General features: G+C 47.3%; 2 protein-coding genes, 1 long non-coding RNA gene and 1 pseudogene across 4 annotated transcripts; all 4 read right to left on the bottom strand.

Annotated features, from left to right (window-relative positions):
• Positions 1–2500: 2500 nt before the first annotated feature.
• Positions 2501–4815, bottom strand: LOC129147560 (zinc finger protein 484-like). The gene is made up of 3 exons (XM_054710102.1): positions 4790–4815; positions 3676–3875; positions 2501–3255 (listed from the first exon to the last, which is right to left on the bottom strand). The coding sequence occupies exons 1-3, from the start codon at positions 4813–4815 to the stop codon at positions 2630–2632; spliced, it is 852 nt and encodes a 283-aa protein (XP_054566077.1). The 3' UTR covers positions 2501–2629.
• Positions 4816–7888: 3073 nt separating this feature from the next.
• On the bottom strand, positions 7889–8866 carry LOC129147559 (sigma non-opioid intracellular receptor 1-like; annotated as a pseudogene).
• Positions 8867–31782: 22916 nt separating this feature from the next.
• On the bottom strand, positions 31783–36262 carry LOC129147082 (zinc finger protein 135-like). The gene has a single exon (XM_054710253.1). It carries the CDS (start codon positions 36041–36043, stop codon positions 34736–34738), a length of 1308 nt encoding a protein of 435 aa, XP_054566228.1. The 5' UTR covers positions 36044–36262; the 3' UTR covers positions 31783–34735.
• Positions 36263–36326: 64 nt separating this feature from the next.
• LOC129147606 (uncharacterized) lies at positions 36327–47011 on the bottom strand. 2 transcript variants are annotated; one of them, XR_008554908.1, is made up of 5 exons: positions 46757–47011; positions 41603–41687; positions 41271–41413; positions 38209–38332; positions 36327–36642 (listed from the first exon to the last, which is right to left on the bottom strand). It is a non-coding gene; the product is annotated as an uncharacterized LOC129147606 (long non-coding RNA). The 2 variants fall into 2 exon arrangements; XR_008554909.1 differs by lacking the exon at positions 46757–47011 and adding an exon at positions 45680–45950.
• Positions 47012–53143: the final 6132 nt, after the last annotated feature.

Raw genomic sequence — 53143 nt, 5'->3', positions numbered from 1 at the left:
CACCGAAGCAGGTCACGAATAGAAGGGATGAAGGAAAGTAAACTAATGGACGACACAGTGTTCAGAACCACATTTATAAGGTTACTTAAGAATCTTCTGGAGGACCAAGATGGCGGCATAGGGCAGACGCCTGATTGTTGCCTACCACAACAATTTTGAAACTACAACTGGAAAACAAAGCAGAAACCATCCAGAACAATGGCCGGAGGAATTGCTGAGAAGAAATTGACCAATGGGAGTTGGGATCGGAAAGACGAGGCCCCGCTGGGTCCCGAATCCAGGTGCACTCGCCCGGCGACTGGTCGCCGCTGCAGACCCGAGTGCTGCCACCGCACACCGGGCGCACCGGAGCTTCGCCAAGCCCGCCACCTAGCGAGTTCCACAGCAGCCGCCCCGGAGCTTTGAGAAAATGGCCGAAGGAATTGCTGAGAGGGAATTGACTGACAGGAATTGGGATCAAGAAGACGAAGCCTTGGGACCCGGGTCCGGGTGAGGCCACGCCCCTGGGTCCAGGCAAGGCCATGCGCCCCTGGGTCCAGGTGTAGCTGGATCCTGGGTCCAGGTGAGGCCGTGCATCCCTGGGTCCGGGTGAAGCTGGATCCCGGGTCCGGGTGAGGCCGCGCCCCTGGGTCCGGGAGAGGCCACGCACCCCTGGGTCCGGGTGTAGCTGGATCCCGGGTCCAGGTTAGGCCCTGTGCCCCTGGATCCGGGTGAGGCTGGGTCCCAGGTCCGGGTGAGGCCGTGTGCCCCCGGGTCCAGGCGAGGCTGTGCACCCCAGGATCCAGTTGAGGCTCTGTCCCGGGTCCGGGTGAGGGCATGCACCCCGGGGTCCGGGTGAGGCCACGGGCCCCTGGGTCCGGGTGAGGCCGTGAGCCCCTGGATCCGGGTGAGGCTGGGTCCCGGGTCCAGGCGAGGCCAAGCGCCCCTGGGTCTGGGTGAGGCCACACGCCCCTGGGTCCGGGAGAGGCCATGCGACCCTGGGTCTGGCTGAGGCCACGCGCTCCTGGGTCCGGGTGTGGCTCGATCCCAGGACCGGGTGAGGCCACATGCCCCGGGGCCCGAGTGATGCTGGGTCCCAGGTCCGGGTGAGGCCACGCGCCCCTGGATCCGGGCGAGACCAAACCAGAGGGAGTCGGACCTGCATTACCACCATTGGTCCACCAACCAGAGCTGAAAAGTCAGTGCCGACATGTACACATAAGGAACTGTTGGACATTGAAATCGGGTCTCAAAAGAACTGTTGGTTCAGAAAGAAACTTACCACAGACTGGTTCGTTTGCCTGTCAGCATAACTATTATTGCTCGTCTTACATTTGGTTCTTATAAGTATATTTCTAGTAACACATGATCTCACTCATCTAGGGGAAATGATGAACAACATAGACTGATGAACAAGAACAGACCCAGAAACAAGGAGGCATCAATCGGACTGTCAGGCCTCAGAAAGAGGGTAGGGGAGGGTGGGGTATGGGGGAGAGATCAACCAAAGGACTTGTGTGCATGCATACAAGCCTAACCAATGGTTAAGGACAACAGGGGGGTGGGGGCATCCGTGGGGAGGGGTGGGAGATGGGAATGGGGGGATGAGGACAAATATGTGACACCTTAATCAATAAAGAAATTTTAAAAAATATATTTTAAAAAAATTTTAGAATGCAATGATTAAAAGCCAATATTGGACAGAGTGATTTTCTGTAAGTATGGTGTGTCTTCAAAAGCAAAGAAAATTTGGGACCCCACCATATCTGTTTATATCTCCATGCTGAAAGATCACAACTTTCCTTCCAAATCATTCCAGGGAGTCCATAGAACAAACAAAATTATAGGTACAAAAGGAAAAAAAACACACCTTTACATAAAGATCATAAACCAGAAGAGAGGACTCAAAGCAGATTGCAGTAGAGTGACTTAGAAGCTGAAGCAACTCATTACAGCATAATGTGAGAAACATGTTCCTGAAAAAGATCACACTTCGTAGCTGAGAATGGGTGCTCTGGATGACCCCTGGGTCAGTTCCATTCTCTATTCCAACATACAGGAATGAAGATCCTGTCATGAGCTCAGAGTAATCCTAATTTTCTCAAGCACAAGAGACAACATAGAATACATTTCCCCTGAGCACACACGGTGGTGACAGGTGCACACTTTTCAGGTGAGCCAGGTGTCAGAGGTGAAATCTCTTCAGCCACAAATGCTCATTGCAATATCAATCTGGTAGTAGGTCTGAGCATGTTAGCTAGTGCAATGGAGGTCCTTCAAGCCTCACACCTGAAACTTATGAGGAATCTAGCAGAGTGTATGTTCTCTTAAAAGGGGTTTATATTCAGATAAATAGGTCCCAAGGAATCACCTTCAGTGATGTTATTCTAAGTGGGAAAAATAACACATTACATGCACAATTAAGGCTTCTCTCCACTGTAAACTCTTTGGTGTTCAGTAAGGGTAGAGCTTCGAATGAATGACTTCCCACAATCTGTATACTCATAAGGTTTTTCTCCAGTGTGAATTCTGTGGTGCTTATTTAAGCCAGATCCTTCACTGAAGGACGTCCCACATTCACATAAGGCGTGTCTCCAGTGTGAACTCTGTGGTGGCAAAGGAGCATAGACCTAGCAACGAAAGCTTTCCCTCAATCACCACATGCATATGGCCTCTCTTCTGTATGAACTCTCTTGTGGATACGAAGGCTACTATTAAGCCTAAAAGATTTCCCACAATCACTACACTCATAGGGCTTTTCTCCAGTGTGAATTTTGTGATGCTTATTTAAGTCACATCTTTGACTGTAGGACTTCCCACATTCATTACACTCATAGGGCTTTTCTCCAGAATGAACTCTCTGATGTTGAATGAGGCTTGAGCGAACACCGAAGGCCTTCCCACATTCACTACACTTGTAAGGCTTGTCGCCAGTGTGAATTCTGTGGTGACGAATGAAGGTAGACCTATCAACAAAAGCCTTCCCACAATCACCACACACATATGGCCTCTCTCCAGTATGAACTCTCTTGTGGACATGAAGTTGACTATTTAACCTAAAAGATTTCCCACAATAACTACACTCATAGGGCTTTTCTCCAGAATGAACTCTCTGATGTTGAATTAGCTTTGAGTTACGACGAAAGGACTTCCCACAATCTGTACACTCATATGGCTTTTTTCCAGAATGAATTCTCTGATGTTGAATGAGGCTTGAGCTACCATGGAAGGACTTCCCACATTCACTACACTCATAAGGCTTGTCTCCAGTGTGAACTCCGTGGTGACGAATGAGGGTAGACCTCTCAACAAAAGCCTTCCCACAATCACCACACGCATATGGCCTCTCTCCATTATGAACTCTCTTGTGGATATGAAGGTTACTACTGAACCTAAAAGATTTCCCACAGTCACTACACTCGTAGGGCTTTTCTCCAGAATGAAGTCTCTGATGTTGCATGAGGCTTGAGTTACGATGGAAGGACTTCCCACAATCTCTACACTCATAGGGCTTTTCTCCAGTGTGAATTTTGCGGTGCTTACTTAAGCCAGATCTATCACTGAAGGACTTCCCACATTCATTACACTCATAAGGCTTTTCTCTAGTGTGAACTGTGCGGTGGCGAATGAGGGTAGACCTATTAATGAAAGCCTTCCCACAATCACCACACGCATATGACCTCTCTCCAGTATGACCTCTCTTGTGGATATGAAGGTGATTATTGAACCTAAAAGATTTCCCACAATCACTACACTCATATGGCTTTTCTCCAGAATGAACTCTCTGATGTTGAATGAGGCTTGAGCTATGACAGAAGGACTTCCCACAATCTGTACACTCATATGACTTCTCTCCAGTATGAACCATCTTGTGGTTAACGAGGTGAGCATTTCGCCTAAAGGAATTTCCACAGCCACTACATTCATACGGCTTTTCTCCAGGGTGAATGTTCTTAAAGGACTTCCCACAATCTGTACACTCATATAACGTCTCTCCAGTATGAACTCTCTTGTGGTTTTGAAGTTGACTATTGGACCTAAATGATTTCCCACAATCACTACGCTCAGCTGGCTTTTCTCCAGTGTTAACTCTCTGGTGTGTAACCAAGCTAGTTTTGCAGCTAAAGGATTTCTCAGATTCACTGCACTCACACGGTTTTTCTCCACTCTCAACTCTGTGGTGTTGAATGAGAATAGAGCTTTGTCTAAAGAACTTCCCACAATCAGTATATTCATAGGGATTTTCTCCAGTGTGAATTTCCCTTTTTTGATTGAGGTTCATGATGCATCTAAAACATTTTCCACATTTGTTACACTCATAATTCACTTCTCCAGAGCAGACGCTCTGATGTTGATCAACTTTCTGGTTGCTGCTGGATGCTTTTTCACATTCACCCCAATGATGGTGACTTTTTCCACTGAGAAATTCCTGTGCAATCTCACTGCTACTGTGTGGCTCCTCAGTCTTGAGAGTTGCTGGGTGCTGTGGAAGATCTGAGATGGCAGGAAAGCCTTTCCCAACCTCCCCACTCATTGAAGGCACCCATGCTAAGTGGAAGCTGAACCTGTTCACAAACAAGGCCCTGTCCATAGCTTCTTTCCAGGGCTTCTCTCCACTGGCTTCCCTCTGTTGCTCATGAGAGTTTGCACTGAAACAGAAGCCTCTCACACATGCATCACTGAAGAAGACTTTCTGCTCAAAGTCTGCTGCTCGTGACTCAGTCAGGTGCAGGATATCTTTTAACACCGAGAAGCACTTCTTACAGAGATGGGTCCTCTGAGTAGCTGGAGCTGTCTCAGAAGCCCTGACCTGTGAATCTCCTTGTAGAGGTACATTCTGCTCAAAATGTTTTGCCTTATCTTCCATTTTATGCCAACAACCTAAAAACAGAGAATGGTTTAAAAAAAAAAAAGAAAGAAAAAAGAATATTCACTGTGGTATCAGAGGGAAGATATAATACAAAAATGTATTCCACATACTACACTGTTTCCATGCAATTGTCTCAACATAAGAGATCTGCAGGAAAGCTTAATAAAAAGTTGCTGTAAAATTATGGGCCTCTGAAGCTAACAATCCAGAAAAGACTTCACCAGAAATATGACAAAAAGATGGCAAACATCACATGGAAGAGAAGCAGAATCTCCCGCTCGCTGTTCTGCTAAGAGTGTCCACCTGTGCTTCTCTGCTGGTGACATGGGATGGCTGTGCAGGAGGATAGTTATGTCTGTTTCCAAGTTAAACTCAATAAACTAGTATCTGGAGTTGGAGGAAGACTTACGCATATTCACTGAGTGGCCAGATGATGATGTTCTCTGAACGCATAATAATCTGGCCACTCAGTGTACTTCTCTTGAGTACCTCATTTATTTGATATCAAAGATACTGTAAATTGTGCACCTGATCAGTTTTCCCCTTCGCACTGGCTGATAGATAGCTCAGGGCAAATAGGTCATTGATCTCCAGCAAAAGTCTAGAATACTCTTGGTACCCATTTGAGATACAAATTCATGAGTGGCCAGATTATTATGCATTCAGAGATCATAATAATCTGGCCACTCAGTGTATTTGCCCCTCATAACACAAGTGCAGGACAGTGTTTGTGCACACTGCACAGAGAGCAGTGCAGCGGAACAGGTGATGTAAAAGGCCACAAAAGGTGAAGTTAGCCAACAGTCTGATGAAATGACAAGTCAGCAACTGTCAGGTATGAGAAAGAAAAAGAAGAAATGAGTTGTGGCCAGTGGCACCTGCACCTGCACCTAAACAGTGTTGCCAGGAGCACACTCGTGGTATGATCTGAACACAGCACTGGCACCATACCTTCCCCAGGTGTCACTCACAAGTGCCCAGCCTTCTCTGAGTCCATTGTGCATATTCATCATGAGAGAACACCATGTTCTCATTGTACCTCCTACCATACAAATACCTGGAACCTAAATATTCTGAGTATTCATGAAGGACAACAGAGGTGAACAGCAAGCCCTGGCCCAGAGCACCTTGGCATGTAATAGTATTTGATGAAAGAATATTACAGATAATAACTGACGGAGGGCCTTAGAAGAACCGGTTGTTCATGGTTCATGTAAAGTAAAGACCATAAGGTAGTCATCAAGGACCTTAAACTCAAAGGAAGGGACAAAAGTGGAAGCCATGGATGTGGACATAGTAAACCTCCCAGGAAAAGGAAGAGCAAGGTGAACCTATTGATCTGTCTGTAGAACTCCTGACTCCCTGACACTATCTGCACTTTGGCAGACAATGGGTCCTGGGGATGCTCGTGGAGTCCATTCCTCAAGACTCTCCACACAGCTCAGCACTGGCAGCGGCAGCACGGTTGACAAGAAAGTGGGGGAAGTAGCAGAGTCCATGGACTGGCTGTGAGAGACAGAGAGCGACAGGTGGAGAATACAGGAAGAGAGGACATCACCTCAGGACACGAGGAGAGATGCGAAGGGCTTACCGACAGATGAGACCAGTGCAAACACTTCCAGCATCACATCGCAGTACAGAAGTCTCTGAGCCTCATCCAGGAGCTCCCACTCCTCCTGGGAGAAGGCAATGGCCACGTCCTCAAAGTTCATATTCTGGAATATTGGAGACAGTTCAGTCCATGATCAGCTTCTCTCCTAGGATTTTACGGTCATCATCCTCCCAATTTAGCGCACCCCCCTACTCCCAACATCTGAACATATACCAGGTCTTCAAAGTCAGTCTCTCCTTGTATTCCTATGGATACTGTGCGTCCCCACAACAATAGGCAGATAAGCAGATGGATGATACCTGTGCTCTGGGCCTCACACTGGGTCTGGTCAGTAAGTGGTTGTCAGGAACATAGGGAGGGAGAGTTGTGGGCCAGAGAGAGTGTGTGAGGGATTTGACACTGGTCTTATCAGGCATCCCCCTGGCAGTGCCCTGGACTGTCCCTCTGAGACACCAAAGAACATGGCATCACACTTTACCCTTCCAATCTCAATCGAGGGTGCTGAGACCAACACTTTGCGCTACCTGTTCACATAATTCTTTGTGTCCCACTTCTCTCATAGAGCTGCATTCCCAGAGTCACAGCTTCAACACAAATACGTCATGAAGAGGCGGGGATGTTTTCTAATCACCTTCTTTTCAGCATTCTAAGTCACCTCCTCTGTAATGTATTTTCTCTCTTACCCTTCTCCCCTCCCCAAACCAGTAGAGATTTTTTTTTAACTGTTCAACAAATCTTTATTAACAGAATACAATGGACAGAAAATGCTGGCAGTGTCTCAAAACTGTGATGGGTGTGTGCGTGTGTGTGCACGCAGAAAAGGCCTTCTCTCTAGGCCAGGATGATCCCTTGGTTCTAGGCTCACATCTTCAGATCTTCTCATCATGGTGGGCCCTAGGCTGAGGTCAGGCTCCCCACCATTCTCCGGAGGGAAGAATGGCGGTCTTTCGGGATAGTAGGGACTCTGACCTCAGCATTCCCCATTCTTCTGGCTCCCCAACTGACTTGGTTGCTGGGAGGGTGGGGGACAGGCCATGATGGGACTTGCACAGGAGGGGAACAGAACAGGGGTAAGGCGTATGGTGAGGAAAGGGAGATCAGGGGAAAGGGCATCCTAGCTGCAGGTGAAGGGGACCTCCAAAGGCAACTCCTCTTCTTCCTCATCCTTTCCCCAACTGCTGCTGGGTTGAGGGGTAAAATCCAGGCAGAGTTTAATACCCCACCAGCCCTAACTCCAGAGCTCTGACTGGGGGTAGGGAGTTCTAGAAAGGCCTGAGTTAATGAGTCAAGCTTGTGTTATACTGGAACATGACTGGACCCCCTGGTATACATAGGGATTCATGATCCAAAAGTGTGTCCCATATGTTCCCATAGGTCTCTGGGTTTGGTAGTATAAGCATGTATGTCCCTACTTGTATACCAGGAACTCAGTATCCACATATGTTGTATGTCCATCTTTTCACATGGGCTCCAGCAAGTGGATGTGTATGGGCCTGCCCGAAGAGGTAGGTAGTGAGCTAAAGTCGGAGTCCCCGGGCATAGGTGCGAAGAGTGTAGGAGAGGGTGAGGAAGTCCTGGGTGCTGAAGATTGTGTCACACAGCGCAAAGGTCAAGGTAGATGGGATGACTCCCCGGCCATACTCCACCATCCATGTGTCTGACCCCCACTCCACAGCCGTTGCCTCACCACTGTCTCCCCTGCGTAGAAGACCTCACTTTCGGTAGTGCCCTCTCTCCACTGGTGGAAGATGCCAGAGATTATGGTGTTCGAGATCTCGGCCCAATAGCGTCCAGAGTGGCCGCTAGAGTCAAGGGCGGTGCCGAACAGCAGCGCGCACTGGGACGGCGAGGCATGCAGAAGGCACCTGGTGCCCATCCAGCCGCTCACGTTCAGGAACGTCCACTGCAGTTCCTCGTCGGGCAGCATGTGGCCTGGGTGCAGCCGCAGCTCCACGATGAGCAGAGAGAAGGCCAGCTCGTGGTCCAAGCCCGCGTACTGCCGTGCCAGCTGCACGATCTCTTCGTCCCAGAAGACGAACCTCTGCGTGCGCAGCCCCAGCCAGAAAGCCGCGGCGGCCAGTACTCACCGCCCACTGCATCCCTGCGGGCAGCGGGACACCACTCGGCACAGAAGCCAGCTGGGCCTGAGGCTCTGCTTCCCACTGCCTCGCAGCCAGCGGCCAGCCATCCCCAGTAGAGATTTTCAAGCCCCGGTGACACTGATGTATGCTATCCCATTCCTATTGCTCGTGGTATGAGCCCAACAACAGGCAGGTGTGCTCCTGTATGACACCTAAACTCTGGACCTGGCATGTAGCGCCACAACACCCGTCTTTTCAGGAATTATCCTAAAATTCCCCATGTTGTATCATCCAGTTATCACCAGAAACGGACTCACCCTTCATTCCCTCTTTGTCAATATCGGGGATCTGTGGCCATGAATTCACACTCCCTCTCCAAGAGCACATCACTCCTTCTCCCACACCCTCCCTCACACCTGCACTCCCGCAGCCCCAGCTCCCATGGACATCTCCTAGGTCTTAGTCATTACTCAGCATGTGTGTTCCAGAGAATGCATGGCAAGTTCAAACAGTATCAAGTACTAACCTGACGCTGATTGCCCACACCCAAGACACAGCCTTCAGTTCTGCTATGAAGGCCTCCCTCCCAACTTCTTTTTTCCTTCCACCTCACCTACTGAGAACCGCATCAGCTCAGTTACCCAGAGCCCACCTCTCCTGCTGCTGCACTTGATGTCCCTTCTCCACTCACAGCCCTCAGTCCTCAGCTCCCACTGCCTATGGCCCTCTCCCCCATGCCCAGTGAGTCTCCCAGATGCCCACTCAGGCCCATAAGCAAGTCAACCAAACTGGATGCAACACACCAGGCCACAAAAAGGGTCACAAGAAATCCTGGTGAGTGTTTAGGAAGTAAATATGCACCAGCCACAGTCTCTCCTTTTTTAAATTACTCTTTTATCTCAAATTAATTAAAAAGATGATCTACAAGTCCTCCCTGGTCCATACTCTTTACTATTTTTTCAAGTAGTCTTCATCATGATCTACTTCTCAGAGTTCCAGATGGTTATGAACTGGTATCTGAAATATCTCTTACCCTAATAGGAAAAAAGAAAAGATTTTATATTCCTCATGGACATGACTGTTCCCACTATGAATTTCTCCATGTCAGTTGATGGTGCTTCCATACCTGCAGGTGCTAAATCCAAACCTTCACATCATCTCTGATTCTTACCTCTCCCCCATCCTCAAAATTAGAAAATCCAGGTGGCCACACCTACATCACTGATCCATAATGCAACTGCTTCTTCCACATCCACAACCACCACTGTGCTCCCGTCACCATCACACTCACCAAGACCATCACAGCAGCTTCCATTGTAGTCTTCCTACCCCCGTCCTCACACCCGTACTGTGTATCATGCTGCAGTCACAGGAGTCTAATGAGACCTGGGACACATCACCTGCTGTTCTGCTCCGATTACCCAATGACCCCTCCACCAGCAGAACAGAAACCCAAGTTGTCACAAAGCTGCTCTGGACTTGACTCCTGTCCCACTGTTTCCAGTTCCTATTTTTATAACATTGACACCAGCCAAAAGCGGTTTGGCTCGGTGGGTAGAGCATCCGCCTGCTGACTGAAAGGTCCCAGATTCCATTCCGATCAAGGGCATGTACCTTGGTTGCGGGCACATCCCCAGTAGGGGGTATGCAGGAGGCAGCAGATCGATGTTTCTCTCTCATCGATGTTTCTAACTCTCTATCCCTCTCACTTCCTCTCTGTAAAAAAAATCAATAAAATATAAAAAGTAAAATAAAATAAAAAGACCATAACTTTCTTCAAAAAAAAAAAAAAAACACAAAGAAACATGAATACCTGATTGTCCCTCAATCAGCTTAGTCTTCACTTAAAGTCTTTGCAAGTTCTGGAACCCATGCATGGAAGCGCCTATCACCCACAATTCCACTGGATGCCACAATCAGGTACCACTTATCTGAGCCTTGACCTAGACTTAAGATTCTGGGCTTGGTGTCCCTTCAAGGTCCCCAGGTCCAAGGTCCCAAAAGAAGAACGGCTGGACAGTCCCAGGACCCCACAACCTCAGAGGACAAGACAGTGTGAGGCCCTGACATCAGCCCCACAGCCCAGCCCCCTGAGCGGCTCTGCACCTGCAGGAACCTGTGGGAACTGAAGGTCTGTGGAGGGCCCGGCACCCACCGCCAGGACCCAGGGCTCAGGCCCGAGGTCACGTGACCAGGAGAGGCCTGCACCCCTCAGGGGGTCCTCAGGGCGCACTCCTGCTGGGTGGCTGTGGTCACAGGGTCCTCCCCCCCCACCCCCCGCTGTCCTCTCCCCTGTGGTCGGCTCCTCCTCTGGGCAGTTGTGGGGACGTTAGAGCCGCATCTCAGGCCGCGTCCCTCTGTGTTCACAGCCCCCAGCCCGTCCCCTGAGGAGGAAGGGACCCTCCTCCCGGAGCCGCCGCTCCTCCTCTCTGTCGCCTTTAGACACACACAGGCCTGGCTCTCCCCTCCCGGCTCAGCCCCCACGGCCTCCCCGGCGGCACCGCAGCCCGTCGCCCCCCCTCCCCCTGCGCCCCCCACGGGCACTCACTGCTCTGGGCGCTGCGGCCTGGGCTGCGGGGCTGAGCGGCGCCGGCCCCGAGGCGGGAGGGCCGATGGGGTGAGGCTGAGGGAGCTCTGTCCGCGGAGAGGAGGCGGGGGGCACGGGGACCCCAGTCCCGCCGGTTGGGGGTCAACCCGCCTCAGACAGCCCTGCCCGGCGGGACGCGGCCTCCCACGGCTCCTCCTTCTGGCGATCGGAGCGCTGAAGCTCGGGAGCCGGTGAACAGCTCGTGGAAGTCAAAATGTCCGCCACAAAGAGGACTCCGGAAGTCCCGCCCTAACCGGATGCACTGGCTCCAAATGCTCTTCGTAAGCGCATTGCTTTCTGGGTAATGTAGTTTTCTCAACCGCCCAGGAGAGGGCCAGCTTTCCAGTCCAGGAACTTGAGGAACCAGGTGTTGTAGCTGCCAGTGGCGCTGGGGAAGGAGGGGATGGGCCCAGGGGCCTGGTTACCCGGGACAGACTGACGGATCTCCCAGGGGAGGTGGGGGAGGACTGGGAGAGATCCCCCAAAATATATGCACAGAGGGGAAATGGGAGACATCTGTGTTATCGTCAACAACAAAAAATACTATTTTAAAAATATTTCAAAAGAAGATAGGCCAGCTGGTGGGCCTGAGTTGTTGAGTAACAACCTACGATCCAGGAGGTCATGGTTGCATTCCTGGTCATGGCACATACATGGGTTTTGGGTTCAATTCCCAGTGTGGGTGGGGACTTGCAGTAGGCAGCTAATCAGTGATTCTTATTATTGGTGTTTCTATCTCTCTCCATTCCGAGAGAGAGAGAGAGAGAGAGAGAGAGAGAGAGAGAGAGAGAGAGAGAGAGATAGGTAGGTACTGGGCTAATTTGTCCATTATGGTGTCCCAGTCACAACCAGCCTTTGGCTGGGGACAGGGGCGGGGACTTCCGCCCCCAGCACTAACATCAGGCTGCCTTTGTGCATCCCCGCCCACAGCTGAGGTGAAGCTGCCTGCGTGTGCCCCGTTCAGCACTGCTGTGAAGCTGCGGGGCAGGGGTGGGGGGGGAGCTGGGGTTGACAGGGAACCTGAGGCCGTGTCCCCAGCCCCGTGAGGCTTGATGGGGACCTCAGGCCACACACCCCCACCCAAGCGCTGGTCTAGGACACCTCAGTCCTTGCCCCTGAACCCCAGCTCCATGCGGTGGTACCTCAGGCAACACCCCCCCACCCCCGAGGGTCTTGACAGGGGACCTCAGGCCATGCCTCCAGCCTGGAACCAGGCGGGGGAACCTGAGTCCGTGCCCCCCCACCTGGGCCCGGTCTGGGAGACCTGAGGCAGCGCCCCCCTGCCCAGCACCAGGCCAGGGAACCTGAGGTTGCATCCCCTGCCCATATGGGCGTGATGGGGGTGGGGCCAGCCGCATCTGCGTCTCACCCAACAGGCGTAGGGCCGGTGGGGTCTGGGTCTCCTGCATTTTCAATGTGCGTGTGGGTGGTGGGCTGGGACTTGGCTCTGGGTCCCATGGCGCACCCCAGACTCCGACAGGAAGGAGACTTTATATACATTTTACTAATTTCCTTTCATTTCTGACACTCCTATTATAGAGAAAGGGCAAAGAGCAATATTAAAATATTTCCTCTAATTAATAACCTTCAAATGTGCACAAATTTCATGCACCAGGCCACTTGTGTATGTGCAGACACACAGACACACACACACTAGTATATGTATATATATACAGTATATATGTATCTATATATATAAAAGCCTAAGTGAAGGTTATTACCCGTGGACCAAATGACTTGTCAACCGGGTGTTATGATGCACCGTAACCACAGGGGCAGACGGTAAATGTAGGAGCTGCCCCCGAGGTGGTCAGTATGCTCCCACAGCCAACCTCCCATAGTCCCCCTGGACTGGGTGAGATGGCCCAAATTGGCCCTGATAGCCGGCCAGGCTGAGGGACCCCAATCATGCACGAATGAGGTAATATTAAAAAATATATACTTTATTGATACATATAAGTCCTGGCTGGTTTGAGCCTGTGGACTAAAGGTTGCTGGGTTCGATTCTGGTTGGGGCACATGCCTGGGTTGCAGGCTTGATCCCCAGTAGGAGGCGTGCAGGAGGCAGCCAATCAGTAATTCTCTGACATCATTGATGTTTCTATCTCTCTCCCTCTCCCTTACTCTCTGAAATCAATAAATCAATAAAAATATATTTTAAAAATGATGTATACATATATGCATAGCCCATGGACACAGACAATAATGTGGTGAGCTCCTACAAGCAAGGGGGGCAGGATAGGAGGCAGCAGATGATCAATAATTTTCATCTTTGATGTTTCTCCCTCTCCCTTTCTCTAAAAAATCAATAAAAACATTAAAAAAAAAAAAAAAAAGGAATATGTGGCCCTAAGCCAGTGATCGGCAAACTCATTAGTCAACAGAGCCAAATATCAGCAGTACAAGAATTTAAGTTTCTTTTGAGAGCCAAATTTTTTAAACTTAAACTTCTTCTAACGCCACTTCTTCAAAATAGACTCGGCCAGGCCGTGGTATTTTGTGGAAGAGCCACACTCAAGGGGCCAAAGAGCCGCATGTGGCTCACGAGCCGCAGTTTGCTGACCATAGCCCTAACAGGTTTGGTTCAGTGGATAAAGCTTTAGCCTTCGAAATGAAGGGTCTCAGGTTCAATTCTGGTCAAGGGCATGTACCTCAGTTGTGGGCACATCCCCAAATGGGGGGTGAGCAGTAGGCAGCTGATCGATATTTCTCTGTCATCGATGTTTCTAACTCTCTATCCCTCTCCCTTCCTCTCTGCTAAAAAAAAATCAATGAAGTATATATTTTTTTAAAAGTAATAGCATTAAGATTGAATTGACTCACCCTAGCTGGTTTTACTCAGTGGATAGAGCACCAGCCTGTGGACCGAAGGGTCCCGAGTTTGATTCTGGTCAAGGGTCAGTGCACGGGTTGCAGGGTTGACCCCATGCCCTGGTCAGCGCAAGTGCAGGAGTCAACCAGTTGATGTGTCTCTCTCACATGGATTTTTTAAAATATATTTTTTATTGATTTCAGAGAGAAAGGGTGGTGGAGATAGAAATATCCTCGATGAGAGAAAATAAGTAAATGGTATCCCTCCCGTACGACCCCTCTAGGGAATGGAAGCCACACCAGAGCAGGTGCCTTCGACAGGAATTGAACCTGGGACCCTTCAGTCCACAGGCCAATGCTCTATCCACTGAGTCAAACCAGTTAAGTCTCATGGATGTTTTAAAAAAAGAAAAAAATATTGAATTGACTCAAGAACACTGGAGTGTGGGCCATCATGTTTTCTCCAAACCCACGTAAGCAAAACCGTGCCTATGTCTGTCTTATATAGAAACTTTTTTTTAATTATTGATTTTTTACAGAGAGGAAGAGAGAGGGACAGAGAGTTAGAAACATCGATGAAAGAGAAACATCGATCAGCTGCCTCTTGCACACCCCCTACTGGGGACGTGCCCACAACCAAGGTACATGCCCTTGACCAGAATCGAACCTGGGACCCTTGAGTCCGCAGGCCGACGCTCTATCCACTGAGCCAAACCGGTTTTGGCTCATTTTTCTTATAAATTGCCCACTAGTGAATGTTCTAGCAAATTGCTCTTTAGGCAGTTGACTGGTGGAGTTCAGGTGTCCCAATGTATGAACTATTCGAAGTCAATGGGGAGAATTCCTGACCTGAGCTCTCTAGGTGAGACTTCACAAAATGAGATGAATGTGTTGTTACCTAAAAGGAATGGATCACATTTCTGTAATTAGGCTGACGGGAAAAACTTTTTTTAGAAATGTAGATAGACAGTAATAGAATTAAGTAGATAATTTTTACTTATAATCATATAGGAACTGTGTGTTGAACAAAAGCTCGCCCAAATAGCCATATATTTCCAGGCCCCACATCAGTGGAGGGACTGTGGAACTGGGAGGCCTAGACTCAGCCCTCAAACATGGAACAGACTCAGCCCCACCCCTTCCTTGTTAAGGAAACAGCTCAGCCAAGTCCCATACCTGTCAGCAGGTGCACTCCTCCCACCAGGCGGGGCTGTACCCTCAGACACTCTAGCACCACGTGTACAACGGATGGGGGCAGTTTTAGGTTTGTATCATGTTCTTCTCTCATTTTCCGCTACTGGGTTGGTGCTGGGGCCAATACAGTGACCTGCTGATGGCAGAGTCACTTGCTTAGCTCAGCGCCTTGAGTGGACACCACTTAAAGCCCTACAGACAGACAGGGCCTGCCCGGCCAGTGCAGATGCCCAGGTTGTGGGCTCCATCCCCAGGAGTGGCCTGTGGGAGGCAGCCAATCCATGATTCTCTCTCATTGATGTTTCTACCTCTCCAACTCCCTTCCACTCTGAGATCAATATATGTGTTAGAAAAATAGGGCCTGATTGTGTTGCTTTTCTCTAAGGATGGATGTAGGTGGATGTCTTTTCAAAAAGGGTCTCTGCTGGTGTTTAGGGTGCGGGTTGAGCTGTGATTTGGGAGTCCATACGACCTTTCCGAGACGTGTTAAACCTGCTCAGGGGCCAGAGCTGCCGGCATCCTATCACTTGCTTTACAGCCCTGTGCTGTGCGTCACTTTGCTCACACTCCACTCAGAGTCCTCGGGTGTCTTCACCACGTCCGAGGTCACTGGGTCAGCAGGTCCTTCAGTGGCTGTAGGTCTCCCAGCTTCGGGGAGTCACTTCTCTGCAGCTGTGCTTTAGGAAGTGAGCAGTGCACGGGGGCCCTTCATCCTGGGGGAAGGAGGGTAGATGCATGGGGGCAGGGCCTGCCCAGAGGGTGTCGCGGGGTGCATCCTCACTCCTCCCCTCTTCCTGCACTCGGACCCTGGACACCTCCCAGAAGTGCCTCAAGGAGCTGCTGGGGGTAAAAATGGCCCTTGTGGCTTCGCAGGTCCAGAGGATGAACCTGAGCTGGGAGCTGGAGCAGCTGTCAGGCGGTAGGAAATGGGAGACATCTGTAATACTATCAACAAAAAAAATTTAATACTATAGCCCAGCTGGTGTGGTTCAGTGGTTGAGCGTCAGCCTATGAACCACGAGGACATGGTTCTATTCATGGTCAGGGCACATACATGGGTTGCAGGCTCAATTCCCAGGGAGAGGGGAGGTACAGGAAGCAGCCTATCAGTGATTCTCTCATCATTGCTGTTTCTCTCTCTCTCTCTCTCTCTCTTCCTTCCTCTCTGAAATCAATTAAAAATATTTTTGAATGTATGATTAAAATCAATTATACTTCAATCAAACTTTAAAATAGTTTTAACATTTGAGGGTCCCAATAATTGTACTGTGTCATTATGAAAGTTCTGGGGCCTGTGTGTTGCTACTGTGTCCATTTGTTGGAAATAAAATACAATGATGTGCTACTGAAATATCTTATCATGACGATGTTCAGTGCTATCATGTTGGCAATTTAAAACTGACTACGATGAGAATATTTATCCCAGGGAAACTGACAAATACTGCGAAGCTGGACTTACTTCATTTAATGTATTAATAAAAGCTTTAATAAATGATTAGACTGAAGAGTGGCTCCGAATGTCACAAATGCAGAATAAATGTGTAAGTATATGATATAAGTTCGCTTCCGTTGTACATACATTAAAACTGAGTAAAACAACTTTCCTTCCAGGATGCAAAACCAATGCTTCCATATGGCCAGGGAGTCACTGAGTCACTGAGGCATGAGGGAAATGTAAACAGATGTCTTAGGTGCTGCACAGTCCTCCTTCAGTTAAAATGATAAATTTATTTAAACAATTTGAAAAATATTCTCAGCAGACATTTTAAAAAAGTAGGTAAAGACAGTGCAAATAAATGTATGAAAAAATGTTCACCATAAAAAATTCATAGGTACATGGAATTAAAACGAAACCGAGTTAACATTATATGCATTTCCGGGGTTACTATTTGAAAAGGTTATGTCCTTGTATGTCCTTTCAGGGTAGAAGAAAAATTGGAATTTTTATATTCTGTGGGTTATGGAGAAGGCAAAGGGAATGACCATATTTGCTCCCAGTTCCGCATATCTTAAATATAAAACATTCACCTACACAACAGTTTGATAAGTAAAATATATGTCTATATAGAGAACTGAATGCAAATATTCCCTGATTTATTTATAATATCTCAAACCTAGAAATAGACAGATTAATAGATAAATTGATTATTCACTGAATAATCAGAAATAAGGAAATTATCTCTTCAAATAACATTTGTATTGAATCTCAAAATGACTGTGTACATGGAGGAAACCAGTATTTGTTACGGAGTACACACCAAGTAGTGCCTATAAAATTATGAACAGTGTGAACTATTCTATTGTAAAGAAAAAAAACAAATCCATGACTGCATGGGGGGCCAAGAACAGCAGAAAGAGCGATTATAACAGGGTATTAGGAAAATATAGGATGTGACAAAAAGTAGGTTTAGTGTTGTTGGTATGAAAAATAATACATTAATAATAATAAACAGGAATAAACTCTGCCCCAGCCAGTGTCCTCAGTTGGTTGGGTGTCATCCCATCCAAGGACAGTCTCTGGTTTGATTCCAGGTCAGTGAACAGCCCCAACTGGATTTCCCGTTCTGGCATGCAGGAGGCAGCAGACCTATGTCTACCTCTCTCTTCCAGTCTCTTACTATCTCTCTCCCAAAAAATGAATAAAATTATTTTCTAAAATATCTTTTCAAAAAGAATAATCTCTGTGTTTTCCAAACATACAACTGTAAGCACGTTATTGCCCCACCCTGTGTGTGAGTTACAGGTGGTTTCTGTCACATGTGACAGTTTCACAGCTTTATCTCTAGGTCAGGGCTCACCAAATAGCACACATGAGAAAGGTGCACTTTGTTGGATGTCAGTTCTCATTTCCTGGAGGGAACACTCTTGTCTCAGTGGCAGCAAATGCTGTCAAGCAGGGAAGACGATTACCATTGGAACCAATAGGAATGCTGACTGGTTCCAACAGACACATCCTGGGACTGATTACAGGGTTAACCTTCCTCTAGACTTGAGGTCTTGCCTGTTCAGCTACAATCTTTTTTTTTTTTTTAATATATTTTATTGATTTTTTACAGAGAGGAAGGGAGAGGGATAGAAAGCTAGAAACATCGATGAGAGAGAAACATCGACCAGCTGCCTCCTGCACACCTCCCACTGGGGATGTGCCCGCAACCAAGGTACATGCCCTTGACCGGAATCGAACCCGGGACCTTTCAGTCCGCAGGCCGACGCTCTATCCACTGAGCCAAACCGGTTTTGGCTGTTCAGCTACAATCTTAAGATGAACACCCGTAGGGGGCAGAAGATTTCATAAAACCATGAGATTATTTTCTCTGCTAGTGACGCCAGCTACAGGAAATAGTGATGGAGGTCCACAGAAAGTTCTCAAAGATGGGCCGTAACTGGTTTGGCTCAGTGGATAGAACATCGTCCTGCAGACTGAAAGGTCCCAGGTTCGATTCCAGTCAAGGGCATGTACCTTGGTTGCGGGCATATCCCCCAGTAGGAGGTGTGCAAGAGGCAACTGATGGATGTTTCTCTCTCATCGATGTTTCTAACTCTCTGTCCCTCTCCCTTCTTCTCTGTAAAAAAATCAATAAAATATTAAAAAAAGAAAGAAAAAGAAAGTTCTCAAAGATGATACAAGCCACAGCCCATGAAATATTTGGATTTAAGTGCATTAGAGGCACTTTTTATCCAGGTTAAGTGCAGTGTCTGCCATGAATATGAAAACAGTGTTTATGTCCCAAACTAATTCCACCTCAGAGTCTTACAACAAATGACACCAGCCTATGAAATCTCATACATCATGACACATGGCCTCTTCAGAGCACGTGGAGTGTAGTTCCATAAAACATCGCTGATACTTACGTAATACATACTGTGAACAGAGAATGTAATTCATATTGTTCACAGGAGCACAATAAAGGCCACCTGTTCAGGGTGACCATTGACCTCTACAGTAAGAGGCACCAGACAGCACATTAGACCCACAAAGTCATGCACACTTTCTCTCAAGGCCTCGGTCGGCAATACAAAATCAACCAATATTGAACAGAGTGATTGTTCTGCCATCAAGCTGTGCCTTCCAAAGCACAGAAAGTTTGAGATCACACCATATTGTTCACCTGTCCATGCTGACAGAACACAACTTTCCTTTCAATCATCCCAGGGAGAGAATAGAACCAACGAAATTTAAGTACAAAAGAAAAATCTCCTTTACATACAGATCATAAACCAGAGCAGAGGACAGCAAGAGGTTTGCCGGCTGATGAATTGGAACCTGAAACACTTCATCACAGCATAATGTGAGACCCACAATGTCCCTGAGAGAGGTAGCACTTCTTGGTGGAGGAAGTGGGCTCTGGACAAAACCTGGGTCAGGTCAATTCTCTGGTCAGAAATAAAGGAATGAACATTCACCCAGGAGCTCGGAATATTCATAACCTTCTCAAGCACAACCCCAGAGCATGCAGGGGTTCTGACGGATGCAAACTCTTCAGGTGAGCCAGGTGGTAGGGGTGAAAGAGATTCCACACAAATACTTGCAGTGACATCAATCAGGTTGTAGTCCTGAGTAGATTAGCAAGTGCGATGCCATTTCTGAAAGTGTCACTCATACCTGAAACTTAGGAGGCATCTAGCAGAGTGTATGTTCTGATAAAGGGGTTTGCATTCAGGTAAACGGGGTAAAAGCTTCTCCTTTGGTGCTGTTCTTCTGAGAAATTAAAACATTCCCTGCACATTTAACGCTTTTCTCCAGTGTGTTCTCTCATGTGTTGAACGAGGGCATATTTGTATCGAAAAGATTCCCCACAGTCACTGCACTCATAAGGCTTTTCTCCAGTGTGGACTCTGAGGTGTTGATTGAGGTGAGACCTTTGACTGAAGCACTTCCCACAGTCACTACACTGATACGGCTTTTCTCCGGTGTGAACTCTCTGGTGGGTAAGTAGGTAACAGTTGTACATAAAAGATTTCCCACATTCACTGCACTCATAACGTTTTTTTGCAATGTGAACTGTGAGGTGTTCAATGAGGTTAGACTTTTGACGGAAGCACTTCCCACAATCACTACATTGATGTGGCTTTTCTCCGGTGTGAACTCTGTTGTGGATAAGGAGGTGAGTATTTTCTTTAAAAGATTTACCACATTCACTACACTTATATGGTTTTTCTCCAGTGTGAACTCTCTGGTGTTTAATGAGGGAACGCCTTTCATGAAAGGACTTCCCACATTCACTGCACTCATAAGGTTTTTCTTCAGTGTGAATTTTGCGGTGTCTACTGAGGTTAGAGTACAGACTGAAGGACAGCCCACAATCACTGCATTGATATGGCTTTTCTCTAGTGTGAACTGTCTGGTGGGTCAACAGGACAGAACTGCGGCTAAAAGATTTCCCACATTCACTGCATTTGTAAGGCTTTTCTCCAGTGTGAACTCTCTTATGGATAGAGAGGTAATAACTGCACTTAAATGCTTTTCCACATTCATGGCATTTGTAAGGCTTTTCTCGAGAGTGAACTAATCTATGTCTATTGAGATTAGAGACATATGTAAAAACTTTCCCACATATATTACACTCATTTTTCACTTCTGCAGAGCAGACAACCTGATGTTGAAGAAGGGTCTGGTTGTGGCTGGCAGCTTTGTCACATTCATCCCATTGGTGATGCCTTTTTCTATTGAGAAATTCCACTGAAATCTCACTGCCACTGTGTGGCTCCTCAGTGGTGAGAGGGGCCTGGTGCTGGAGAAGCTCTGAGATGGCTGGGAAGTCTCCCCCAACCTCCCCACTGGTTGAAGGCAGCCCTGATAAGGAGAAGCTGATGTTGGTCACAAACGAGGCCCTGTCCACAGCTCCTTGCCAGGGCTTCTCTCCACTGGCTTCCCTCTGTTGATGAGGAGGGTTTGCACTGAAACAGAAGTCTCTCACACATGCGTCACTGAAGAAGGCTTTCTGCTCAAAGTCTGCTGCCTGTGACTCAGTCAGGTGCAGAATACATTTGAACACAGAGAAACACCTCCCGCAGAGATGGGTCCTCTGGGTTGCTGGAGCTTTCTTAGAAGCACTGACCTGTGACTCCCCCTGTACAGGTACACTCTGCTCAGAACAGGCCTCCCCATCATCCGTTTTATGCCAACAACCTGAAAACAGAAAAATGGTGATGAAAAGAATGTCGACTGTGGTGACAGGAAGAAGTCTCATTACAAAAGCGCGTCCCACATACCACGTTGTTTACATGATATTGTCTGGCAGTGAAATATCTGAAGGAAATATTGATAAGATGTTGCTGTGAATATCTGGGCCTCTGAAGGTCACCATACAGGGAAGACCTCAAACAAAACATGGAACAACCATGGCAAGCACCACATGGAACAGAAGCTGGATCATCTGCTCATGTGTCTGCTAACAGTGTTCAACAGGGCTTGTCTGCGGGTGACATGGGCCAGCTGTGCAGAAGGCTGCTTACATCTTATTCCACAAAAAATTCAAGAAAGGAGAAGCTTGTGTCGAGGTCTAGTGAAGCACGTCTGTTCACCTCCTAACACATATGCAGGTCAATATTTGAGAATACTGCAGAGAGAGCAGTTCAGAGGAACAGGTGATAAAACAGGGACAAAAAGGTGAAGGTAGCCAGACTAGGAAGGCACAGATTAAAAGATAAGTCAGGGAAGTGTCAAGCATGGGAAGGAAATGGTAGAAATAAGCTGAAGCCAGTGGCACCTCAACCTAAACTTGTTGGACATGAGCACTTTCCTGTATGATCTAAACACCATCCTTATGTCATAACTGCTCCCAGTTGCAATCAAGATGGCCAGCCCTGAACGGTTTGGCTCAGTGGATAGAGCGTCGGCTTGCGGACCGAGGGTCCAAGGTTTGATTCCGGTCAAGGGCATGGACCTTGGCTGAAGACACATCCCCTGTAGGGGGTGTGCAGGAGGCAGCTGATCAATGTTTCTCTCTCATCGATGTTTCTAACTCTCTACCCCTCTCCCTTGCTCTCAGTAAAAAATAAAATAATTTTTTTTTTAAATGAGAGCCAAGCAACCCTTTAGATCATCCTGTACGTTCACCCTGTGAAAAAAAACAGGGTTCTCCTTGCACCTTCTACTGTACAAGCACATAGAACACCAATATTCTGAGTTTTATTGACAGACAACAGAGATGAGTACCCAGCACTGGCCCAGAGCAAGACAGCATGCAGTAGTATTCAGGGACAGAATATTACAAACAATGGAAGGAGGTCTTTCAAGAACTGCCCATGGTTCATGCAAGTAAAGACCATCACCTGGCACAGGCAGTCACAAAGAGCCTTTAGCTGGAGGAATGGTGCAGAAGTGGAAGCCATGGATGTGGACACAGTCACCCTCCCAGAAAAAGAAAGTGCAAGCTGGACCCATTAAGCTGTTTGCAACTATACTGACCCCCAGACACTCCCTGCCCTATCTGAGGCAATGGGTGTGAGGGATATTCATGGAGACCTTTCCTCAGGTCTCCCCAAATTACTCAGCACTCTCAGCCACAGCACATTTGACAGGATAATGGGATAAAGTAGAAGAGCCCATGGTCTGGCTGTGGGAGAGAAAGCTGTCTTTTAATAAAGGAAGAGAGGGAATCACCTCAGGACACTGGGACAATGTGAAGCTCTTACCTGCAGATGTGACCAGTGCAAACACTTCCAGCATCACATCGCAGTACAGAAGTCTCTGAGCCTCATCGAGGAGCCCCCACTCCTCCTGAGAGAAGGCGATGGCCACGTCCTCAAAGTCCATATCCTGTCATAATGGGGACAGGTCAGTCCATGATCAGCTTCTCTCCTAGGCTTTAACTGAATCATACCTCCGACTCTTCATATGCATCTGCTGCCTCTACTGCCCACAGAAAATAGGAGGCATTGCATCCAACAGAGTCCCTCTCTCCTTCTATTCCTACCGATACTGTGTGTTCTCACAGCAATAAAGGGAGATGTCCAGAATGATTATACCTGACCTCAGGGCCTCACATTTACGCTCAACGCAATGGGTGTCACCAACATAGGGGACAGATAAATGTTGACCATAAAGAGAAATGTGTGTAATTTGACACTGGTATTTTATTTTTTTATTTATACTTTTTTAAAAAATATATTTTATTGATTTTTTTACAGAGAGGAAGGGAGAGGGATAGAGAGCCAGACACATCGATGAGAGAAACATCAACCAGCTGCCTCCTGCACAACCCCCTACTGGGGATGTGCCCGCAACCAAGGTATATGCCCCTGACCGGAATCGAAGCTGGGACCTTTCAGTCCACACACCGACACTCTATCCACTCAGCCAAACCGGTTTCGGCTTGACACTGGTCTTGAGGGAAAATATCCTTGTTGTACAACAGAATCTCCTTCCAACACCCTGAAAAACAGGCATCACTCGTCACCCTTTCAATTCCAATCCTAGGGTGCTGAGGCCAACACTGTACCCTACCTGTTCCACATAATTGTTTGTATCCCACTTCTCTCAGACAGCTGCATTCCCAGAGTCACAACTTCAAAGATAACACATACACGCCATGAAGAGTAGGGGATGTTCCTAGTCGACTTTTCAACATTCTAACTCACCTCCTCTGTAATGTATTTCTCTCTTACCCTTCTCCCCTCCCCAAACCAGTAGAGATTTTCAAGCCCAGGGGACACTGATGTATGCTATCCCATTCCTATTGATCACTGCATCAGCCCAACAACAACAGGCAGGTGTGCACATATATGACACCTAAATGCTGGACCTGGCATGTAGCGCCACAACACCTGTCTTTTCAGGAATTATCCTAAAATTCCCCATGTTGTATCATCCAGTTATCACCAGAAATGGACTCAACCTTCACTCCCTCTGTGTCAATATCAGGGATCTGTGGCCATGAATTCACACTCCCTCTCCAAGAGCACATCACTCCTTCTCCCACACCCTCCCTCACACCTGCACTCCCGCAGCCCCAGCTCCCATGGACATCTCCTAGGTCTTAGTCATTACTCAGCATGTGTGTTCCAGAGAATGCATGGCAAGTTCAAACAGTATCACATACTAACCTGACCATGATTGCCCACACCCAAGACACAGCCTTCAGTTCTGCTATGAAGGCCTCCCTCCCAACTTCTTTTTTCCTTCCACCTCACCTACTGAGAACCGCATCAGCTCAGTTACCCAGAGCCCACCTCTCCTGCTGCTGCACTTGATGTCCCTTCTCCACTCACAGCCCTCAGTCCTCAGCTCCCACTGCCTGTGGCCCTCTACCCCATGCCCAGTGAGTCTCCCAGATGCCCACTCAGGCCCATAAGCAAGTCAACCAAACTGGATGCAACACACCAGGCCACACAAAGGGTCACAAGAAATCCTGGAGAGTGTTTAAGAAATAAATATGCACCAGCCACAGTCTCTCCTTTTTTAAATTACTCTTTTATCTCAAATTAATTAAAAAGGTGATCTACCAGTCCTCCCCGGTCCATACTCTTTACTATTTTTTCAAGTAGTCTTCATCTTGAACTACTTCTCAGAGTTCCAGATGGTTATGAACTGGTCTCTGAAATATCTCATACCCTAATAGGAAAAAATAAAAGATTTTATATTCCTCATGGACATGACTGTTCCCACTATGAATTTCTCCATGTCAGTTGATGGTGCTTCCATACCTGCTGGTGCTAAATCCAAACCTTCACATCATCTCTGATTCTTACCTCTCCCCCATCCTCAAAATTAGAAAATCCAGGTGGCCACACCTACATCACTGATCCCTAATGCAACTGCTTCTTCCACATCCACAACCACCACTGATCCATAATGCAACTGCTTCTTCCACATCCACAACCACCACTGTGCTCCCGTCACCATCACACTCACCAAGGCCATCACAGCAGCTTCCATTGTAGTCTTCCTACCCCCGTCCTCACACCCGTACTGTGCATCATGCTGCAGTCACAGGAGTCTAATGAGACCTGGGACACATCACCTGCTGTTCTGCTCCAATTACCCCAATGACCCCTCCACCAGCAGAACAGAAACCCAAGTTGTCACAAAGCTGCTCTGGACTTGACTCCTGTCCCACTGTTTCCAGTTCCTATTTTTAAACAATGGACACCTGCCGGGTCCTCAATCAGCTTAGTCTTCACTTGAAGCCTTGGCACGTTCTGGAACCCATGCATGGAAGGACCTATCACCCACAATTCCACTGGATGCCACAATCAGGTGCCACTCATATGACCCTTGACCTGCGCTTAGGATTCTGGGCTTGGTGTCTCTTCACGGTCCCCAGGTCGAAAGTCGCCGCCGAAAAGAATGGCTGGACAGTCCCAGGACCCCACAACCTCAGAGGCCCCGACAGTGTGAGGCCCTGACATCAGCCCCACAGCCCAGCCCCCTGAGCGGCTCTGCACCTGCAGGAACCTGTGGAACTGAAGGTCTGTGGAGGGCCCGGCACCCACCGCCAGGACCCAGGGCTCAGGCCCGAGGTCACGTGACCAGGAGAGGCCTGCACCCCTCAGGGGGTCCTCAGGGCGCACTCCTGCTGGGTGGCTGTGGTCACAGGGTCCTCCCCCCTCCCTGCTGTCCTCTCCCCTGTGGTCGGCTCCTCCTCTGGGCAGTTGGGGGGACGTTAGAGCCGCATCTCAGGCCGCGTCCCTCTGTGTTCACAGCCCCCAGCCCGTCCCCTGAGGAGGAAGGGACCCTCCTCCCGGAGCCGCCGCTCCTCCTCTCTGTCGCCTTTAGACACACACAGGCCCGGCTCTCCCCCTCCCGGCTCAGCCCCCACGGCCTCCCCGGCGGCACCGCAGCCCGTCGCCCCCCCTCCCCCTGCGCCCCCCACGGGCACTCACTGCTCTGGGCGCTGCGGCCTGGGCTGCGGGGCTGAGCGGCGCCGGCCCCGAGGCGGGAGGGCCGATGGGGTGACGCTGAGGGAGCTCTGTCCGCGGAGAGGAGGCGGGGGGCACGGGGACCCCAGTCCCGCCGGTTGGGGGTCAACCCGCCTCAGACAGCCCTGCCCGGCGGGACGCGGCCTCCCACGGCTCCTCCTTCTGGCGATCGGCGCGCTGAAGTCCGTGAGCCGGTGAACAGCTTGAAGTCAAAATGTCCGCCAGGAGGAGAACTCCGGAAGTCCCGCCCTTATCCGAAGCTAGGGCCCTTTATTGCCAGTTGCGTATTCGCATTGCTTTCTGGGTAATGTAGTTTTCTCAACCGCCCAGGAGAGGGCCAGCTTTCCAGTCCAGGAACTTGAGGAACCAGGTGTTGTAGCTGCCAGTGGGGCTGGGGAAGGAGGGGATGGGCCCAGAGGCCTGGTTACCTGGGACAGACTGACGGATCTCCCAGGGGCGGGGGGGACTGGAAGAGTACCCCAAAAAACACATACACAGGGGAAATGAGAGACATGTGTAACCCCATCAACAATAAAAAATACATATTAAGCCAAAACCGGTTTGGCTCAGTGGATAGAGCGTTGACCTGCGGACTGAAAGGTCCCAGGTTCGATTCTGGTCAAGGGCATGTACCTGTGGTTGCAGGCACATCCCCAGTATGGGGTGTGCAGGAGGCAGCTGATCGATGTTTCTCTCTCATCGATGTTTCTAACTCTCTATCCCTTTCCCTTCCTCTTTGTAAAAAACCAATAAAATATATTTTTTAAAAATATCAATAATATATATATAGCTGGAGAGCTTCAGAGCCTGCACCCAGGAGGAGGAGCAGGGAAGTCTGAGGGGCCCTGCAGGTGCTGAAGTCCCCACCCAGGAGCCTTTCACAGTGGGTGGTTCTTCCCCTTTTTAAAGCTTTAAACCTGGAAATCATTACATAAAAAAACAAACAAAAACAAACAAAAAAACCACTAGTCCAGATCCGGTAGGAAAAAATGGCAGCCCTGGGGAAACAAAGAAACAGCCCGCATATGAAAGAAAAGCAGGCATCACCAGACATGGAAGTAAACGAAATGGAGGAATTAATTGACATCTTCAGAACATTTCACCCCAAAGCCACAGAATATACATTCTTCTCAAGTGCACATGGGTCATTTTCAAAGATAGACCAGATGTTGGATCATGGGCAAAGTCTCTTCAAATTCAAGAAGATAAAAATCATGCCAAGGATCCTCTCAGATCACAGTGGCATAAAACTGGAAATCAACTACAATAAAAACAATACAAAAAAAATCAAACACATGAAGACTAAACAACATGCTATTAAACAATGACTGGGTTAACAGAGAGATCAAGGAAGAAATAAAAAACATCATGACAACCAATGACAATGAAAACACAACAATCCAAAATCTATGGGACAAAGCGAAAGGAGTCTTGAGAGGGAAGTTCATAGCTCTACAAGCCTACTGCGAAAATACAAGAAACAATGGTAGTAAATTACCTAACCCTACAACACAAAGAGTTAGAAAGAGAGCAACAAGAAAAGCCCAGTGTAAGCGGAAGGAAGGAAATAATAAAGATCAGAGCAGAGATAAACGACATAGAGACCAAAGAAACAATACAAAAGATCAACAAAACCAAGAGCTGGTTCTTTGAAAGGATAAACAAGATTGATGAATCTGTAGCCAGGCTCACCAAGAAGCGAAGAGAGAAGACCCAAATAAACAAAATTAGAAATGAAAGAGGTGAAATAACAACAGACCCCCCCGAAATACAAAGGATTGTTTCAAAATACTATGAACAACTCTATTCCAACAAACTGGACAACCTGGAGGAAATGGACATATTCCTAGAAAAATATAACCTTCCATAACTCAATCAGGAAGAATCTAAACAGCTCAACAGGCCAGTAACTATGGAAGAAATTGAAGCAATCATCAAAAAGCTTCCGGCAAACAAAAGCCCGGGGCCAGATGGCTTCACAGGAGTTTTACCAAACATTCAAGGAAGAACTAAAACCTATCCTCCTCAGACTATTTCAAAAATTCAAGAGGAAGGAACACTTCCAGGCTCCTTCTATGAAGCCAGCATCACCCTAATACCAAAGCCAGATAAAAACAACACAATGAAAGAGAATTACAGGCCAATACCCCTCATGAACATAGATGCCAAAATCCTCAACAAAATTCTAGCAAATCGGCTCCAGCAGTACATCAGAAAGATCATACACCATGACCAAGTAGGATTTATCCCAGGAATGCAAGGATGGTATAATATCCACAAATCAATAAACGTGATACATCACATAAACAAACTGAGAGATAAAAATCACATAGTCATATCAATTGATGCAGAAAAAAGCATTTTACAAAATCCACCACCCTTTCATGATAAAATCTCTCAACATAGTGGGAATAGAAGGATCATACCTCAACATAATAAAAGCTATATATGATAAACCCACAGCAAACATCATACTCAATGGGCAAAAACTAAAACTATTTCCCCTAAGAACAGGAACAAGACAGGGATGCCCATTCTCACCACTCCTGTTTGACATAGTACTGGAAGTATTAGCCATTGCAATTAGACAAGAAGAAGAAATAAAAGGCATCCAAATTGGAAAAGAAGAAGTAAAGCTGTCCTTATTTGGAGATGACATGATATTGTACATAAAAAACCCGAAAGACTCCATCAAAAAACTAATAGACTTAATAAATGAATTCAGCAATGTAGCAGGATACAAAATTAACGTCAAGAAATCACTTTCTGAGGCAATGGGTGCACTTCATACAGCTCAGCTCCAGTATTTGACAAGAGAGGGGTGGAAATTAGAAGAAACTGGGGTCTAGCTGTGGGAGAGAGAAACCTATGTTTTGAGAATAAAGGAAGGAAGGAAATCACCTCAGGAGAATGGAACAATGTGAAGCTATTACCTACAGATGAGACAAGTGCAAACACTTCCAGCATCACCTCGCAGTACAGAAGTCTCTGAGCCTCATCAAGGAGCCCCCACTCCTCCTGGGAGAAGGCAATGGCCACGTCCTCAAAGTCCATATCCTGTCGTAAGGGAGACAGTTCAGTCCATGATCAGCTTCTCTCCTAGGTTCTACGCTGGTCATACTTCCCACTCTCCATGTCCGTCTGCTCCCTCACTCCCCACATCAGAGAAATAGGAGGCCTTGCATCCACCAGAGTCACTCTCTCCTTATATTCCTACTGGTCCTGTGCCTTCCCACAGCAATAGAGCAGATGCTCAGATTGATTATACCTGACCTCAGCGCCTCACATTTATGCTCAATGCAATGGTTGTCACCAACACAGGGGACAGATAAATGTTGGCCATGAAGAGAGATGTGAGTGATTTGACACTAGTTCAGTGGTGGCAATATTATTGTTGTCCAACACATTCTCCCTCCAAGACCCTGAAAAAACATGTCATCACTCAAAACCCTTTCGATTCCAATCCCAGGGTGCTGAGGCCAACATTTTGCCCTACCTGTTCCACATAATTCTTTGTATCCCACTTCTCTCATACAGCTTCAGTCCCAGAGTCACAACTCAAAGCTAACACATATAGGACATGTAGAGGATGGGTGGTTTTCTAATCACCCTCTTTTCAACATTCTAACTCACCTCCTCTGTAATGTATTTCTCTCTTACCCTTCTCCCCTCCCCAAACCAGTAGATTTTCAAGCCCAGGGGACACTGATGTATGCTATCCCATTCCTATTGATCACTGCATCCGTCTAACAACAGGCAGGTGTGCACCTATATGACACCTAAATTCTGGATCTGGCATGTAACCCCACAACACCTGTCTTTTCAGGAATTATCCTAAAATTCCCCATGTTGTATCATCCAGTTATCACCAGAAATGGACTCAACCTTCATTCCCTCTTTGTCAATGTCAGGGATCTGTGGCCATGAATTCACACGCCCTCTCCAAGAGCACATCACTCCTTCTCCCACACCCTCCCTCACACCTGCACTCCCGTAGCCACAGCTCCCATGGACATCTCCTTGGTTTTAGTCATTTCTCAGCATGTGTGTTCCAGAGAATGCATGACATGTTCAAAGACTATCAAGGACTAACCCAACTCTGAATGCCCACACCCAAGACACAGCCTTCAGTTCTGCTGTGAAGGTCTCCCTCCGAAATAGTTTTTCTTTCCACCTCACCTACTGAGAACCACATCAGCTCAGTTACCCAGAGCCCACCTCTCCCGCTGTTGCACTTGATGTCCCTTCTCCATTCACAGCCCTCAGTCCTCAAGTCCCACTGCCTATGGCCCTCTACCCCATGCCCTGTCAATCTTAGAGATGCCCACTCACGTGAAAAGCAACCCTCCCGGCTCAGTCACCCCCACGGCATCGCAGCTCCTCGCCCACCTTCCCCTTACACCCTGTGCCACCCATGAGGACTCACTGTTCTAGACACTACAACCTCGCATCAGGACCCGAGAGGGCCCAGGCAGGAGGGTTCAATGGGGTGAAGCTGAGTCAATCTGTCAGCAGAGAGGAGTCTGGGAGGCACGGGGACCCAAATCTGCACAAATGCGGATATGATCTGAGAGAGTCCCCTTTCTTTGATAGGGCCGCAATGCAGCTTGACAGGCAGTGTTGGCATTTTCATACGCCAACTGCTTGACTATTAACATGCCAGCCTCTCCATCCACCACTACTTGGCCAACAGCCTGTAACAGCCGAGAGACAAAATCCTGATACTTTTCATCTGGCCCTTGAATAATCTTTGAGAGCTCCTCTGTTTTCTGACCAGAGGTGGGAAGCCTTTTCCAGGCTCTGATCCCAGCCCCATTAATTTGTCCATAAGCTTCCTGGGGGTATTGAATTTGATTATGGGTATCAGCATAGGCTCCTTCTCCTACCAGCATTTCATAAGAAATATTAATCTGGGCTGCTCGATTATGAGCAGCTTGCTCCTTAGCCTTTTCATCATATTCTGATTTCCACAAGAGATAATCTCCTCCTGATAAACAAGCCTTGGCAATAGCTCTCCAATCATTAGGTGGGAGAGCCTCTGAGGCTATAGTTTCCAAGATGGTTAAAGTATAAGGAGAAGTGGGCCCATACTGAGCTCAGGCTGTTTTTAACTCCTTCAGGGTTTCAAAAGGAAGCAGGTCATAAGTACGCTCACGCTGTCCCGTGTTAGGGTTCACCCGTCCCATAACGGGGAAGGCCTGAATGCCCAAATCCTCACCAGCCTTTCGTGCCTCCTGCAAAGCCATCTGGAGAGGGGAGAGTGGAACTGGCGCTGCATAGGCACTACATTAAGCTAGAGGCGGGGCAACATTTTCGGTTTGTAAAATCAGACGTAAATTTACTTTATTTTAAATAAATATACCCACTTTAATTATTTAAATAAATTAGCTAATTAAAATAAGTATTCATAAAAACTTAATTGTACTAGAGAAAAAGCTGTTCCTAAAATATTAACAAAACTTAATTAATAGTTCATCTCATAGTAAAATTACTTAACATACAATAAATCCAAAGCAGTCATATTTCTATACAAAAATTAAAAATAAAAGGTTATCAAGATTACATTAAAAAATTTTATAAAAACCTCATAATACAAAAGAAGAGATTAATAGAATAATATCTTAAAAGAAATATCCTATAAGTAAATTATATCAAGCCTTAATTACTTTAAAATTTTTATTCAAATTTTCATTTATAATACTAATAACAGGACACCCATAAAATCTTATAATATCAAAATAAGCCAAAGGAAAATCATTTAGACAAAAATCAAAAGGATCCCAAATCTAATTTATAGAAAATATTTCTTTTTTTTTTTTAAAGGACAGCTTATTTTTTTTTAATATATTTTATTGATTTTTTACAGAGAGGAAGATAGAGGGATAGAGAGTTAGAAACATCGATGAGAGAGAAACATCGATCAGCTGCCTCTAGCACACCCCCTACTGGGGATGTGCCCGCAACCAAGGTACATGCCCTTGACCGGAATCGAACCTGGGACCCTTGAATCCGCAGGCCGACGCTCTATCCACTGAGCCAAACCGGTTTCGGCAGAAAATATTTCTTTATTAACCTTTGGTCGAGAATATGTTTATATATTTCCAGAAAAGCCCATATAGATTCTTATAACAACGGATCCCAAAGAGGACCTGATAGAACTGTTCCAGCCACAGAGTGGGCAGTAGCCCACGAGAACAAAGGTAAAACAGTCCAGAAATAAATACAGTAAAGATGCCTTGCCATACTAGCAATCAGCAGCTGTACATTGCTACAGGTTGCCCAGGACCAAGGACAAGGAAGGTCAGTATATGTACTTCCAGATCATGTGTACACACCCTTCTACATAAAAGTCAAAATGTTTAATATTTTATATTCTACCGGGAACCCTGGGTTACGGGCTTACTTTATTTCTAACATAGGGAATAGTATTAACTACCACATTAAAAGAATCATTACCTCAAGCATTAACCATTTTTACAAGTAAATCCAATTCTAGAAAGGCTAGATCTACTACAGCAAAAAACAAAGGTCCTTCAAACCCCTTATATTTCAGTAGAAATACAAGCTCTTATTTATGCCTTAATAGTAATAGTACTTATATAGTAAGTATAGCAAAAATTATTAAAACAGCTACTATAGGGCACACTAATTCAAAGGAATTTTTCATTCAATTTTCAGTCTTTAAAATATTATTTGAGAACGACAATTTCCATATTTTATTAGAAGCAATGTTCTCAGTATATTATCCACCTTCCTGTACCAACTTTAGGGGTATATCCCCGAGGATTTAAACCTAATCGAATCTAACAAAGTATCACTCAATTATAGAAAGAACCAATCATACTCTTAATATCATTTACTAAAAAACAGAAAAGGGAGAGACAGATGTTATGAGTCACCTCAACAGAAGCTCAGTCATGCTTTCTAAACTTTAAAAATATTTTGAACTATGATACAGAGGATTGTACAGCAGGTGAAAGGCATCAGGCCTCCTGTACAATAGCCTCCACCAAGTCAACTAGGTGGACGGAAACATAAACCAGAAAAAAGTTATATCAGATTCAGTGATAATGTGGGGAAGAAGTTGTGTTTTATATCTTTCCAGAAGGAGCAATGCAGCCAATTCGGGTACCAGAGCGTTACATGGATCAGCACAATGGACTCAGACAAGCTCCTGTGTCCCTTCACTCAAAAGGACTAAGTACTACCCTAATAACAGCAAAGCAGAGGAAGAAGAAAACTAAAAACTACGCAAGGGACTGAGGTGTCAACATAGAGTCATCTGAAGAAGTTAATGACTGAAGTGCAGCAGATTGTAGAAAAGCAAGAAGTTGAAGCTACTTCTTCAACCATGTTCCTGCTCATGCTAGCATCTGTTAGCTGCCAGTCTTCTGCAAAGTTTTGCACAGCCAAACAAAAGACTCTAAGTAAATATACACCAGGGACACCAGCAGCAAAAGAGACTTTCTTTCATTTAGTAGCTAAAAATGTTAATATGTCCATAGTTTTGATTTCTCTTATTGTTTTGTTATTGTTTAATACCAGAGTTTTTCTCTTAACATTCAAGTTTTGAAAATAATAACATGTATATAGTTTAGTTTTGCATTGGCATTGTTTGCAATTGTTTTAATATTAGTATCTTAAAATTAAATAGAAAAGGGGGATCTGCTGGAGACCAGGTGTAAACTGACACTGTCCTTGCACCTGAAGGGGCTAGCAAACCTGGCCCCCTACCTACACAGTTTTCCCAGGCCTGTTTGGATGGCGGTTATCAGTAGAATGAGAGCAACTCTTTCATGGCTTGCCAAGAAGTCTGTAACTATTTACTGAGAATCTGCCTGATTTACTGTACCAAGAATTTGTCCTTCTACTCTATCTCTCCCTTAGAGATTAAGATGAACAAAGAGTACATTCCTCTTCACAGACCTCTTATTTAGTGTTTTGTGTATAAAAGGTATTAGAGAGTTAATAAACACGCCACAGCTTCTCGAGAGCTCGTGGACCTCCCGAATCCCGCTGTCCTGTCTTTCTTTCTTTTCTCAAATCCCACCTCCCTACCTCAGCCCAGTTCAACCCGTCAGGCTGGACCTGACAATCTCCATGCTGAAAGATCACAACTTTCCTTTCAAATCAGCCCAGGGAGTCAATAGAACGATCAAAATTATAGGTACAAAAGAAAAAAACAAAACAAAACATAAGTATCATAAACCAAAAGAGAGGACACTAAGCAGATTGCAGTAGAGTGACTTAGAAGCTGAAGCAATTCATTACAGCATAATGTGAGAACCATGTTCCTGAAAAAGATCACACTTCGTAGCTGAGAATTGGTGCTCTGGATGACCCCTGGGTCAGTTTCATTTTCTAGTCAGAGATAAAGGAATGAAGATCCTGTCAAGAGCTCAGAGTAATCATAATTTTTTCAAGCACAAGAGACAACATAGAATACATTTCCCCTGAGCATACATGGTGGTGATGGGTGCACACTTTTCAGGTGAGCCAGGTGTCAGAGGTGAAATCTCTTCAGCCACAAATACTCATTGCGATATCAATCCGGTAGTAGGTCTGGGCATGTTAGCTAGTGCAATGGAGGTCCTTCAAGCCTCACACCTGAAACTTATGAGGAATCTAGCAGAGTGTATGTTCTCTTAAAAGGGGTTTATATTCAGATAAATAGGTCCCAAGGAATCACCTTCAGTGATGTTATTCTAAGTGAGAAAAATAACACATTACATGCACAATTAAGGCTTCTCTCCACTGTGAACTCTTTGGTGTTGAGTAAGAGTAGAGCTTCGACTGAATGACTTCCCACAATCTGTACACTCATATGGTTTTTCTCCAGTGTGAATTCTGTGGTGCTTATTTAAGCCAGATATTTCACTGAAGGACTTCCCACATTTACTACACTCATAAGGCTTGTCTCCAGTATGAACTCTGTGGTGGCGAATGAGGATAGACCTATCAATGAAAGCTTTCCCACAATCACCACACTCATATGGCCTCTCTCCAGTATGAACTCTCTTGTGGATATGAAGGTAACTACTGAACCTAAAAGATTTCCCACAATCACTACACTCGTATGGCTTTTCTCCAGTGTGAACTCGCTGATGCTTAATGAGGGTAGAGTTATGACTGAAGGACTTCCCACAATCTGTACACTCATATGGCTTTTCTCCAGTATGAACCCTCTTGTGGATATGAAGGTGAGTATTGGACCTAAAACATTTCCCACAATCACTACACTCATAGGGCTTTTCTCCAGTGTGAATTCTGTGGTGCTTATTTAAGCCAGATCTTTCACTGAAGGACTTCCCACATTCACTACACTCATAAGGCTTGTCTCCAGTGTGAACTCTGTGGTGGAGAATGAGGGTAGACCTATTAATGAAAGCCTTCCCACAATAATCACATGCATATGGCCTCTCTCCAGTATGAACTCTCTTGTGGATATAAAGGTAACTAATGAACCTAAAAGATTTTCCACAATCACTACACTCATATGGCTTTTCTCCAGAATGAACTCTCTGATGTTGAATGAGGCTTGAGCTACGACTGAAGGACTTCCCACAATCTGTACACTCATAAGGCTTCTCTCCAGTATGAACTCTCTTGTGATTAAGGAGGTGAGCATTTCGACTAAAGGATTTTCCACAGTCACTACATTCATACGGCTTTTCTCCAGTGTGAATTTTCTTATGTTGAACTAGGTTAAAGCTACACCTAAAGGACTTCCCACAATTTGTACACTCATATGGCTTCTCTCCAGTATGAACTTTCTTGTGTTTATGAAGTTGACTATTGGACCTAAAAGATTTCCCACAATCACCACACTCGGCGGGCTTTTCTCCAATGTGAACTTTCTGGTGTGTAACCAAGCTCGTTTTGCAGCTAAAAGATTCCTCACATTCACTACACTCACACGGTTTTTCTCTAGTGTCAACTCTGTGGTGCTGAGTGAGGATAGAGCTTTGTCTAAAGAACTTCTCAAAATCAGTACATTCATAGGGATTTTCTCCAGTGTGAATTTTCCTATTTTGATTGAGGTTCATGATGCATCTAAAACATTTTCCACATTTGTTACACTCATAATTCACTTCTCCAGAGCAGACGCCCTGATGTTGATCAACTTTCTGGTTGCTGCTGGCAGCTCTTTCCCATTCATCCCAATGATGGTGACTTTTTCCACTGAGAAATTCCTGTGCAATCTCACTGCTACTATGTGGCTCCTCAGTCTTGAGAGTTGCTGGGTGCTGTGGAAGATCTGAGATGGCAGGAAAGCCTTTCCCAACCTCCCCACTCATTGAAGGCACCCATGCTAAGTGGAAGCTGAACCTGTTCACAAACGAAGCCCTGTCCATAGCTTCTTTCCAGGGCTTCTCTCCACTGGCTTCCCTCTGTTGCTCATGAGAGTTTGCACTGAAACAGAAGCCTCTCACACATGCGTCACTGAAGAAGGCTTTCGGCTCAAAGTCTGCTGCTCGTGACTCAGTCGGGTGCAGGATATCTTTTAACACCGAGAAGCACTTCTTACAGAGATGGGTCCTCTGAGTAGCTGGAGCTGTCTCAGAAGCCCTGACCTGTGACTCTCCTTGTAGAGGTACATTCCGCTCAAAATGTGTTGCCTTATCTTCCATTTTATGCCAACAACCTAAAAACAGAGAATGGTAAAAAAAAAAAAAAAAAGAATATTCACTGTGGTATCAGAGGGAAGATATAATACAAAAGTGTATTCCACATACTACACTGTTTCCATGCAATTGTCTCAACATAAGAGATCTGCAGGAAAGCTTAATAAGAAGTTGCTGTAAAATTATGGGCCTCTGAAGCTAACAATCCAGAAAAGACTTCACCAGAAATATGACAAAAAGATGGCAAACATCACATGGAAGAGAAGCGGAATCTCCCGCTCGCTGTTCTGCTAAGAGTGTCCACCTGTGCTTCTCTGCTGGTGACATGGGATGGCTGTGCAGGAGGATAGTTATGTCTGTTTCCAAGTTAAACTCAATAAACTAGTATCTGGAGTTGGAGGAAGACTTACGCATATTCACTGAGTGGCCAGATGATGATGATCTCTGAATGCATAATAATCTGGCCACTCGGTGTACTTCTCTTGAGTACCTCATTTATTTGATATCAAAGATACTGTAAATTGTGCACCTGATCAGTTTTCCCCTTCGCACTGGCTGATAGAAAGCTCAGGGCAAATAGGTCGTTGATCTCCAGCAAAAGTCTAGAATACTCTTGGTACCCATTTGAGATAAAAATTCATGAGTGGCCAGATTATTATGCATTCAGAGATCATAATAATCTGGCCACTCAGTGTATTTGCCCCTCATAACACAAGTGCAGGACAGTGTTTGTGCACACTGCACAGAGAGCAGTGCAGAGGAACAGGTGATGTAAAAGGCCACAAAAGGTGAAGGTAGCCAACAGTCTGATGAAATGACAAGTCAGCAACTGTCAGGTATGAGAAAGAAAAAGAAGAAATGAGTTGTGGCCAGTGGCACCTGCACCTGCACCTAAACAGTGTTGCCAGGAGCACACTCGTGGTATGATCTGAACACAGCACTGGCACCATACCTTCCCCAGGCGCCACTCACAAGTGCCCAGCCTTCTCTGAGTCCATTGTGCATATTCATCATGAGAGAACACCATGTTCTCATGGTACCTCCTACCATACAAATACCTGGAACCTAAATATTCTGAGTATTCATGAAGGACAACAGAGGTGAACAGCAAGCCCTGGCCCAGAGCACCTTGGCATGTAATAGTATTTGATGGAAGAATATTACAGATAATAACTGACGGACGGCCTTAGGAGAACCGTTCATGGTTCATGTAAGTAAAGACCATAAGGCAGTCACCAAGGACCTTAAGCTCGATGGAAGGGACAAAAGTGGAAGCCATGGATGTGGACATAGTAAACCTCCCAGGAAAAGGAAGAGCAAGGTGAACCTATTGATCTGTCTGTAGAACTCCTGACTCCCTGACACTATCTGCACTTTGGCAGACAATGGGTCCTGGGATGCTCGTGGAGTCCATTCCTCAAGACTCTCCACACAGCTCAGCACTGGCAGCGGCAGCACGGTTGACAAGAAAGTGGGGGAAGTAGCAGAGTCCATGGACTGGCTGTGAGAGACAGAGAGCGACAGGTGGAGAATACAGGAAGAGAGGACATCACCTCAGGACACGAGGAGAGATGCGAAGGGCTTACCGACAGATGAGACCAGTGCAAACACTTCCAGCATCACATCGCAGTACAGAAGTCTCTGAGCCTCATCCAGGAGCTCCCACTCCTCCTGGGAGAAGGCAATGGCCACGTCCTCAAAGTTCATATTCTGGCATATTGGAGACAGTTCAGTCCATGATCAGCTTTTCTCATCATCCTCCCAATTTAGCGCACCCCTCTACTCCCAACATCTGAACATATACCAGGTCTTCAAAGTCAGTCTCTCCTTGTATTCCTATGGATACTGTGCTTCCCCACAACAATAGGCAGATAAGCAGACGGATGATACCTGTGCTCTGGGCCTCACACTGGGTCTGGTCAGTAAGTGGTTGTCAGGAACATAGGGAGGGAGAGTTGTGGGCCATAGAGAGTGTGTGAGGGATTTGACACTGGTCTTATCAGGCATCCCCCTGGCAGTGCCCTGGACTGTCCCTCTGAGACACCAAAGAACATGGCATCACACTTTACCCTTCCAATCTCAATCGAGGGTGCTGAGGCCATCACTTTTCACTACCTGTTCCACACAATTCTTTGAAGCACACTTTCTCTCACATATCTTCATTCCCCGAGGCACAACTTCAAAGATAACACAAATATGCCATGATGAGGATCAGCTGTTTCCGAATCAGCTTCTTTTCCAAAATTCAAATTCACCGCCTCTGTAATGTGTACCTCCCTCACCCTTCCCCTTTCCCATGGCAGTGGCGATTTTCAAGCCCAGGTGACCCTGATATATGCTATCTCTTTCCAATGGATCACTGTATCAGCCCTCAACACCAACAAGCAAGTGTGCACATACATGGCATCTAAGATTTGGACCTAGCATGTAGCATGACAACATCCCTTCCTTCAGCAGTAACCCTAAAATCCCCCCATTGGATATCATACAGACACCACCAGAAAGGGAATCACCCTTCATTCACTTGTATGTCAGTGTCAGTGTGCTGTGGCCATGAATTCACACTCACTCTCCAAGGGCACATCGCTCTTCCTACCACACCTCTCTCACACCTGCACTCCCACCACCACAGCCCTCATAGTCACCTCCTTGGCTTCCTACCCTTTACTCAGAGTGTGGTGCCGAGAACGCTTGGCAAATTCCAACGGAATGCAGAACTAACCCGACACTGACAGCCCACACTGAAAAAGAGCCTGAGTCCTGAGAGGAAGGCTTCCCTCCCTGATTTGTTCCTTCAGCCTTACCTAGTGAGAAGCCATCCGATCTCAGAGATCCAGAGCGCACCTTCCCTGCTGCTGCACTGGATGTCCCTTCAGGAGTCACAGCCTCCCTCATTTAAGTGCCAGCACCTACGGCCCTCTTGGCCACGCCCAGTGGGTCTCACAGATGACCCCCCAGGCCCCTAAGGAAATCCACCAGACTGAGTGAAACACCCTCGGCTCATGGTCACGACAGATTCCTGTTGAGTGTTTAAGAAGTAAATATGCAGCAGCTCCAGTCTCCGCCTGTTTGAATTACTCTTCCTTGTGTCCAATCACAGAATAAAAAGGTGATCTAGCCCTAACCGGTTTGGCTCAGTGGATAGAGCATCAGCCTGCGGACCTGCGGACTGAAAGGTCCCAGGTTCGATTTCGGACAAGGGCATGAACCCTGGTTGCGGGCACATCTCCAGTGAGAGGTGTGCAGGAGGCAGCTGATCGATGTTTCTCTCCCATCGATGTTTCTCTCTATCCCTCTCCCTTACTCTCTGTAAAAAATCAATAGAATATATTTTTTTTTAAAAAGAAGAGCCGAAACCGGTTTGGCTCAGTGGATAGAGCGTCGGTCTTCAGACTGAAAGGTCCCAGGTTCGATTCCGGTCAAGGACAAGTACATTGGTTGCGGGCACATCCCCAGTGGAAGTATGGAGGAGGCAGCTGGTCAATGCTTCTCTCTCATCGATGTTTCTAACTCTCTACCCCTCTCCCTTCCTCTCTGTAAAAAAATCAATAAAATATATATGTTTTAAAAGAAACCCACTTCAAAAATAAATAAATAAAAAACAAACAAATAAATAAAAAGTGATCTACAACTCCTCCCCGTTTCATACACTCCCCGCTACCATTTAACAAAGTCTTCACCCAGAACTGTTCCTCAGAGTACCATGAGTTGCTCTATGAAATATCTCACACTCTAAAGGCCTAATACAAACGATTATGCATCCCCAATTGAACACTGCTCTTTCTACTATGAATTCCTCCATCTCAGTTGATGGTGCTTCCACACCTCCAGCTGGGAAATCCAAACCTCACGTCATCTTTAACTGTTACCTGTGTCTCTCTCTCAACATCATACTTAGAAAATCCTGGTGGACCAACTTTAAAAACAGAACCGGATCCAGCTGCTTGTAGCGCCGCCACGGCCATCATCACGTGCCAGATAACCTCCCACTCCCCAACACTATCACAGCAGTTGGCTTCCCAGTCCTCTTACAACCTCCCTCTCACCCATGTTGTTCATCATGTTGAGGCAACAGGGAGTCTAATGAGACCTGGGTCAGTCACCTGCCTCCACTGCTCCAAACCTCCCATTGCCCCCATCACCTGGAGAAAACTCACCGGCGCTGTCACAAAGCTCCTCTGGACCGGACTACTGTCCCATGGTTTCCAATTGCTCGTTTTTTTAAGAAAATCGACACCTACTGGTTCCTGAATGAGCTCCACCTTCACTCTGAGTCTTTGCACACACAGGACTCTATGCCTGGAAAAACCTCTCACATCCCATTCCACTGGCTGCCAAAAACAGGGACCACTCACATGACACTAGACTTGGACTTAGAATTCTGGGCTTGGTGTCTCATCAAGGTCCCCATGTAAAAAGGCTGAAAGAGTGGCTGGACTGTCCCAGGGCACCCCTATCTCAGAGGCCACAAGAGTGTGAGGCTCTGACATAAGTTCCACAAACCAGTCCCCTAAGCGGTTCTGCGTCTGCAGAAATCTGGGGAAAGAGGAAGGTCTGTTGAGTCTGGTCACCCCCAGGCCAGGTGACCTTGAGATGCCTGCATTTCCTCAGGGCCAGTCCTCAGTGCACACCTTTCTAGTGACCTTACCATTTACAGGACTTCTTTCTGCCCCTAGTGCTGTCCTCTCTCTGCCAGTCTTCTCGTTCTTCCTCTCAGCAGTTCTGGGAAAAGGTTAGAATCCCACCTCAGACAACGTCTCTCTTGTTCACAAGCACCAATGCTGGCACTCCCTGAAAATGAAAGAAAAACTCCTCACGCAAAACTTTCCCTCATCTTTCTTGTTGCTTTAGACATAAAACAGGCCTGGGTTTCCCGAATCCTCCCAGCTCAACCACACCACCGCGTCCTTCCTGGCTGGCATTGCCGCCCGTCACCCTCTTTCACTGTGTCACACCGTCTGTTACCCACCAGAGACTCACCGTTCTGTAAGCTGAGGCCTGGGCTGCAGGACCTGACACTGGAAGGTACATGAGGTGAGCTGAGTGGAACTCTAAGCGGAGGAGTCTGGAAAGCAAGGAGGCTTCAATCCCACCTGCTGTGACTCAACAAGCCTCAGACACACCACTTAGAGCAGGGACACTGCCTCTGATGCCTCGTTGTGGTTTTAAGGCAGAGCACCAGAGCCTGACTGTGGTAACAGAGGAAGGAGGTCGAAATGACCACAGGAGAAAGGTGCTGGACGTCACACCCGAACCAAGGGGCACCTGGGTAATGTGACTCTTCTGGGCCTTCATTGGCTAAACTCAGCCGTCATTGGGCCCATTGCCCTTTGGGTAACGGACTTTTCCAGGCCCCCCAGGTGCCAGTAGGATCCCAGTCACTGACTGGCCATTGCAGTGTTGGTTTTGGGACGCTGAGTGGCACTGGGTAATGACAACTTGAGGTTTTGGTGGCTGTTTTAGGCTTTTGTGGAGTGTTGTCTGCAACTGATCTCTTGTTTGGAGACATTATTTCAGATTCCGAGAAATCCAGAATGCTCCCTGAGGTGAAAAGTATTATTTCATTGATTCCTGAAGACCACAAATCTAAATGAATATATATAGTGATATATGTAGTGATTTTTTTATTTGAATTTTAGAGAAATGAACTGAGATGGAGAAACACCCATCAGCTGCCTCCTGCATGCCCTTAACCCACCACTAATACAACTGAGAGACCTAGTTTGTGCCCTGACCAGGAATTGAACTGGCAACCTTTCTGTGCATGGGAAGATGCTCAACCAACTGTGCCACTCCAGCTGTCAGATTCTTTATATTTAACATAAAAATACCACATAATTAAGAGAAAAAGCAGGCTATAAGAGAATATTCATAATCCCATTCTACTCGTTTCAAAGCAGTATTTGAAGGGTTACATAGGCCAATACGCTGACATTTCCCACATTGTCTGGATGTCTGTGGTCAGTACCCAATGTGAAGCTAAGCAGCTAACAGTTAATGTTTTATTACAGGTGCCAGGCCCGGATTTGATGCTTTACCTGAATTATTATTTCATTTCATCCTCTCTGCAACCTAAGATGGTTTAACCATGTATTTAATGGGGAGGAAACCCAGGCTCAGAAACTCAACGTAAATTGAATTATTGTAGAATTAATAAAGGCAGGGCTGGAAGTCAAACCCATGTGTCTCTAACAACAGAACAGTGGCTTCTATGTTAGGCTCTGCTGCCTCCTAGAGGGTAGAATAGGGGATGCGTACCCACTAAAACAGGCTAGAAGTTACTGTGGGTAACAAACAGGCCCAAACTTTAGTGGCTTAGAGTAAAGAAGGCATCTTTCTCGTTCATAGCACATGAACACCCGGGTTTCCCTGGGACTGGGATAAAGTAGAAGCACCATGTTGGTACCTACTACGTGTTATTAGAAATGGAAAGAAGGATGGCTAGTCTTAGTGTTTCTAGACACTTCTGTAACAGACTTCACTCCCACATTTCATTGGTCAAAATACATCACAGGGCTGCCGCAAACACCAAGGGCTCAGTAGGAGAACCTGACTTACTTGATGGGCCCCATTAAGGCAACTGCATGGAAGCAGCCTCTTTTGGGGCTGAAAGGGGTCCAGGAGTGATGCTCTGAGGAGACATCAGCCCTTTCTCCAAGCCTTTGAACCCGAAAGCCACGCGGGCTGTGGCTTTTCACACACATGGGCCTCTCCATCACCCCGGAAGAGAATGCCTTTGCATTTGCTGGTTTCTAGGGTGCAGAGACACACAAACTCACAGGAAACACACAGGCACCACAAGCACAGAAACACACAGCATCAGAACACCCCAGCATCACATCACAGTTCAGAAGTCTCTGAGCCTCATCAAGCATCCCCCACTCCTCCTGAGAGAAGACAATGGCCACAACCTCCAAGTTCATATCCTGTCATGGAGGGCAAAGCTCAGTCCATGATCGGCTTCTTTCCTAAGATTCCAAGTATGTAATTTCTCTGACCCTCCACATTCATCTACTGCCTCCGCTCCCACACTGGACAAGATAGCAGGCCTTGGTCCCAGGAACGTCACTTGCTTCTTAAATTCCTACTGATATTTTGTGTTCCCACAACAATAAAGGCACCTGAGCAGAGAGAAGATACCTGAGCTCTGGGCCTCACATGTAGGCCACACTGCCTCTTGTCAATAGAGTGGGTGTCGCCGAAACTGGTTTGGCTCAGTGGATAGAGCGTCGGCCTGCGAACTCAGGGGTCCCAGGTTCGATTCCGGTCAAGGGCATGTACCTTGGTTGCGGGCACATCCCCAGTAGGGGGTGTGCGGGAGGCAGCTGATTGATGTTTCTCTCTCATGGATGTTTCTAACGCTCTGTCCCTCTCTCTTCCTCTCTGTAAAAAATCAATAAAATATATTTAAAAAAAAAAAATAGAGTGGGTGTCAAGAACATAGGGTAAGGAGAGACATTGGCCATAAAGGGACTGTGAGTGATTTCACACTGGTTATGTCAGGCAATACCCATACAGTCCCCCGGAAGATCACTCCAAGACACCAAAAACATGGCATCACTCTTACAACCCCAAACCCAAGGTGCTGAGGCCATCACTTTGCACTACCTGATGCACATAGTTCTTTGAATAATAATTCTCTCACACAGCTTCATTCCCACAGGGACAACTTCAAAGATAACACAAATTTTCCGTGGCAAGGACAGCTTGTTTCCTAATCCCTTCTTTTCCAAAATTGAAGTTCATCTCCTCCATAATCTGTTTCTCTTTTCCCCTTCTCCCTTATGCATGCCCGTGGAGATTTTCAAGCCCAGGTCACACTGATGTATGCTATCTCATTCCTACGGATCACTGTGCCAGCCATCACAACAAATGGAAGGTGGGTAGTTACACCACAACACCCCTCTTTTTGGGAAACTAACCTAAAATTCCTCTTATTGTATCAGCCAGATCCCGCCAGAAATGGGTCCACCCTTCATTCACTCTCCTGTCAATGTCAGGGCCCTCTCCACGTGCACATCACTCTCTCCCACACCGCCCTCACTCCTGCACTCCCACAGCCCAGCCCCCCACAGGCATCTCCTTGGCCTCTTCCTCATTACTCAGCAGGTGTGGTCAGGAGAATGCTTGCCAACTTCAAACGGGATCAAGTACTGCCAGACTCTGAGTCCACACTCACAGAGGCAGCCCTGAGACCTTCTATGAAGGCCTCTCTGTATGACTGGTTTTCCCCTCAACCTCACCTATTGACAACCACAATCAGATCTCAGATACCCAGAGCCCACCTGCCCTGGTGCTGCACTTGATGTCCCCTCAGCACTCACAGCCAACATCTCTCCACTTACCCGTCACTCAAGTCCCAGCCCCGGTGGCCCTGTGCACCAAGCCCAGTGAGTCTCACAGGTGACCACTCAAGCCTCTAAGCCAGTGGTTCTCAACCTTACCTAACGCCGCGACCCTTTAATACAGTTCCTCATATTGTGGTGACCCCCAACCATAAAATTATTTTCCTTGCTACTTCATAGCTGTAATTTTGCTACTGTTATGAATCATAATGTAAATATCTATGTTTTCCGATGGTCTTAGGCGACCCCTGTAAAAGGGTCCTTCGACCCCCAAAGAGGACGTGACCCACAGGTTGAGAACCGCTGCTCTTAACTAACCCACAAGACTGACTGCAACCCCCAGATCACACCAAGGGTCACAGCAAAACCCTGGTGAGTGTTTAGAGGCGTAACTATATACCAGCCCTAGTCTCCTCTTGTTGGATTTACTCTTCAGCCTCCAATTCATCTCATGTCCACTCATCTTTTAAAGGCCTTGGCCACTGGGAAACCACTATCTCTCCTCAACACACTACATGACCATGTCTGTCCCTTTGCTGTGTTGTGACACCCACCTCCCACAACAGGGGCCCCAAAAGAAACCAGTCCTCAGGGTCACACTGATCCTCTGAGCTGACCATGATTCCCTGTATTAAAGTGATTCACAGTCCTGGCTCATGTGTCTCAGTTGATTGAGCATCAACCCATGCACTGAGAGGTCGCAGATACATACCAGTCCCAGTCAAGTCCCCTGCCTGGGGATGGGACTGGATTCCCGTAGCGGTCATGCAGGAGGGAACTGATTCTTGTTTCTTCTCATGGATGTTTGTCTGTCTCTCTCCCTCTCCTTTCCTTTCCACATTTAAAATCAGAATAAAAGTATATATAGATATATTTTTATTTTTTTTAATTTTATTATTTTTAAACTTTTTTTTTTTATTGATTTCATAAAGAAAAGGAGAGGAAGAGTTAGAAACATCAATGATGAGAATCATTGATCAAATGCCTCCTGAAAGCCTCTACTGTGGGTTGAGCCCCCAACCCGGGCATGTGCCCTTGACCAGAATCAAACCTGGGACCCTTCAGTCTTTAGGCCGATGCTTTAGCCACTGTGTCAAACCAGCTAGGGCCAAAAAATAGATAGATAGATATAGATATAGGTATAGATATAGATATATAGATATATAGATATTTATTAAGTACACCTCCCAGTTGCTGAGCCAGCTCAGTCACCACCCCAAGCCTTTGCACATCCTGGTACCTTCTCCTGGGAGGACCTCCCACATCTCACTCCACCCGTTCCCAAAACCAGAATCCACTTCCTAAGCCCTAGTCGTGGCCTCAGGACTCGGGGCTGAGTGTCTGCCGGTCCCGGGGCAGGAGGAGGGGCTGGACAGTCCCAGGACCCCCTACCTCAGAGGCCCCGATAGTGTGAGGCCCTGACATCAGCCCCACAGACCAGCCCCCTGAGCGGCTCTGCACCTGCAGGAACCTGTGGAACTGAAGGTCTGTGGAGGGCCCGGCACCCACCGCCAGGACCCGGGGCTCAGGCTGCTCAGGGCCCTGGCCCAGCCCCGGGCCGGGTGATGCCCGCATCCCTCGGGGCTCCATGTCCCTCTGTGTTCACAGCCCCCAGCCCGTCCCCTGAGGAGGAAGGGACCCTCCTCCCGGAGCCGCCGCTCCTCCTCTCTGTCGCCTTTAGACACACACAGGCCTGGCTCTCCCCTCCCGGCTCAGCCCCCACGGCCTCCCCGGCGGCACCGCAGCCCGTCGCCCTCCCCCTCCCCCTGCGCCCCCCACGGGCACTCACTGCTCTGGGCGCTGCGGCCTGGGCTGCGGGGCTGAGCGGCGCCGGCCCCGAGGCGGGAGGGCCGATGGGGTGACGCTGAGGGAGCTCTGTCCGCGGAGAGGAGGCGGGGGGCACGGGGACCCCAGTCCCGCCGGTTGGGGGTCAGTCCGCCTCAGACAGCCCTGCCCGGCGGGACGCGGCCTCCCACGGCTCCTCCTTCTGGCGATCGGCGCGCTGAAGCCCGTGAGGCGAGAACAAACAGCTCCAAAAGTTAAAATGTCAGCCACGAGGAAGTCCCGCCCTAACCTGATGCGGAGGCCCTCTATTGCCACTTGCGTAAGCGCATTGCTTTCTGGGTAATGTAGTTTTCTCAGCCGCCCAGGCGAGGGCCAGCTTTCCAGCCCAGGAACTTGAGGAACCAGGTGTTGTAGCTGCCAGTGGGGCTGGGGAAGGAGGGGATGGGACCAGGGGCCTGGTTACCCGGGACAGACTGACGGATCTCCCAGGGGAGGGGGGAGACTGGGAGAGTACCCAAAAAAAACATATACATGGGGTAAATGGGAGACATCTGTAACATCAACAATAAAAAATACATATTTTAAAAAATATTTCAAAAGAAGATAGCCCAGCCGAAACCGGTTTGGCTCAGTGGATAGAGCGTCGGCCTGGGGACTGAAGTGTCCCAAGTTCGATTCCGGTCAAGGGCACGTACCATGGTTGGGGACACATCCCCAGTAGGGAGTATGCAGGGGGCAGCTGATAGATGTTTCTGACTCTCTGTCCCTCTCTCTTCCTCTCTGTAAAAAATTAATAAAAATATTTTTTTTAAAAAAGGAAGAAGAACAAGATGATAGCCCAGCTGGTGAGGCTGGGTGGTTGAGCGTGAACCTATGATCCAGGAGGTCAGGATTCCATTCCTGGTCATAGCACAGACGTGGGTTAGGGGTGCAATTCCCAGTGTGGAGTGGACTTGCAGGAGGCAGGTATTTAGTGATTCTCTCTCATTATTGATGTTTCTTTTTCTTTCTCTTCCTCTCTAAAATATATATAATATATATATAGCTCATGGACACAGATTATAATGTGGTGAGCTCCTACAAGCAATGGGGGCAGAGTAGAGGGAGGCAAAGGGGGAGCAGGGAAGAGGGAAATGGGGGGCATCTGTAATTGCTTCAAAAATTGAAAACAGCCGAGGCCGGTTTGGCAAAGTGGATAGAGCGTCGGCTTGCGGACTGGAGGGTCCCAGGTTCGATTCTGGTCAGGGGCATGTGCCTTGGTTGCGGGCACATCCCTGGTGGGGGGTGTGCAGGGGGCAGCTGGTCGATGTTTCTCTCTCGTCGATGTTTCTAACTCTCTATCCCTCTCCCTTCCTCTCTGTAAAAAATCAATAAAATATATATATATATATATTTTTTTTTTAAAGGTATTGGTGCCTTTATTTATTTATTTTTTAAATATATTTTATTGATTTTTTACAGAAAGGAAGAGAGAGGGATAGAGAGTTAGAAACATCGATGAGAGAGAAACATCGATCAGCTGTCTCTTGCACACCCCCCACTGGGGATGTGCCCGCAACCAAGGTACATGCCCTTGACCGGAATCGAACCTGGGACCCTTGAGTCCACAGGCCGACGCTCTATCCACTGAGCCAAACCGGTTTCGGCTAAAATATATTTTTTAAAAAAATTGAAAACAACAGTGCACCCAGCAGGTGTGGCTCAATGGGTGGCAGTGGACCCATGAATGAAGAGATCACTGGTTCGATTCCTGGTAGGGCACATGCCCAGGTTGGGGGCTTGATCCCAGTAGGGGGCAGGCAGGAGGGAGCTGATCAATGATTCTCATCTTTGATGTTTCTCCCTCTCCCTCTCTCTCTAGAAAATCAACAAAAACATTTTTAGAAAACGAATAGTGTTAGATTGAATTGACTCGCTCTAGCCCGTTTGGCTCAGTGGATAGAGCATTGGCCTTTGGACTGAAGGGTCCCAGGTTTGATTCTGGTCAAGGGCACGTTTGCCGGTTGCAAGCTTGACCCCACGCCCTGGTGAGGGTGAGTGTGGGAGGCAATCAGCTGATGTCTGTCTCTCACATGGATCTTTTTTAAGTATATTTTTACTGATTTCAGAGAGGGAGAGAGAGATAGAAACAAGATGATGAGAATCCTTAATCAGCTGCTTCCTGCACCCTCCCTACTGGGGATCAAGCCCGTAATCAGGGCATTTACCCTTGATTGGAATTGAACCCAGCACCCTTCCTTCCTCAGGCAGGCTCTCTATCCACTGAGCCATACTGGTTAGGGGTCACATGGATGTTTTTAAAAAAAGAAATGATTGGAAAAAAAGACTGAATTGACTCAACACCACCAAAGTGAGTGTGGGCCATCACGTTTTCTCCCAACGCTTGTAAGGAAAGTCAGGCCTTGGTCTGCCTGTATAGAGGGTGTCCCAGGCATAACTGTGGGAACAGGAAGCAGCCTGGACCAGGTTGGCCTGTAACGTCTGTTCTTGATTTCATGCAGAAAAGATTTCACCACATGAGTTCAGGAGACGTTGAAGGTATGTTTGTTGAAGCCGGGGATAATGGGGAGGAATGTAGGCCCTAGGATCGAACAAGCAACAGCAGACTCCGGGGGGCTCCTCTGGCTCTAGGAACATGTGGGAAATGACGGAGCCAAAGCGGGGCTGCTCTGAGCTCAGTGGACCTTGAGCGCTCAGCCTGGGATGAGCTGCTGCAACTCACTGCTGCCCTGGTTCCAGGTCGGGTGGGACCCTTAAAAGTTTAGAAGAGCCAGGCTGGTGTGGTTCAGTGTCAACCTATGAACCTGGAAGTCAGAGTTCGATTCCAACTCGGGTCGCGTGCCAGGGTTGTGGGCTCAATCCCCATTGTGGGGTGTGCAGGAGGCAGCCCACCAGTGATTCTGTCACCATTTATGTTTCCATCTCTCCCTCTTCCTTCCTCTATGACAGCGGTTCTCAACCTGTGGGTCGTGACCCCTTTGGGGGTCGATCGACCCATTCACAGGGGTCGCCTAAGACATCCTGCATATCAGATATTTACATTACGATTCATAACAGTAGCAAAATTAGTTATGAAATAGCAACGAAAATAATTTTATGGTTGGGGGTCACCACAACATGAGGAACTGTATTAAAGGGTCTCGGCATTAGGAAGGTTGAGAACCACTGCTCTATGAAATCATTAAAAAATATATTTTTATTTTTTTTTTAAATCAATTATAAAGTTTTAAAAAATGTTTAAAACTTGCCACTTCTGGACTATTTTATTATGAACTAGAGGCCCAGTGCATGAAATTTGTGCACTGAGGGAGGTGTCCCTCAGCCTTTCCTGCGCCCTCTCACAGTCTGGGACCCTTTGTGGATGTCCTACTGCCCGTAGGCGGACATCCCTCTCACAGTCCGGGACCCTCACTCCTTAGCGCGTGGCTCATCGCTCTCCTCAGCGCTGCTGCGGAGGCAGGAGAGGCGTCTGCCACAGCCACTGCGCTTGCCAGCCGTGAGCCTGGCGTTTGGTTTGCCAGCTGAATCCTCGGGGGCGGGAACGGGGCATCCAGAATGCAGCTAATCAGTGACTCTCTCCACCATTGATGTTTCCATCTGTCCTTTTCTCTTTCTCTCTCAAAATATAAATTTTTTAAAAAGAAATCTATAATAATAAAAGCATCATGTCCTAATTAGACCGGACATCCTTCCAGACGAAACAGGGGCTGCGAGGGAAGCCTGGGTCCTGGGTGCCAGAGGGAAGCTGGTACCGGCAGCCAGGGGAAGGAAGGCCTACTCTTACATGAATTTCGTGCATTGGAGCGCTAGTGTATACATATATGCATAGCCCCTGGACACAGACAAAAGGTGGTGAGGGCCTAGAAGTGGTGGTGGAAGGTAGACAGAGGTAAAGGGGGAGCAGAGGAATGGGAGGAAATCCGTTCTAGTCAACAATATAAAAAAATGTGTCAGCCAAAACCGGTTTGGCTCAGTGGATACAGCGTCGGCCTGCGGACTGGGGGGGGGGGTCCCAGGTTCGATTCTGGTTGGGGGCACGTTGCAGGCACATTCCCGGTGGGAGGTGTGCAGGAGGCAGCTGATCGATGTTTCTCTCTCATCGATGTTTCTAACTCTCTATCCCTCTCCCTTCCTCTCTGTAAAAAATCATTAAATATATATATATTTTTAAAAATGTGTTAAAATTTAATTGACCCAACAACACCAAAGTGAGTGTGGGCCATCACTTTTTCTCCCAACCCTTGTAAGCAAAGCCATGCCTTGGTCCGTCTGTATAGAGGGTGTCCCGGGCATCACTGTGTTCGGGAACAGGAAGCAGCCTGGAGGGTCTGAGTTCTTGACTTCATGCTGAAAAGATCTCACAACGGGAGTTCAGAGGGTTCCCGGGCAGGTGTATTGACGCAGGAGACAATGAAAACAAAGGCAGGCCCGAGGAAGGACACGCAACAGCAGAGCGGGGCTCCCGTGGCTCCGGGAACGTGTGGGAAATAAGGCAGCCAGAGCGGGGCCGCGGTCAGCTCTCCGGACGATCAGAGGAAAGGGGGCCTTGAGGGCAGGTCCAGGGGCTCAGCCCGGGATGAATCGCTGCTGCTCAGCGCTGCCCTGGCTGCAGGTCGGGTGGGGACCCTGACAAGCTTAGGAGAGCCCGGCTGGAGTGGCTCAGTGGTTGAGCATCGACCTATGAACCAGGAGGTCACAGTTCGATTCCCCGTCAGAACACAGGCCCAGGTCGTGTGCGCTATCCCCATTGCGTGGCGTGCAAGAGGCAGCTGATCTATGATTCTCTCTCATCACTGATGTTTCTCTCTCTCTCCCTCTCCCTTCCTCTCCGAAATCAATAAAAATGTATTTTTAAAAATAAAGAAAATAGAGAGGAACCAAGATGGCGGCATAAACACCTGAACTCGCTGCTGCGCACAACCACATCAAAACTACAACTAAAAGACAAAACGGACGTCATCCAGAACCGCAGGAAGGCTGGCTGAGTGGAAGTTATACAAATAGAAGGAAAGAGAAAAGCACGCGGAGACTGGGAGGTGTGGAGGGGCGTTAGTGAAGTGCGGAGGTGCGGAGGCACACGTGAAAAGGGGGCTGGCCCAGAGGCGGGCGGGCATCCCAGCCAAGGACCTTGGAGAGTGTTGGTGTTGAGGCCCCACAAGTGGTGCTGGAGGAGGAGGTGGGCCCGGAGGTCTGCTTACCTGGTCCACACTGACAGATCTCTGAGGGGAGGGGCAAGGGAGGCCTGGAAGAGATCCATCGAAGATTATATATACCTGGGGAAAGGGAGACTGTAATACTACCAACAATAAAAAATAAATATTTTAAAAAAATTTTTTCCAATACTATAGCCCAGTTGGTGTGGCTCAGTGGTTGACCATCGACCTATGAACCAGTAGGTTATGGTGCAATTCATGGTCAGGGCACATACATGGGTTGCAGGCCCATTCCCAGGGAGAGGGGAGGTACAGGAAGCAGCCTATCAGTGATTCTCTCTCATCATTGATGTTTCTATATCTTTCTCTCCCTCTCTGAAATCACTACAATATTTTTTTCAAATGTATGGTGTGTTTTTTAAAATATATTTTATTGATTTTTTACAGAGAGGAAGGGAGAGGAACAGAGAGAAACATCAATGAGAAACATTGATCAGCCGCCTCCTGCATACCCCCCACCGGGGATGTGCCCGCAACCAGTACACATGCCCCTGACCGGAATCGAACCCGGGACCCTCCAGTCCGCAGGCCAACGCTCTATCCACTGAGCCAAACCGGTTTCGGCCAAATGTATGTTTTAATCAATTATACTTAAAACAAAGTTTTAAATAATGTTTAAAACTTGCCCCTTCCCAATTGTTTTACTAGTTTATAATGAATGTTCTTGAGTATATTTGTTCCTACTCTATCAGTATGCTGAAAATCATGTGCTACTGAATTATTTTATCCTGCACATGTTCAGTGCCATCAATTTGGCACTTTGAAACTGACAATGATGACAGAATTTACACCAGGGAAATTGACAAATACCTGGACTTCACTTATTGTTCTAATGAATGCATAAGCTTAGAAAAGAATGGAGGAGAATGTTAGCAATGCAGATTAACCTAAAAGTGTATATTTTTTTAAAAAAATATTTTATTGATTTTTTACAGAGAGGAAGGGAGAGGGATAGAGTTAGAAACATCGATGGGAGAGAAACATCGATCAGCTGCCTCCTGCACACCCCCTACTGGGGATGTGCCCGCAACCAAGGTACATGCCCTTGACTGGAATCGAACCCGGGACCCTTCAGTCCGCAGGCCGACGCTCTATCCACTGAGCCAAACCGGACAGGGCTAAAAGTGTATCTTATAATGAAATGCTGAAAGGTCTTCTTTAAGAAGAGGAAGAAGAAA

Source organism: Eptesicus fuscus, chromosome 21, assembly GCF_027574615.1.
Source record: "Eptesicus fuscus isolate TK198812 chromosome 21, DD_ASM_mEF_20220401, whole genome shotgun sequence".
In the NCBI taxonomy this organism is placed as follows: domain Eukaryota; kingdom Metazoa; phylum Chordata; class Mammalia; order Chiroptera; family Vespertilionidae; genus Eptesicus; species Eptesicus fuscus.
The sequence above is the reverse complement of the archived record's forward strand: the minus strand, read 5'-3'. Positions and strand labels throughout refer to the sequence as shown.

What these genes read in the sequence shown, in the direction of transcription:
- LOC129147560 (XM_054710102.1), bottom strand. Translation starts at nt 4,815, where the DNA reads ATGTACCTCTACAAGGAGATTCACAG. An exon ending in CTCTACAAGGAGATTCACAG is followed by an intron (nt 3,876 to 4,789) that starts GTCAGGGCTTCT and finishes AAATTCCTTTAG; the next exon opens with GCGAAATGCTCACCTCGTTA. An exon ending in CCTTCATATCCACAAGAGAG is followed by an intron (nt 3,256 to 3,675) that starts GTCATACTGGAG and finishes GTCACCACGGAG; the next exon opens with TTCACACTGGAGACAAGCCT.
- LOC129147082 (XM_054710253.1), bottom strand. Translation starts at nt 36,043, where the DNA reads ATGAACCTCAATCAAAATAGGAAAATTCACACTGGAGAAAATCCCTAT.